This window comes from Rutidosis leptorrhynchoides, chromosome 1, assembly GCF_046630445.1.
Source record: "Rutidosis leptorrhynchoides isolate AG116_Rl617_1_P2 chromosome 1, CSIRO_AGI_Rlap_v1, whole genome shotgun sequence".
In the NCBI taxonomy this organism is placed as follows: Eukaryota; Viridiplantae; Streptophyta; class Magnoliopsida; order Asterales; family Asteraceae; genus Rutidosis; species Rutidosis leptorrhynchoides.
The window spans coordinates 555,214,324-555,286,412 of NC_092333.1; positions in this window are offsets into that span (position 1 = coordinate 555,214,324).

Here is a 72,089-nt window from a genome sequence, read left to right on the forward strand (position 1 = left end):
TTGCAAGTAAGCTTGCTAAAAGCTTAAACTATAATGTTGTGCAAATATCTATATGATTGATTTTAGAATAACTATTTCTTGCTATGTGTGAGTATTACGTGCTACTTGCTAATATGTTTAATACTCATTAATTTGCCAACTTAATTAACATGCTTGCAATGTGCTACTAGTTAGAATACTAGGATTCAAGTAACTAGTTTGCTCCAATAAACTAAGTGTAAAATGATTCACAAAGGAATAATGGTCAATTGTCTATGTGGTCTTGTCTAAGTAACAAGTTGTGATTACTTATCCAAGTATGACTTAACATTGATGTCTATACACACTTAATGATTATTTTAGAAAGACATCATTCAATTAATCTCTACTTAACCTTGAAATGAATATGAATTGTGATTAATTGTGTGACGATCGCTCCAAATCCATATGGACGAACACGTCATTCATCGATTTCATTGCGAGGTATTTGACCTCTATATGATACGTCTTGTAAACATTGCATTCTTGTGAAAAGGCACACCATAAATGAATATTTAAATCAAAGGTTTTCGATATCTGATGATTTCTACATATAGACAATCACCGTAAATAATAGTTTACAATAGTACATCCGTTGACAATGCAGTCAAAATAAGATACATGGTGATGATTTGGTGAATGCAATGTTTCCTTGAAAAATATGCCATGTAAGACTCCATGCACATAGCTTGTCTAACATATAAGCAAACAGCGGAAGACTTCTAGGGAACCTGAGAATAAACATGCTAACAAGTGTCAACACAAAGGTTGGTGAGTTTATAGTTTTAATGTTTTGCATAATCTGTACATAAAGGTGGATCACAAGATTTCAGTTGTTTCATCCAGAAACGTTTATCAAAATATTCTACGAAATTGAGCACCCTGGTAACTAAACTTAACGTATATATAATTTGTACCCTTTGTATAATCATCTTAATAATACACGCAAACCAACGTGTACGCTTCTCAAATAGAATACGTCCAATAAAAGGCTAGTGCTCTAGCTCGGACGGGGATATCAAGCCCTATGGATCCATATACTGTTATTCGCGCCCACTAGTCCATATCCTATGTACTGGCAGTTACTAGTTACCAAAGCTAAGGGATTTTCGGTTCAAACTCAGTGTAGAATTAAGTATGTACTTGTATCCATTGCGTTTAAAATAAATTGCATGTATTCTCAGCCCAAAAATATATATTGCAAAAGCAATTAAAAAGGGAGCAATGAAACTCACCTTAGCAGCATATAAAGTCATTCACCAAAATGTGACTGAAACTCGGATTACCAAATAACCGTATATCTCAACCTAGAGAACATATGTTGGTCAATAAATGTCTATCAAGCTAGGTCAGGTCATAGTGTATCACAATCCTAATGCTCGAGATCGACATACAAAAGTTTATCAAAAGTCATTTCAAAAAGTCATTCTGACTTAATACTATAGTTGAATGATCATGGAAATCGAAACATTTTAACATTTCACATAGTTTCCCAATTCTTGTAAAATTAGTCTATAGTTTTTATATGGCTTTAAAATATGATAAAACAGTCAATTTTGACAATTGTTCAACAAAACGAGACGTGCCTTAAATAAGGATTCATTTACTCGGCTGGTCATATTTAAAAATCCATTTTATCAATCTCGTAAACAAGTTGTTTAAATCTTAATTGCAGATTCAAAAGCAATTTCAATTAACGTTGATCATAATTCAGTTGCCCATATCTTTTAATTCGTTCATCGAAATTTCGCGATTTCTAAATGAAAAGTTATTGATTTTTCGCCAGCTTTCCAAAAACATGCATATCATATACCTTTTATCAGTAATATATATATTAAATTCGTGATTCATCATAAATTGTTTAACAACAAAATTTAGCATACAAGCATGCATAAACATATATACTCGAGCACTAGACATGGATACACAATTAATATATAAAAGATAAGATATGAATGCTTACGTATCAATATTGAGATTCAATATTGTAAGAAAGTACGTAGACGCAACAGAGATGATAAACACTAGATTTAATTCACAAATATACCCTCGAACATTACCCATAACCTCCTTGGCAATAACTCATAATTTCCTTAGCTCTATCCTGCTCAAAAACCTATTTTGAAGGTGACACGCTCATAACCTCGTCGTGGTATTTTATGTATATATACTACTAATAATAATATTATAATAAGATTAATAATAATAATATTAATCTTAATAATAATAATAATAATAATAATAATAATAATAATAATAATAATAATAATAATAATAATATAATAAATAATAATAGTATGTGGAGACCAGATCGAGCTTTTATAGTATGTGGCCTGCTACAGTACCTCATGCGATCGCATGAGTTTTTAGTGTTTTTGCCATGCGATCGCATGGCCGCCTTATCCGTTTATGTTTGCTAGTTCGTCGACATCAAATAGTGTTTACTGTAGCAAGTAGTGTTTTGCTGTAGTAAATAGTATTTTACTGTAGCAAATAGTGTTTTACTGTAGCAAATAGTGTGTACTGTAGCACTGTAGCAAAGTACGGTTTCACTGTAGCAAAGTCGTTTCACTGTAGTACTGTAGCAAAGTACGGTTCACTGTAGTAAATAGTGTTTTACTGTAGCAATAGTGTTTTACTGTAACAAAGTTATTTTTACTGTAGCAAATAGTGTTTTACTGTAGAAAAGTCATTTTTACTTGTACATATATATATATACATACATATAATTGTTTATGAATCGTCGAGAGCAGTCAAATGTAATTGAATACATGAAACAGTTCTAAAATTTTGAGATTCAACTTCATAGACTTTGCTTATCGTGTCAGAAACGTTAAAGATTAAGTTTAAATTTGGTCAGAAATTTCCGGGTCATCACAGTACCTCCCCGTTAAAGAAATTTCGTCCCGAAATTTGAGTGAGGTCGTCATGGCTAACAATAAAAAATGTTTTCATAACGAATATGGGTCGATAAATAGAGTTTTATCACCATTGAATAACACGGATAAAACAATCCGATTACTCGAAGCGTATGAGAGAAGTTATCGTAATAAAGTGAAATGAGGGAATAGAGATTCATCTTAACTTTTGACGTATTAACGATTGATTTCTGGAATTTAAGGAATAGAAAATCTTCATAATCTATATAAGATTTGATTCTTCAGAAATTGCGGAAATTAGAATTTTCTTTGATTAAATGCGTAATCTACCTCGATTGCTATGTCTGATATTTCGCTATAAATTGACCTATTTCGTTTCATTTATTTTCACCACTCCTATAATCTTCTTTCTTATTTCATACATCCCAATAGATTGTGAAAATGCTTAATCCAGTTCTGATTCTTGATATTTTCCTGGCTATCGTATCCTTCATTCTTCTTTTTCATCTGCCACCAGAGGAATTTATTTTCTTCTACTATTACCTTGGGGTTATAGTGTTTTTCATTCTCCCGTGTCTTTATATTGCTATACGCATTGATATACACGGTTTGTAATGTCGGGGTTGTTATCGGGCTTTATATTCTCCATTATATTTCGAAGCTTCATGCTTTCGTTATCTCTTCCCAACCTTAAGTCAAGCGGATAATGGTCCAGAATTCGTAGGTATGAAGTTTCAGATGAACATAACTAATGTCCTAAGAAAGAAAATGGTAATAGCACAATCTGACTTGTCAAATTACCAGAATACCTCGAAAAAGATCGAATCATTAAGAAAATATTTTCTTGATATTTTTAGAGATTATATAGAATGAAAGAGTTATGTAACATGGTTCATGATGAGGGTATGATCTGTGAACCTTTATCACGTTCCATTAGAAACTCAGCATGACTTACTGTAATATAATCACGTTGATCAGGTGTCATTATATTATACTAACTCATGCTTCAGTTCCCAAACACTACTTCAAAAACATTTGTATTTTAAATTCGAATTTTTCAGAATCTAGAAACTAAAACAGTTTCTTTTATGATATTACACAGATAGCGTGAATAGATAAATAATCTCGGACAATGATAGTTATGAAGATATCTTCAGAAATATCGAAGATATTTATAATGAAAGATATGATAATATCTTAGAATTTCTAATATCAACGGATGGTGAAGAAGATTTGTCTGTGAAGGTTTAGAGTCAGGAGCAAGGTATTCGTTAATATCATCAGCAGATACTGAATCATTTAGATTCTTTGAACGCAGGTTTAGTCCTTGTGATTTGTCCACAGCCTCCTTCATGGTTTGCTCAATCCGTTTTCCGGTTCCAAACCTTCTCTTTTTCTGAGTTTTGCCAACACACTATTCTTTATCATCAAACTTTTGACTGTTAAGATCGTTTACAGTTTTTGCTGCTTCATCAACATTCAAATTATCATAACCAAATCATCGGTCATCAATCCGAGGTGTTTTCAAAAGTTTGAAGGGTTTGCATGAAGATTATAATTGTCAAGATACATATGATGTTCTAGAATTTTTGAATGATACAAATTTTTTTTTTTAGGGTTTATGAACAGAAGTGATATTCTAGCACAGTTTTGAAGTCAAAGTATAGCTTTGAAAGATGTAAGAATCTAAGAGTGATGTTTTCTGTTAAATCTTGGCTTGGATTATGATTTTTCAAAATCAGAATATGTAATCAAATTTAGATGTGGATGGTTGTTTTGATTTCTCAGAAAGAATGTATATCGTTGTGAAAGTAGTATATGTGACGAAGCATTGGCTCTTACTCCTCGCGGTCCCTATTAGGGTTGGCTGTATTGCCGAGAGGCGGGCCGTAAAATCAGTGTCTGAGGTACGCTCAGTGGTCACCAGGCGGTTAGCTGGGAAGGCACTGAGTGGGATGCGTCCCCACTGTTGTTACAGGTGGTATCAGAGCTGGTATAATGCCGTTTATTAGCGGGTTAATCGTAGAGGGGGTCCTCACAGTATAGTTGATGATTTGTTGAATCAGAATTGAATAATGTAACATATTACTTGTGAATTTATATATCTTTCGGGTATTACCTACCCGTTACAAGTAATATTTTGTACCAACGAATTTTATTACAGTCTTTATGAAAATATATGTATGTATATTTTCTTAAGATGTAATACATATTTAATGAATTAATATCATATTAAGCTCATTTGATTTTTGGCTGGATTAGAAATGAATAATCTCTAAAATATTAAAGATTTCATAATCTTCGCGGAGTATTTCACTAATGTAATCAATACTTCATTATTCATTCTTATTCCTCGGTGAAGGATGTTGATGCTCGTGGAATTTTTGTGAACCTTACAAGGCACATATGATGTTTTCTGAAAAGTTTCGAGTATATCGAAAATGAAAATGTAAAATCAATTATGTAATTGAATAATACACTTGGTTTATTATGAAATGGATTTCATTAAGTTGAAACAGAGATTGTAGTTAACAATGGTTAAGTCGTTAACGAAGGATGTACATCATAGCATATTAGTAATATGAATTAACCGAGTAGTACCTACTAGTTAAGATTCACACGTAATAGCTTAGTACGAAAAGATTTATTTTGATCTCAGAATTCATATAAAATATACATATAATTTCTTTAGAGGGAATGAGTTAATACTTCATAACTCATTGATACGGTATATATGTTGTTGATTAGTGATGATGTTTGCGGTGATTATTGATCTGGCAGAGCTTGTGGTTGTTGTAGATGCTGCTGATGCTGAAGATGCTGATGGTACTGACGGTGCTGCTGCTAACAGATCTAGCTTGTAAATCGTGCACCATTCCGATCAGGGTTTTATTTCACCATTTCTATTCGCTCATTCATCTGGTTTACAAATAGAACTAGAATAAGTAATCTCTAAAACTTTTTGACACTACATATTCTCTGCAGAATATTTCTTCGGTGAAGTTATGAATCAATACTTCATCGTTTGTTGTTGTTGATATTCCTTGGTATCTATGGGGCGTATGACGTTGATGTTCGAGGTACAGATTGTGATGTTGAGGTGTGGGATGCGGATGTTGTTGGTGGTGGTGGTGATGGTACTGTTGGTGTTACTGATGGTGGTATTGTTGATGCCGGTGATGCTGCTGGTGCTTGTAACCTTTGCACCATATTCTCCAAAGCCACTACCCGAGCGCGAAGCTTGTTGACTTCTTCTACTACACCGGGATGATTGGCAGTTCGGACGAGCAGATGAATAAGATCCAGAATTTGAGATAGTATATTATCGTGACGAGATACTCTGGAAATAAGAGAGAAAATGGTGTCTCGAACAGGTTCGCCGGTAAGTGTAGTGACCCGAACTTTTACATGTTTATATATATTAAATGAAATTGATATTTAAATAATTAAGTGTTTCCAACATGTTAAGCAATCAAACTTATTAAGACTTGATTAATTGGAATAGGTTTCATATAGACAAATGACCACCCAAGTTGACCGGTGATTCACGAACGTTAAAACTTGTAAAAACTATACGATGACATATATATGGTTATATATATAGTTAACATGATTTTATTATAAGTATGTATCTCATTAGGTATTTTAACAATGAGTTATATACATAAAAATGAGACTATTAAATTAAGAAACTCGAAAATGATATATATAACGATTATCGTTATAACGTCTTACTAGGTTCATATGAATCATATTAAGATATTGATACACTTGTTTAATTATGTTAAATGATAAGTAAATATAACATTGAGTGTATTAACAATGAACTACATATGTAAAATAAGACTACTAACTTAATAATTTTGAAACGAGACATATATGTAACGATTATCGTTGTAACGACATTTAATGTATATAGATCATATTAAGAGATATTCGTACATCATAATATCATGATAATATAATAATTTAAAATCTCATTTGATATTATAAACATTGAGTTAACAACATTTAACAAGATCGTTAACCTAAAGGTTTCAAAACAACATTTACATGTAACGACTAACGATGACTTAACGACTCAGTTAAAATGTATATACATGTAGTGTTTTAATATGTATTCATACACTTTTGAAAGACTTCAAGACACTTATCAAAATACTTCTACTTAACAAAAATGCTTACAATTACATCCTCGTTCAGTTTCATCAACAAATCTACTCGTATGCACCCGTATTCGTACTCGTACAATACACAGCTTTTAGATGAATGTACTATTGGTATATACACTCCAATGATCAGCTCTTAGCAGCCCATGTGAGTCACCTAACACATGTGGGAACCATAATTTGGCAACTAGCATGAAATATCTCATAAAATTACAAAAATATGAGTAATCATTCATGACTTATTTACATGAAAACAAAATTACATATCCTTTATATCTAATCCATACACCAACGACCAAAAACACCTACAAACACTTTCATTCTTCAATTTTATTCATCTAATTGATCTCTCTCAAGTTCTGTCTTCAAGTTCTAAGTGTTCTTCATAAATTCCAAAAGTTCTAGTTTCATAAAATCAAGAATACTTCCAAGATTGCAAGTTTACTTCCAAGTTTTCTAAATCCATTCCAAGTAATCATCCAAGATCAACAAACTTTTGTTAATTATAGTAGGTTATCTTTCTAATACAATGTAATAATCATATTCAAATTTTAATTCAATTTCTATAACTATAACAATCTTATTTCGAGTGGAAATCTTACTTGAAATTGTTTTCGTGTCATGATTCTATTTCAAGAACTTTCAAGCCATCCAAGGATCCTTTGAAGCTAGATCCATTTTTTTCATTTCCAGTAGGTTTATCCAAGGAACTTGAGGTAGTAATGATGTTCATAACATCATTCGATTCATACATAAAAAGCCGGGTCTTATTCAACGTTATAAACTTGTAATCACTAGAACATAGTTTAGTTAATTCTAAACTTGTTTGCAAATAAAGTTAATCCTTCTAAATAGACTTTTAAAATCAACTAAACACATGTTCTATATCCATATGATATGCTAACTTAATAATTTAAAACCCGGAAACACGATAAACACCATAAAACTGGATATACGCTGTCGTAGTAAAACCGGGTGCTGTTTTGGTTGGGATAATTAAAAGCTAAGAAGAACTTTGATTTAAAAGCTATACTTCTAGAAAAATGATTTTTCTTATGAACATGAAACTATATCCAAAAATCATGGTTAAACTCAAAGTGAAAGTATGTTTTTCAAAATGGTCATCAAGATGTCGTTCTTTCGACGAAAATGACTACCTCTTTCAAAAATGACTTGTAAATTGTATTTACGACTATAAACTTATACTTTTTATATTTAGATTCATAAAGTTAAGTTCAATACAAAACCGTGGCCACTGGAATCACTCAAAACGGATTAGAAACGAAGAAATGGCGAGTAAAACAAGATTGATAAAAACTACTCATTTTACCTACGTGAAAGTTAGTAATAAATCTATTCCAACCGTAACCTAATCAACTTATATTGTATATTATGTAATCTTGAGATACCATAGACACGTATACAATGTTTCAACCTATCATGTCGACCCATCTATATATATATTGCGGAACAACCATAGACACTCTATATGTGAATGTTGGAGTTAGCTATACAGGGTTGAGGTTGATTCCAAAATATATATATAGTTTGAGTTGTGATCAATACTGAGATACGTATACACTGGGTCGTGGATTGATTCAAGATAATATTTATCGATTTATTTCTGTACATCTAACTGTGGACAACTAGTTGTAGGTTACTAACGAGGACAGCTGGCTTAATAAACTTAAAACATCAAAATGTATTAAAAGTATTGTAAATATATTTTGAACATACTTTGATATATATGTATATATTGTTATAGGTTCGTGAATCAACCAGTGGCCAAGTCTTACTTCCCGACGAAGTAAAAATCTGTGAAAGTGAGTTATAGTCCCACTTTTAAAATCTAATATTTTTGGGATGAGAATACATGCAGGTTTTATAAATGATTTACAAAATAGACACAAGTACGTGAAACTATATTCTATGGTTGAATTATCGAAATCGAATATGCCCCTTTTTATTAAGTCTGGTAATCTAAGAATTAGGGAACAGACACCCTAATTGACGCGAATCCTAAAAATAGATCTATTGGGCCTAACAAACCCCATCCAAAGTACCGGATGCTTTAGTACTTCGAAATTTATATCATATCCGAAGGGTGTCCAGGAATGATGGGGATATTCTTATATATGCATCTTGTTAATGTCGATTACCAGGTGTTCACCATATGAATGATTTTTATCTCTATGTATGGGATGTGTATTGAAATATGAAATCTTGTGGTCTATTGTTACGATTTGATATATATAGGTTAAACCTATAACTCACCAATATTTTTGTTGACGTTTAAAGCATGTTTATTCTCAGGTGAATACTAAGAGCTTCCGCTGTTGCATACTAAAATAAGGACAAGATTTGGAGTCCATGTTTGTATGATATTGTGTAAAAACTGCATTCAAGAAACTGATTTTGATGTAACATATTTGTATTGTAAACCATTATGTAATGGTCGTGTGTAAACAGGATATTTTAGATTATCATTATTTGATAATCTACGTAAAGCTTTTTAAACCTTTATTTATGAAATAAAGGTTATGGTTTGTTTTAAAAATGAATGCAGTCTTTGAAAAAACGTCTCATATAGAGGTCAAAACCTCGCAACGAAATCAATTAATATGGAACGTTTTTAATCAATAAGAACGGGACATTTCAGTTGGTATCAGAGCGTTGGTCTTAGAGAACCAGAATTTTGCATTAGTGTGTCTTATCGAGTTTGTTAGGATGCATTAGTGAGTCTGGACTTCGACCGTGTTTACTTGAAAAATGATTGCTTAACAAATTTTGTTGGAAACTATATATTTTTAACATGTGAATATTATGTGATATATTAATCTCTTAACGTGTTTGATATTATGTGATAGATGTCTACCTCTAATACAAGTCTCATTGACTCACCTAATAATAATGAAGAATCAAATGTAATTTGGAATGATTCGTGGACTGATTCACAAGTTCCCGAAGAGGAACCGGAAGAAGAATCGGAACCGGAAGAAGAATCGGAACCGGAGGAGGAGGAAACGAAAGAAGAAATAGAACCGGTGGGGGAAATAATAAAACGGTTAAGTAAAAAAAATCCTCAACCAACCGACCAAGGTTAATTATGGTCAACGGTGTTTCCGCCAAGGAAGCAAAATATTGGGAGGATTACCAATTCTCCGATGAATCGGATCCCGACGAGGATTCCGATAATGTCATAGAAATTACCCCAACTGAATTTAAAAAGGCAAAAGAGAACAATAAGGGAAAGGGCATAAAAATAGAGAAATCTGATTCCAACCCCGATGAACTTTATATGTATCGTCAACACCCGTATTTCTTAAGTTGTAACAATAACCTGGGAACCTCTAAACCACCAGGTTTTTCTAGACCAATGTGGAAAACGACGGCTCGTATTAGGGGAACATCATATATCCCTAAAAACTTAGCAAAAAGAACCAAGTTCGAAAAAGAAGAAACGAGTGAGTCGGAATAAGATAGTTGTATTTGTGCGGTGTAATATATGTAATATAGTGTGCTTATGCTTTACTATATATGTAAAAATTGCTTGTATTAATAAGTATCTTTTATGAATCTAACTCTTGTCTATTTTACAGTATAAAAACACAAAATGGATAGACAACCCAATATTTTAGAAGACTTACCCGGAGACATGATTGATGAAATCTTGTCTAGAGTCGGTCAGAATTCCTCGGCACAACTATTTATGACAAAATCAGTTTGTAAGACATTCGAAGAACGTTCCAAGAATGCCTTGGTTTATAAAAGGCTTTCGTTTGAAAGATGGGGGATATCACATTGGGAAACCCATAAGTTACGATGTGTTTACTTTGACGCATATATTGCGGGGAACCCAAATGCTATTTTACGCAACGGGTTAAGAAATTATTTTGACTCAATGTATCCGAATATAGGACTTCATGATTTAGAAAAAGCGGCTAACATGCAACATAAAGAAGCATGTTATGCTTACGGGTTAGTAATGTTCGCTTCTCACCAAAGTGAGAAAAAGAACATCGGGCTACAACTATTAAACAAAACATTCCCACAAGTGACGGAGTCGGTAATTGGGGTAAGAAATGAGGTTTTTAGGTTATTACGAGACTGTTGGTCATTACGTAACCTTCGTCCTTTTGACGACGTTACAACACGTTGTCATACTATCGGTCACAATGGTTACGTTCCTCAAGACCAAGGATGGGAAGTGGTATTAGTAAAACCAGAATGCATGACTTGTTTCTGGACGTATGAATTACGTGTCTTTGTTGCCTTTGCTGAACGCCTTATTTATTAACTAGAATTATCTTCGCAACTACTTTGTATCAAAGTTTTATGTGCTATATTTCATGCTATATGTAAAATAGCGGTATTGTAAGTTTGCAAGTTATTGTATAAAGGTTTGAATATGATATATATATTTTTTTGTGATTAGTTTTTCATATAGAATTGTAGTAGTTGAAATGGTATGTTAGCTACTAAGTATGAACTTAACGGGTATGAACTTAACGGGTAGGTACTACTCGAATTAAAGAGTATAAAACGCTAATATGAAGAAAGAGCTTTTATAAATAAGTTCATATTACGCTACGAAATACTATTGACTACTCTTGATATTCTATATGATTAACTCGTTTTATTTGACTATTTTGAAGGAAATGGCACCGACTACTCGACACACCTTGAATATGAGTGAAGAGGAATTTCGTGCCTTTCTTGCTTCAAACATAGCCGCAGTACAGGCCGCGCTACATACCAACAATAACCTTGGATCTAGCAGTACATGAAATCGTGTAGGATGCACCTACAAAGAATTCACTGCCTGCAAACCTTTGGAATTTGATGGAACCGAAGGACCGATCGGATTGAAACGGTGGACCGAGAAGGTCGAATCGGTGTTTGCCATAAGTAAGTGTACTGAAGAGGACAAAGTGAAGTACGCTACGCATACCTTCACAGGTTCTACGTTAACATGGTGGAATACCTATCTAGAGCAAGTGGGACAAGATGATGCTTACGCACTACCGTGGTCAGCATTCAAGCACTTGATGAACGAGAAGTACCGTCCCAGAACCGAGGTCAATAAGCTCAAGACAGAACTTAGAGGGTTACGAACCCAAGGATTTGATATTACCACGTACAAAAGACGATTCACAGAATTATGCCTATTGTGTCCGGGAGCGTTCGAAGATGAGGAAGAGAAGATCGACGCGTTTGTGAAAGGATTACCGGAAAGAATCCAAGAAGATATAAGTTCACACGAGCCCGCCTCCATACAACAGGCATGTAGAATGGCTCACAAACTAGTGAACCAGATTGAGAAAAGAATTAAAGAACAGGCGGCTGAAGAGGCCAATGTGAAGCAAGTCAAAAGAAAGTGGGAGGAAAACGGTGATAAGAATCACCAATACAACAACAACAGCAATTACAACAATAATCGCAACAACTATCCCAACAATCGCAACATCAATCGCAACTACAACAAACGGCCCAACAACAACAACAACAACTACAACAATCATCCCAACAACAATAACAACCACAACAACAACAACAACAATCAGAAGCAGCTATGCCAAAGGTGTGAAAAGTATCACTCGGGGTTCTGCACCAAATTTTGCAACAAGTGTAAAAGAAATGGTCATAGAGCGGCAAAGTGTGAGGTCTACGGACCAGGGGTTAACAGAACGAAAGGAACAAATGGTGTCGGAATGAGTAATGGCGGAGCAAGTAGTGTCGGAGCAAGTTATGCCAATGTAGTTTGTTATAAATGTGGAAAACCGGGCCACATTATTAGAAATTGCCCGAACCAGGAGAACAGGAATGGACAAGGCCGCGGAAGAGTTTTCAATATTAATGCGGCAGAGGCACAGGAAGACCCGGAGCTTGTTACGGGTACGTTTCTTATTGACAATAAATCTGCTTACATTTTATTTGATTCGGGTGCAGATAGAAGCTATATGAGTAGAGATTTTTGTGCTAAATTAAGTTGTCCATTGACGCCTTTGGATAGTAAATTTTTACTCGAATTAGCAAATGGTAAATTAATTTCAGCAGATAATATATGTCGAAATCGAGAAATTAAACTGGTTAGCGAAACATTTAAGATTGACTTGATACCAGTAGAGTTAGGGAGTTTTGATGTGATAATCGGTATGGACTGGTTGAAAGAAGTGAAAGCAGAGATCGTTTGTTACAAAAATGTAATTCGCATTATACGAGAAAAAGGAAAACCCTTAATGGTGTACGGAGAAAAGGGTAACACGAAGCTACATCTTATTAGTAATTTGAAGGCACAAAAACTAATAAGAAAAGGTTGCTATGCTGTTCTAGCACACGTCGAGAAAGTACAAACTGAAGAAAAGAGCATCAATGATGTTCCCGTCGCAAAAGAATTTCCCGATGTATTTCCGAAAGAATTACCGGGATTACCCCCACATCGATCCGTTGAATTTCAAATAGATCATGTACCAGGAGCTGCACCAATAGCTCGTGCTCCTTACAGACTCGCACCCAACGAGATGAAAGAACTGCAAAGCCAATTACAAGAACTTTTAGAACGTGGTTTCATTCGACCAAGCACATCACCGTGGGGAGCTCCTGTTTTGTTTGTCAAGAAGAAAGATGGTACATTCAGGTTGTGTATCGACTACCGAGAGTTGAACAAACTTACAATCAAGAACCGCTACCCACTACCGAGAATCGACGACTTATTTGATCAACTACAAGGCTCGTCTGTTTATTCAAAGATTGACTTACGTTCCGGGTATCATCAAATGCGGGTGAAAGAAGATGATATTCCAAAGACTACTTTCAGAACACGTTACGGTCATTACGAGTTTATGGTCATGCCGTTTGGTTTAACTAATGCACCAGCTGTGTTCATGGACCTTATGAACCGAGTGTATGGACCATACCTTGACAAGTTTGTCATTGTTTTCATTGATGATATACTTATTTACTCAAAGAATGACCAAGAACACGGTGAACATTTGAGAAAGGTGTTAGAAGTATTGAGGAAGGAAGAATTTTACGCTAAATTTTTAAAGTGTGCATTTTGGTTGGAAGAAGTTCAATTCCTCGGTCACATAGTGAACAAAGAAGGTATTAAGGTGGATCCGGCAAAGATAGAAACTGTTGAAAAGTGGGAAACCCCGAAAACTCCAAAACACATACGCCAGTTTTTAGGACTAGCTGGTTACTACAGAAGGTTCATCCCAGACTTTTTCAGAATAGCAAAACCCTTGACTGCATTAACGCATAAAGGGAAGAAATTTGAATGAAAGGATGAACAAGAGAAAGCGTTTCAGTTATTGAAGAAAAAGCTAACTACGGCACCTATATTGTCATTGCCTGAAGGGAATGATGATTTTGTGATTTATTGTGACGCATCAAAGCAAGGTCACGGTTGTGTATTAATGCAACGAACGAAGGTGATTGCTTATGCGTCTATACAATTGAAGATTCACGAACAAAATTATACGACGCATGATTTGGAATTAGGCGCGGTTGTTTTTGCATTAAAGACTTGGAGGCACTACTTATATGGGGTCAAAAGTATTATATATACTGACCACAAAAGTCTTCAACACATATTTAATAAGAAACAACTGAATATGAGGCAGCGTAGGTGGATTGAATTGTTCAATGATTACGACTTTGAGATTCGTTACCACCCGGGGAAGGCAAATGTGGTAGCCGACGCCTTGAGCAGGAAGGACAGAGAACCCATTCGAGTAAAATCTATGAATATAATGATTCACAATAACCTTACTACTCAAATAAAGGAGGCGCAACAAGGAGTTTTAAAAGGGAAAAATTTAAAGGATGAAATACCCAAAGGATCGGAGAAGCATCTTAATATTCGGGAAGACGGAACCCGGTATAGGGCTGAAAGGATTTGGGTACCAAAATTTGGAGATATGAGAGAAATAGTACTTAGAGAAGCTCATAAAACCAGATACTCAATACATCCTGGAACGGGGAAGATGTACAAGGATCTCAAGAAATATTTTTGGTGGCCGGGTATGAAAGCCGATGTTGCTAAATACGTAGGAGAATGTTTGACGTGTTCTAAGGTCAAAGCTGAGCATCAGAAACCATCAGGTCTACTTCAACAACCCGAAATCCCGGAATAAAAATGGGAAAACATTACCATAGATTTTATCACTAAATTGCCAAGGACTGCAAGTGGTTTTGATACTATTTGGGTAATAGTTGATCGTCTCACCAAATCAGCACACTTCCTGCCAATAAGAGAAGATGACAAGATGAATAAGTTAGCACGACTGTATTTAAAGGAAGTCGTCTCCAGACATGGGATACCAATCTCTATTATCTCTGATAGGGATGGCAGATATATTTCAAGATTCTGGCAGACATTACAGCAAGCATTAGGAACTCGTCTAGACATGAGTACTGCCTATCATCCACAAACTGATGGGCAGAGCGAAAGGACGATACAAACGCTTGAAGACATGCTACGAGCATGTGTTATTGATTTCGGAAACTGTTGGGATCGACACCTACCGTTAGCAGAATTTTCCTACAACAACAGTTATCATTCTAGTATTGAGATGGCGCCGTTTGAGGCAATTTATGGTAGAAAGTGCAGGTCTCCGATTTGTTGGAATGAAGTGGGGGATAGACAGATTACGGGTCCGGAGATAATACAAGAAACTACCGAGAAAATCATCCAAATTCAACAAAGATTGAAAACCGTCCAGAGTCGACAAAAGAGCTACGCGGACAGTAAAAGAAAAGATATAGAGTTTGAAATTAGAGAAATGATCATGCTTAAGGTTTCACCTTGGAAAGGCGTTGTTCGATTTGGTAAACGGGGGAAACTAAATCCAAGGTACATTGGACCATTCAAGATTATAGATCGTGTCGGACCAGTAGCTTACCAACTGGAGCTACCTCAACAACTCGCGGCTGTACATAACACTTTCCATGTCTCAAATTTGAAGAAATGTTTTGCTAAAGAAGATCTCACTATTCCGTTGGACGAAATCCAAATCAATGAAAAACTTCAATCCTAATCAACTTATATTGTATATTATGTAATCTTGAGATACCATAGACACGTATACAATGTTTCGACCTATCATGTCGACCCATCTATATATATATATTGCGGAACAACCATAGACACTCTATATGTGAATGTTGGAGTTAGCTATACAGGGTTGAGGTTGATTCCAAAATATATATATAGTTTGAGTTGTGATCAATACTGAGATACGTATACACTGGGTCGTGGATTGATTCAAGATAATATTTATCGATTTATTTCTGTACATCTAACTGTGGACAACTAGTTGTAGGTTACTAACGAGGACAGCTGACTTAATAAACTTAAAACATCAAAATGTATTAAAAGTATTGTAAATATATTTTGAACATACTTTGATATATATGTATATATTGTTATAGGTTCGTGAATCAACCAGTGGCCAAGTCTTACTTCCCGACGAAGTAAAAATCTGTGAAAGTGAGTTATAGTCCCACTTTTAAAATCTAATATTTTTGGGATGAGAATACATGCAGGTTTTATAAATGATTTACAAAATAGACACAAGTACGTGAAACTACATTCTATGGTTGAATTATCGAAATCGAATATGCCCCTTTTTATTAAGTCTGGTAATCTAAGAATTAGGGAACAGACACCCTAATTGACGCGAATTCTAAAGATAGATCTATTGGGCCTAACAAACCCCATCCAAAGTACCGGATGCTTTAGTACTTCGAAATTTATATCATATCCGAAGGGTGTCCCGGAATGATGGAGATATTCTTATATATGCATCTTGTTAATGTCGGTTACCAGGTGTTCACCATATGAATGATTTTTATCTCTATGTATGGGATGTGTATTGAAATATGAAATCTTGTGGTCTATTATTATGATTTGATATATATAGGTTAAACCTATAACTCACCAACATTTTTGTCGACGTTTAAAGCATGTTTATTCTCAGGTGAATACTAAGAGCTTCCGCTGTTGCATACTAAAATATGGACGAGATTTGGGGTCCATGCTTGTATGATATTGTGTAAAAACTGCATTCAAGAAACTTATTTTGTTGTAACATATTTGTATTGTAAACCATTATGTAATGGTCGTGTGTAAACAGGATATTTTAGATTATCATTATTTGATAATCTACGTAAAGCTTTTTAAACCTTTATTGACGAAATAAAGGTTATGGTTTGTTTTAAAATGAATGCAGTCTTTGAAAAATGTCTCATATAGAGGTCAAAACCTCGCAACGAAATCAATTAATATGGAACGTTTTTAATCAATAAGAACGGGACATTTCAGTAAGTGCTTCAGGTTCTTCGCCAAGAGGGCAATGTGGTGGATGGAAGGGATCGCCTTCTTCTTGTTTCCAATAATTAAGTAGGCTACGAACCCATCCCCAATTCATCCAGAATAGGTGATGGCTGATTGGTTGATCCATTCCGGTTACACTGTCTTCGGAATTCAGGTGAATATCCATATCGGAATAGCTGTCGGAGTTTAAGGAATTTGAACTAGATACGGGATCCATCTTGTATAATTAGAGAGATGATTTTTGATATGAAATAAATTATAGAATATAGATTGGTACTCTTCAATACATAATTTACATATGTATATATAATACCAAAATTCCATAAATCACGGAGGAATTTTCGGAAGATGTCAGGAAAAGTTTACAGTAACAGATACGCTAAGATATGAATTTTGTCTATACACTATCTATGCAATCATTGCAATATTATACGCGTTTAGACTTAAGATGATAAACATGTAATTTCCGACAAGAAATGATAATCAAAACTTTTAACATGCAGACACGGTCGAAGTCCAGACTTACTAATGCATCCTAACCACTATCAGTTAGACACACTCATGCAAGACCTGGTTCGCTAGGACCAATGTTCTGATACCAACTGTGACGATCGCTCCAAATTCATATGGACGAACACGTCATTCATCGATTTCATTGCGAGGTATTTGACCTCTATATGATACGTTTTGTAAACATTGCATTCTTTTGAAAAGGCACACCATAAATGAATATTTAAATCAAAGGTTTTCGACATCTGATGATTTCTACATATAGACAATCACCGTAAATAATAGTTTACAATAGTACTTCCGTTGACAATGCAGTCAAAATAAGATACATGGTGATGATTTGGTGAATGCAACGTTTCCTTGAAAAATATGCCATGTAAGACTCCATGCACATAGCTTGTCTAACATATAAGCAAACAGCGGAAGACTTCTAGGGAACCTGAGAATAAACATGCTAACAAGTGTCAACACAAAGGTTGGTAAGTTCATAGTTTTAATGTTTTGCATAATCCGTACATAAAGGTGGATCACAAGATTTCAGTTGTTTCATCCAGAAACGTTTATCAAAATATTCTACGAAATTGAGCACCCTGGTAACTAAACTTAACGTATATATAATTTGTACCCTTTGTATAATCATCTTAATAATACACGCAAATCAACGTGTACGCTTCTCAAATAGCATACGTCCGTTAAAAGGCTAGTGCTCTAGCTCGGACGGGGATATCAAGCCCTATGGATCCATATACTGTTATTCGCGCCCATCAGTCCATATCCTATGTACTGGCAGTTACTAGTTACCAAAGCTAAGGGATTTTTGGTTCAAACTCAGTGTAGAATTAAGTATGTACTTGTATCCATTGCATTTAAAATAAATTGCATGTATTCTTAGCCCAAAAATATAGATTGCAAAAGCAATTAAAAAGGGAGCAATGAAACTCACCTTAGCAGCATATAAAGTCGTTCACCAAAATGTGACTGAAACTCGGATTACCAAATAACCATATATCTCAACCTAGAGAACATATGTTGGTCAATAAATGTCTATCAAGCTAGGTCAGGTCATAGTGTATCACAATCCTAATGCTCGTGATCGACATACAAAAGTTTATCAAAAGTCATTTCAAAAAGTCATTCTGACTTAATACTATAGTTGAATGATCATGGCAATCGAAACATTTTAACATTTCACATAGTTTCCCAATTCTTGTAAAATTAGTCTATAGTTTTTATAAGGCTTTAAAACATGATAAAACAGTCAATTTTGATAATTGTTCAACAAAACGAGACGTGCCTTAAATAAGGATTCATTTACTCGGCTGGTAATATTTAAAAATCCATTTTATCAATCTCGTAAATAAGTTGTTTAAATCTTAATTGCAGATTCAAAATCAATTTCAATTAACGTTGATCATAATTCAGTTGCCCATATCTTTTAATTCGTTCATCGAAATTTCGCGATTTCTAAATGAAAAGTTATTGATTTTTCGCCAGCTTTCCAAAAACATGCATATCATATACCTTTTATCAGTAATATATATGTGACGATCGCTCCAAATCCATATGGACGAACACGTCATTCATTGATTTCATTGCGAGGTATTTGACCTCTATGTGATACGTTTTGTAACATTGCATTCGTTTGAAAAGGTATTTCATAAATGAATATATAAATTCCAGGTTTTTTTACATCTGATGATTCCTACGTATAGACAATCACCATTTAAATGGTTTACAATAATACATCTGTTGACAATACAGTCAAAATAAGATACATGGTAATGGTTTGATGAATGCAAGTTTCTTGTATATAGCATGTATGACTCCAAGCACATAACTTGTATCACGTATGAGCAAACAGCGGAAGACTTCTAGAAACCTGAGAATAAACATGCTTCAAGTGTCAACACAAAGGTTGGTGAGTTCATAGTTTTAATATTACACATAATCCGTAAATCAATGTGGATTACAAAAGTTCAGTTGTTTTATTCAAAACGTTTATCATTATGTTTTAAATAAAAGGTGGATCACAAGATTTCAGTTGTTTCATCCGAAACGTTTATCAATCAGTTCTACAAAGTTGAGAACCCTGGTAACTAAACTTTAACGTTTATAATAAGTACCCCTCGTTTAACATGCAACCAACATGTACAATACACGCAATCCAACGTGTACTAACTTCAAATAGCATACGTCTGTTTTATAGTTCAGCCTTAGAGTTTCTTTCTATACCTGGAACAGACGGGGATGTCAAGCTCTATGGATCCATATACTACTACTCGCGCCCACCAGTTCTTATAACTGGCAGTTACTAGTTACCAAAGCTAAGGGATTTTCGGTTCAAACTCGGTGTAGAATTTAGTATGTACTTGTATCCATTGCGTTTAAAATAAAGTGCATGTATTCTCAGCCCAAAAATATAGATTGCAAAAGCAATTAAAAAGGGAGCAATGAAACTCACGCATATAAATATTTTATATCGGTTAATAAAGCATTTGCATGTATTCTCAGCCCAAAAATGTAAAGGGTAAAAGGGATCATATGAAACTCACGCATATAAATCTAGTATTTTCAGTATTTATAAACAGTCGCATGTATTCTCAGCCCAAAAATATATTGAGTAAAAGGGATCATATGAAACTCACTCAAATCAGTTTTAGTTTTTGTATTCATTTTATAAAACAGCGCATGTATTCTCAGCCCAAAAATATGTATAAAAAGGGATCAATGAAACTCACTGTTTAATATTGATATACAATATTGCAGGAAAGCACGTAGACGCATCGGAGATGATAAACACGAGGTTTGATTCACAAAAAATACCCCCGAACATTACCCATAACCTCCTTGGCAATAACCCATAATTTCCTTAGCTCTAGCTTGCTCGAAAACTCATTTTGAAAATTACTTGGACAGCACTCCGTCGTAATATTTGATGTACATTATTATTTTTGTATCGCAAAAATAATAACACTAATAATAAAAAAAATAATAAGATTAATAATAATCTTATTAATAATAATAATAATAATAATAATAATATAAATAATAAATAAAATAAATACGGAGTAATATGTATGTGTGTGTTTTTTTTTTTTCTTTTCTTTACTCGGCAGAAAATGTTGCAATTTATAGAACCTGGCCTGAAATCTGGAGTCATGCGACTCGCATGGAAATGGCCTTCTGGCCATGCGACTCGCATGAGGACCAGGGACAGCTCACATTGTTTTGGCTCCTAGCTTGTCGACATAATATAAAATAAATATAAATATATAAATAATTAATATAATTATTTATATATTATATTTTATTCTTGTGCATAGTAGACTAGATATTTTTGGTCCGTTGCGTCGGGCGTTTCTTCTTGACTCGGGTCCCGGTTCCGAATTTTCAGACGTCCTTGCGTACTATTTTATATCGTGTACTTTGCGTTCCGCAACTTGTACTCTTGTCATTTTTAGACGTTCTTCATCAATAATTTGAACCTTTTTAATTGTATCTTGTACATTTGAGCATTTTGGACCTTTCCGTCTTCAATTCTTCGTTTTCGCCTTTTGTCTTCGCACTTATTAAATATAAACGAATATTACTTGAATATGGAACAATTATAACTAAAATCCTGTCTTTCTTGGGGGATAATGCTATGAAATATATGTTCCTTTTTAGCCTTATCAATAGCCTTAAATTATCCCTTAATTATATCACTCAAAGTGTATCTTAAACTTTCGAGTGTTTTGGTCATTTACTTCTATAAATCATCGTCTCGCTATTTGTTAAAATACATTTTTATAATAGTGTTTTACTGTAGCAAAGTTACTGTAGCAAAGTCAAATTTTACTGTAGCAATTCACTGTAGCAAAGTCAATTTCACTGTAGCAAATAGTGATTTTCGAAAACACTGTAGCATTTTGAGTAATGTGGCAATTTGAAAACACTGTAACAAATTAGTGTTTAACTGGTTCATCTTAAACGCTTTAGTTAACTTATCTAAATATCAATTGAATCAATAAACGAATGTTACTATCGTTTATTATATATATGTATATATCTTTTTAATATACATAAATCAGTTTTTAAATACACATTGGAAGTTATTTATAAATAAATTTTAATAATAAATATTTCAACTTATCATATACATTCAAATAGATATTTAAACCAATAAGTTTAATGTACGGTATCAAACAATTAATACATTGTTACCTTTTCATGTTATAGTATATATGTATCTATTTACATATAATTGTTCGCGAATCGTCGGAAACAACCGAAGGGTATTTAAATATATAAAAGTAATTCAAAAATTTTGAGATTCAGTTTTACAGACTTTGCTTATCGTGTCGGAAATGTTAATCATACAAAGATTAAGTTTAAATTTAGTCGAAATTTGTGGGTCATCACAATATATATTAAATTCGTGATTCATCATAAACTGTTTAACGACAAAATTTAGCATACAAGCATGCATAAACATATATACTCGAGCACTAGACATGGATACACAATTAATATATAAAAGATAAGATATGAATGCTTACGTATCAATATTGAGATTCAATATTGTAAGAAAGTACGTAGACGCAACATAGATGATAAACACTAGATTTGATTCACAAATATACCCTCGAACATTACCCATAACCTCCTTGGCAATAACCCATAATTTCCTTAGCTCTATCCCGCTCAAAAACCTATTTTGAAGGTGACACGCTCATAACCTCGTCGTAGTATTTTATGTATATATACTACTAATAATAATAATATTATAATAAGATTAATAATAATAATAATAATAATAATAATAATAATAATAATAATAATAATATAATAAATAATAATAGTATGTGGAGACCAGATCGAGCTTTTATAGTATGTGGCCTGCTACAGTACCTCATGCGATCGCATGAGTTTTTAGTGTTTTTGCCATGCGATTGCATGGCTGCCTTATCCGTTTTTGTTTGCTAGTTCGTCGACATCAAATAGTGTTACTGTAGCAAATAGTGTTTTGCTGTAGCAAATAGTGTACTGTAGCAAATAGTGTTACTGTAGCACTGTAGCAAAGTACGGTTTCACTATAGCAAAGTCGTTTTCACTGTAGCACTGTAGCAAAGTACGGTTTCACTGTAGAAAATAGTGTTTTACTGTAGCAAATAGTGTTTTACTGTAACAAAGTCATTTTTACTGTAGCAAATAGTGTTTTACTGTAGGAAAGTCGTTTTTACTTGTACATATATATATATATATATATATATATATATATATATATATATATACATACATACATATAATTGTTCATGAATCGTCGAGAGCAGTCAAATGTAATTGAATACATGAAACAGTTCTAAAATTTTGAGATTCAACTTCATAGACTTTGCTTATCGTGTCACAAACGTTAAAGATTAAGTTTAAATTTGGTCAGAAATTTCCGGGTCATCACAAATTGAAACTAGGAAGTTAATGACATATTGACTAGTCTTTAGGATTGAACCAAATGCATTAATGTGGCTAACTAAGTCTTGTCGAAACTGAGATTACCCAATATAGCAATCAAGACACTTCTCCAAGAATGTTGGGTTTACCACTTTTGGAGTGTTATGTCATTTTCACTCAATAAGACCAAATCCCACACACTTAATGCATATAGTACTTGTATAGAATGTTGGGTTTCTTTTGCAGATGCTAGATGGAGTAAAGGTTCCAAAATGTGAGGTTCAAATCTGAGTCAAACGGCTATACAACGGATACATATTTTGGACTGGAGCACGCGCGGAGGGTTGACCGTGCTGGGAACTGTGTGACAACTGCTAGTTTTTGAATCACACTATAAAAGGCAAGCATTGAAGAGCATTTGATGTTGACCCTCTTGCATATTTCAAAGGCTTATTTATAGAGATCACAAATGCTTTAATTACTACTCAAATGTGATCAAGCAAGAGAAAATTCCATGATCTTATAGATATAGATTTGGGTTGTTGTAAACTTACTAATCAAAATAATTTATCTTGTGAGTTTATTTAGTGTAACGTATGCCCTAGTATTGTCTTAGGATCATCATTGAAAAGTGTATGAGTCTTGTAACTTCAATTAGTAGAAGCATAGGCTAGCTTAGTGATCTACTTTCTTAAAGGGACTTAGGAAGTTGATTAATCTTATTTGGAGATTAATACTTGTCCAAGGTGAAGACAAGTTGATCTAGGTTGGAGTTGATCTTTCAAAGGGATAAAAAGTTTAGGTTTATTGTCTACCAAAGAAGTTGAAGACTTGTACATCGGATCTCCACCGGGTTTGGAGAAAAGTGCTTAGTGAAGCAAGAAATCCCTATTAGTGTAATCGGGGAGTGGATTAAGGTGGATTAGTTAACATCCACCCGAACCACTATAAATCCTTATGTCTATGTTCTTTACATTACACTACTTATCATTTTGAACATATACACCACACACATCAAGTTTGAGTTGAATTGGTTGATCATAGTTGATCGAATTTGGTGATCAATCGAAAAATTTTTAAAAACGTATTAAGTAACTATTCACCCCCCTCTAGTTACTTACAGAATTGTTAAAGAATGAAGAGTGCTAAATTTTTGAAGTGTGATTTTTGGCTGAAAGAGGTGCAATTCCTCGGTCATGTGGTTAGTAGCCACTGACCCAGTTAAGATCAAAGCTATTAGTAATTGGGAAACACCAAAGACCCTAACACAAATCTTTTAATTTCTGGGTCTTGCTGGTTATTATCATAGATTTATTCAAAGTTTCTCTAAAGTAGTTAATACGTCTTAATTATGCCTACTTTTACTATGCTTTTAAGGATGTTTTTTTCCCGTTTTCTCATATAAAAGTGACTCTTTATTTGTATTTTATTTTGTGTAAATGGTTCTACTAACATCTCTAGTGAGAAAATAAGTATTTAAATAGGTACAAATGTCAAAAGGACAAGAAACTAAAAAAGTCAACACAAAGTCAAGAAAGACAGCCGCCTGCTAGGAACCCGAGCCGCCAGCTAAGATAAAAGTCCATCCGCTGTCTTAAATTAAGACAAAACGTCCGCCAAGATTTAAAGTTCTGCCGCTGGATGAACATCATTAGTCGCAGGCTATAGAAGAAATGATGGGATCGTCTATCCAGATTAATGACTTTTCGGGATATTCGCCTCAAGCCGTCGACTCAGCACGCCCTATCTACTGGCTAAGCACTAATCATGAAAACGGTTAACCGTAACTGAAGGCCCAGCCGCCGGCTAAGCAACCGGTAGAGGGTAGCATTAAATTGAAGATCGAAACTGCCAAATCAACCTTCCAGCCGAGCATTTTCATCCGCCGGTTGAGCCCAAATTTATGCTATAAATAGAGGCCGAATTCAGGCCATTTGAAGAGGGCATATACTTCATTTTTAGTCACTTTTCTCTGTAAATTAGAATAGGCTTACATTTTCAACTCAAATTTACATCTCAAGCAAGTAGATTAGCAATATCTTTCAAGTTTGATTTAGAGGATTTGAAAACTTTGTTCCAAGCCTCCATTTATGTAATCTTGCATCTTTATCTATTATCATTTCAATTCAAGGTGCAATTTATCTTTTATTCTTGTTATTTACATTATGCACTCATTTATATTTATTGCTTTTACTTTATGCACTATGAGTTAAAAACACATAGTGATTGCTTAAAAATAAGGTGAAAGAATCAAACAAAAATGCTTCTGTCCACTTTCAACCGCCTGCTGGCATTTTGAAGTCGTCGACTGAGGAAAGGGATGAAGCCGCCGACTGAGCGTCAACCAGCCACTGGCTTTATCGTGACAGAAGCCAGAAAATAGTTTAATTGTTATATTTTCAACCGTGTTTATATGCATATTAAATATTAATTAAAAACACAATTTTAGCGATTTCGGTTAAACTCTTTTTCGTAAATTGACGAGGGCTAGTCACTTTTATAAAGAATTTGTTTAAAATTTTTTAACATACGAGTGGAACGGGAAATTTCACGACGACTCATTTACTTTAAACACTCATACGTCTTTTATAGATATGGGATTATTAAAAAACACTTTAAGAAGGGTTTTTGGTAGTGTGTTAAAAGCCTAACCGAATCTAAAAAATTGTGGTAGCTTCGATAACCCATCTGGCTATGATTGAGTCGGCAAAACCAACCACAATATGTCATATTTAGTTAAGATTATTTTATTTACACTTTACTTTGTTTAGTCAAAGTGTGACGCTCGATCTATAATCGTCACAATATTAAAATCGCTATTATAAAATTAGACACAAAAATAGAACAATGTCCGAGTCTTCAACCAAATTTTTCTAAGCAAACACTATCTTTATCTTATTGTTTATCATGCTATCAAAAATCAAAATCCCCCCATACTATTACTCTATTACTTATAAAAAAAACCCGATTGCTTTCTTAAAGCAATCACCCAAAGTACTAGAAGTTGTGAAACTTCTTTCCACCCCTAACCAATCCTCAAAAATCAAAATCAACGAAAACGTCAAAATTGAAGGTCTTTGAAGCTGAATTCAAAAAAAAAAAAAAAAAACTTGGGTCAAACTGCCTTTAGTTTCCAACAGATAGATCTCGAAGAAATAAACATTTAAAAAACAGTGACTAAATCGGAGCAACGAGTCAAAAGATACGATCAATCAAAGTTCTTTTTCAACAAACACCAAGCACCACGCATTGTGCGTGGTGCGTGGTGCATTTTCGACATGGAAAAATGGCTCTATCGGTCATTATCTTGGCAACATGCATCACACACCAAGCTACAAGGATGAAGCGTGGTGCATGATGCATGGTCACGCAACGTTTTTGCAATTACGATTTTTGAAGGTTTATGGTTAAACACATTTAAAAATAGGACATTCTGACCAATTTCCCGTCTATAAATGAGTGGAGTTACTGTGGACTTGTTAAAAGTTTGATATGAGTCAAATTTAATCTAGTGTGAGTCAAAACCTAAACATATTATGCATATAATTATCTAGAAACTAGTTCAAGCTTCTTATATGAAGCTCGAACAATCTCGTGAGTTTAAACGAGTTTATTGTTAGTCTAAATTTATTATTATATTTATAATAAATAAAAATATATTATATTATAACTTTATAATAATAAATATTATATAATATATAATACCACCGAGGCATTGCCGACCTGAGTGGTACAACTCCTATGTTGATCTCGGGTCATGTCTTTGAAATAATAGGCGGAGGTTCGAATTCTGGGAAAAGGGGAGGGGGGGTTCTCAACGATTCTGTTGGGATGATATGGTGTATACCTTAAGCCTCTCAATTTAATTCAAAACACACCAGGTATCCAATGCGGAGATTGTGTGTGAAGAGTTTCATCCTAATGTGTATGTGAGTGACAAATGAGAGAATTCGATGTCAATATCGCCGTTACAAAAATAAATATATATTATATAATTATATATAAAAACAAGTTTACCTCGAGTCGAGCTTAAGCTTCTATAATATATGTCAAACCAGTTACCTTAAGCAAAACTTGAGTTCTCGGAATTTTAAACGACTCAATCCTAATCGAGTTCGGGCTCGAGTGCTCGCCCATTCTCAATGTCTTAAAGCATATAAATTGATAAGTTCGGGGAAGTTTTTTATAATTTGCAATATTCAAGTTTGAATACGTAAGAAACGTTATAAATGTCATACTTATTTACATTTAAATGATTATTTTCACATAATGAATATTGAGTCCATATAGGTACATATAAAATAATACAATACAATAATACAATAATACAATGGGTTACGCACAATAAATAGATACCATATATTCGTTAATATCCCCCGAAGTTGAAGTGAAAAGAAACAGACTCAAATTGTTATGAATTAATGTCTTCAAATAGAGCGGATAACATGCTCGTTGTAAAGATATTTGTACGTACACCGATAACAAGAGAAAATTGAACGTGTAGAACTAGAACGTGGCCTGTATGTATCAACAAGATTTTGGACAAAATGGGCGTCAATCTCATTGTGTTTCATCCGATGGAAATATATAAAAGACATTACATTAAAATTTAAAATGAGTGTTTATAAGACATTAAAATGAGTGTTTATTTGAGCCAACCGTTCCCTGACATGTCAATAACTCTTCACCAACCAAATATTTACAATTATGTCAGATTATGAATTTATGTTCATGTCTAGCTGATAATGCTTCAAATATTCGACTCTACGTTCATCTTAATCCACTTGTTGTGTTAATTAACTTCTCAACTTGAGGGACATTTGTATATTTACAGTTTTACACCGTATTATAAAAACCAACTACGGCTCTAATAGCTATCAGTAACATATTTTAAATGTTTGTATTATTACGTAATCGTCACTATCACTATAAAGTTAATAACCAATTGTTATTTACAAGTCTTTAAACTTGTAAGACCACTCCTTATGGGTTAGTTATCCGTCATTACCCACTCATTACCCGTAATGAACCATAGGCACGGCTTAGTTACCCGCACTCACCATGGATTTAACGGATGTGTTTAGTTAGTTATAGGAATTGTGGGTCTCGATGGCTTTTTATTGTTGCACTTGATGCTTTATTGCTTGTACGTTGTATATTAAGAGGAGTATTGTTTTAGCCATGATATGGAGTGTTTATTTATGAGTTAGTTATATGATATTTGTGTTGATGTGGCGCTGTGGAAGGTTAAGAGGATGAATAGTTTAGTTACGATAAGGAGTGGCCTAATGAAAGTGAACTGTGGTTCAAAAATCTATAAATATATAGTAACATTTTTTGAGTGCTAAATATGTCAATTTTTCATATACTTAAAATTGTGATAAAAAGTTTATACGTATAAGTGTGCATAAATTAAATATAAATTTTATACAAGAATCAATGTGAATTTTTTATATAATAGCACATGAGTGAAAAAATCATTACCTTCAAGTAGTGGTAGATCCAAAAAGAATTTTCAACAGGTGTAAAATGTTACAAATTTGAAAGAAAGAAAAAAAAAAAAAAAAAAAGGTGTTATAATTCAGTAGGCTTATAACTACCTTTAATGGTTATAAGAACAATGAGAGAAAAAGAGAGAAGAAAGAGAGAAGAAATATTGATATTGATATTTCAAGAGAAATGGTACACCTTAAATGGTTACCATACATGTCTATTTATAGTATAAAATATTACTATGCAAGAAATATAATAATAATAAAATTAACATCCAATCTAGATATTTTATAACACAATCTAGATATTTTATAACACTCCCCTTGGATGACAATTTTATTAGAGAATAACTAGTACTGCCTCGTTAAAAACCTTGCTAAAGAAAACCCATTGGGATAAAACTTTAGCTAAGGGAAAAAGAGTGCAGCATAGAGTTGACTCCCCCTCAAGTAGGCAACGCCTGAGTTGTTACATCTTCTGAACATGCCTCATGCCAATATTATGAACGTGTGTTCTGAAAATAGCAGTTGGCAGTGCTTTGGTATAAAGATCAGCAGAGTTGTTGATTGAACGTATCTCATTTTAATCTGGTTGTCTTTTACGAGATCTTGAGTATATGAGAAGAATCTGAGGTTTTCATTTGAAACTGTATCATCTAAATCTTTTATGTACAAGTTTAGCCCCTGTGATTTGTCTACAGTCTCCTTCATGGTTTGCTCAAACCCTTGTTTCAATTCCTATTCCCTTGTAGTCTTTTCTGAGCCTTACCAATATACCATTCTTTCCCATCAAACTTATGACCGTTAAGACCGTCTATGGCTTTGGCGCCTCGTCAGTATTTATATTTTGTTCAGTCACTTTTGATACTCTTCTTTCATTTGTATTATGCAAGCTGCATTATCTTCATATATAGTTGTTGGTGAAGATAGTTGTTAGTCTTTTATAGCGTTCTAGTCCACAAGAATCAATAATGATTTGTGTCATTGATCTCAACCAAACACATTTTCGAGTAGTTTCATATAATGCAATCACTTCGTCATGATTTGATGATGTTGCAACAAGTGTTTGTTTTAAGAACGCCATGATTTTGTGGTACCTCCATTTAGGAATACATATCGAGTTTGAGATTTATCTTTATGAGGATTTGATGAATGACCTGTATATACATAATCAACCAAATCTTGTTTTGAAACGTTAGAATAAAATAATTTTAAATCAGCAGTTTCTCAAGGGTATCAAAATATGTGTTTGATCCCGCTCCATTGTCATTTGAGCTGAATCTTGCCAACAAAATAACTGCAACAGAAATGTCAGGTCTTGTACAATCTATAAGATACATAAGAACCTCAATTGCACTAAAATATGGAACTTCCGATCTGTTAAGATTTTCATGATCTTCGCAGGGATGAAATAGATCAGTGTCAATATTGAGTGATCTAACAACAATGAGTTTGTCTTTAAAAAAAATGTTTTAAAATCTTTTCGGTATAAGTTGTTTGATGTACAAGTAAATCATTAGGCATATGCTCAATTTGCAATCCAAGGTAATACTTGGTTTTTTCAAGATCTTTCATTTCAAAATAATTCTTTAGAAGTTGAATGATTTCATAGATCTCTTTATTTGTTCATATGATGTTAAGAACATTGACATAAACAACTACGATCTCATATCCGAACATTGTTTTTATAAAACATACGTGCAAAATAAGTTTATATTTATACCCTTTTTTTATCAAGTAGTCATCTAATCGGTTATACCACATACGTCCTGTTTGTATAAACCCATTTAAAAATCTTTGTGATTTAATGGAATATATTCCCTTGGGTTTTACATTAGATGCTTATGATACCTTAACTCTTTAGGTATATTCATATATATCATTATTAAGTGATCCATACAGATAAGTAGTAACAACATTCATGAGATGCATTTAAATAACTACCAGGTTGATTAAGTATCTAATAAGTAATTGTATCCATTACAGGAGGATAAGTTTTCCTCCTAATTCATTTATGGTCTTTGTGGGAAATATTGAGTTAGAAGTCTAGTTTTCCTTGTAACTTCATTTGCACATTTCTTTTCGGATAAAAATTCATTTGTATCCCATACGTTTCACATCTTTAAAAGTGATAACGATTGATCCGAAAACTTTTCTTTTATCGAGCGATTCTAATTCAGCTCGTATTGTTCCTTTCCATTGAGCTCAATCATGTCCATTTTGTATATTCAATGACAGATTTTAGTTCCAGATCATCATCTTTATTCATGATGTCATTGTAACATTATATGAAAATATCTCATAGAGATTTTAATTTCATTTCGGTTCCATAATATTGCATAATTTATCGCAATTTTAGTATTTACATTTATCAATATCCTCTGCAGAAGGAATATTGATTTGTGGTTCTTCTTGAACACTTTCTTTTACCTCATTATCAGCTGATTTTCTTTTTCGAGGATTTTTATCTTCGAAACCAATTGATCTTCCACGTTTGATGCGTGGCAAAGACTCAACAGTGACATTATTGCCAGCTTTTGGAATTTCAGTTCGAGCTGAAGCATTTATCGCTGGTATATATGATTTAGTCACCTTTTTTTTTATCTGTAAATGCATAAAGTAATTAATTTGCAAGTTCTTGCATATGCATTATTTTTTGAACTTTCGTTTCACATTCTTTTGTGCGAGTTCAATATACCTTAATTGATGTTCACATCATGAAACATCATTTTATTATTTTTTTTTTACTTCACCCCCTAATCTAGGGAACAATGTTTTATTAAAATGACAATCAGCAAAACGTGCTGTAAAAACATCACCCATCATGGGTTCAGTATATCTTATGATTGAAGATGTTTTATATCCAAAATATATTACCATCTTTCTTTGAAAAAAACATTTTATTGTGTTGTGGTGATACAATTGGAACATACACTATACAACCAATGTTCTACGGTGGAAAATATTTGGCTCTTGGCCAAAATCAAGTAGTAAGTGAAAATATTTATGACTTCCACATGGTATAATGCGAATTAATGTCGCAGCATGTAAATTTACATGTCCACATATAAATATTGATAGTTTTGTACTCATTATCAATTGTCTAGTTATTAGCTGCAAGCGTTTATCTATTGATTTAGCTAAACCAATTTTGTGTATGCACATGAGCAACTGGATGTTCAACAACAATCCCTGTAGATATATAATGATCATTAAATGCTTGAGATGTTAACTCACCAGCATTATCAAGTCTCATCCTTTTAATGGTGTAATCAGAATAATGTGTTCTCAATTTAATAATTTGTGCAAGAAACTTTACAAATGTCATATTACGGCTTGATAACATACAAATATGAGACCATCCGCTAGATGCGTCTATTAGAACCATGAAATATCAAAATGGTTCACATGATGGATGAATTGGTTCATATATCTTACCTTGAATTCTTTCAAGAAATATTTGTGATTCTTTTTCACAATATACTTTTCATTAATCACCATATGTGTTTTCCATTAATAACCATATGTGTTTTTTTTTTATAAATCACCATATGTGTTTTTTTATCATATATCCTTTTCACCATATACGCTTTTAATCATATGCGCTGTGTTTTTCACCATATGCGCTGTGTTTTTTACCATATGCGCTTTTAATCATATGCGCTTTTCATCATATGCGATGTGCTTTTCATCATATTCGCTTTTTATCATATACGCTGCGCTTTTCATCATATGCGGTTTTCATCATATGCGCTTTTATAATATGCGTTTTTTATGTGAATAGTAAATTAATTAATTTTGTTTTACTATTCATATGAATTAATTTCGATTTACTATTTTGTTAATTGAATAATATATATACATCATATACTTGTGACTCCGAAGGCTCAAATGAATTTGACCATATAGTTATATGTTGTACCTTGCACATTAATTTTCAGTAGAAGCTTTAGATGCATAATTTTTTTTTTTTTTTTTTTTTTTTGATGAACTATTTGTTTCATATCTAGCTTAGGCAATTATTGTGAACATTTGATCCCTATAAGAGCATTTATATTTTAGACTTTTAGTTGATTCGTACTTGTCACAATTAGGGATAGCACCCGCGGGTCGTGGATGCGGATCCATTGGATCCATCACCCGTACCCGTGGATTTTTTTTTTAAATCAAATAACTGGAAATTTGGATTTTTTTTTTTTTTTTTTTAAGAGACATCAAATTGAACCCTTTTTATTTGGTTTGTTTATAAGTATATATGCAGTGTTTCTTTTCTTTATACTTCTCTTTCATCTTAATTAACACATATAATCTCTCATCATAAAATAAATAGTGTGAATTCTTTTAAGAAAATGGATTATGTAAATCAAATTTGTTTAGATAGTGAACCAAATACCTATTGGAGTATGATACTAATTCAAAGCGAGCGGAAGCATTTTTTAAAACTTTATAAAATCATACTCTTCCACGGATCATTGTACAAAACTTTAGTAAACAAAACAAATTAACGAAATCGAACGAGAGAAGATTAGAATACAACCTTTGTAGCCTTTTGAAAATCGAATTTGAAAACTCAAAGAAGAGTTCCTCTAAACGGTAGACACCCAAAGTTCCAACCTTGCTTCGATCTATACCTTCTACTTAACGGATCTTTTCTTCTTCCTTATTTCCACCAAAACCGAACCCAATTATAGATTTCAAGTATTTTGGTTACTTGAAAATGAGAAAGAAAAATAGCATTTTGTGTATGTGTGTTTTGTATCTCTTTTTTTTAACTTTTAAGATTTACTTTTAATAAAAATACAAACTACTTTTTTTTATTTTAATTTTTAAGATTTACTTTTAATAAAAATACAAACTACTTTTTGTATTTTAACCTTTAAGATTTACTTTTAATAAAAGTACAAAATACTTTTTCTTATTTTAACTTTTAAGATTTACTTTTAATAAAAATACAAACTACTTTTTGTATTTTAACTTTTAAGATTTACTTTTAATAAAAATACAAACTACTTTTTGTATTTTAACCTTTAAGATTTACTTTTAATAAAAGTACAAAATACTTTTTCTTATTTTAACTTTTAAGATTTACTTTTAATAAAAATACAAACTACTTTTTGTATTTTAACTTTTAAGATTTACTTTTAATAAAAGTACAAACTACTTTTTCTTATTTTAACTTTTAAGATTTACTTTTAATAAAAATACAAACTACCTTTTTATTTTATTTTAACTTTTAAGATTATAAATTTAAGAATAAACATTAGTATGCATGAAATAAATAATGATTAATTGCATAAGTAATCATAAATGTTAGATAACATATAAAGACCCCATCGTATTCGTATTGATCGGAATTAATCTTGACCCATGGTACCGTGTTGTCAAATGACGTGTTGCGTACATAAAGTACCGTGTTGTCAAATGACGTGTTGCGTACAATCATGAGGTCTTACTCAGAGGCGGAGCCAGGAATTTCCATTAAGGGAGGCTTCATTTACTTTTAAATAGAAATATAAAACTTGATTAGTGACTTGTGCTTGCTTAGATAAACCTTGATTATATGGAGCACTTCGTGCTGATAACGTGTTATAATTCAGTAGGCTTATAACTACCTTTAATGGTTATAAGAACAAGGAGAGAAAAAGAGAGAAGAAAGATAGAAGAAATATTGATATTGATATTTCAAGAGAAATGGTACACCTTAAATGGTTACCATACATGTCTATTTATAGTATAAAATATTACTATGCAAGAAATATAATAATAATAAAATTAACATCCAATCTAGATATTTTATAACACAATCTAGATATTTTATAACGGAAATATGTCGATTATATAAAACATTTGAGTACGACTGACCTTGATTGCCTCTTCATACGTCCGACTCTGCCTTTAAGTCCCTTTTCACGCTTATAACATAACAAATACTCGTAACTCTTAAGCACTTATAATAATAATAATAGTAATAATAATAATAATAATAATAATAATAATAATAATAATAATAATAATAATAATAATAATAATAATAATAATATTATTATTATTATTATTATTATTATTATTATTATTATTATTATTATTATTATTAAAAATGAAAATAATAATAATAATAATAATATTATAATGTTAATAGCTATAGTTATAATAATAATAATAATAATAATAATAATAATAATAATAATAATAATAATAATAATAATAATAATAATAATAATAATAATAATAATAATAATAATAATAATGATGATGATGATGATGATGATGATGATGATGATGATGATGATGATGATGATGATGATAAAAGATAGCTTACACGTCTTTTGAAATCATGTGTACAAATACTCCTAACAATTTTTGTAGAGGTTATAATGTTATTTTTAAAGCTGATATATCTATAATCTATCTATAATCTATAGTTTCTATTAAAATTCTATAATGATGATTTCATTATTATGCTAAATCTTTTATTAAAAAAAATCAAAAAACAAAAGAAAAAAAAATCTAATTATGGTGGGTGATGTCATTAATTTAAATATTTTTAAATTAAAATTAAATCTTATTAATTAATTATTATTATTAAATTTTATTAATAATTATTAAAATTAAATAATTTCGAATTATTTTAATTAATTATTTTGAATTGAGTACGAGAAGGTATAAAAGCTAGGTAGAAGGAAACCAATTCTAAATTTATATTTTAATTTACAATTTTAAAATAAAATGACAACCAATATTATCTCTTATAATTGGATGTGGATTGTTTAATTATTTTGGATGTGAATTGTTCAGCTCACGAGTTTCTTAGTCGGACTCTGTGGTACCACGGGTCATTAAACTAAATGACTTTAGCATTTACGTTTACTTAATATCTAAAATATATCATTAAACTGTTTTGTTTAAACAAACCCGTGATTTTACGGGTCATTTCACTAGTTTTTATTATATCTCTAAAATGATGATGTCATAAATAAACATTTTCTAAGTATAAAAATAATTCAAAATAAAAAACAATAATTTTAAAACATCTTTGATGATGTCATTATTTTATATTAATTTAATTAAAAAAATAATACGAAATCTTTTATAAAAGTAAATACTAATCTCTATTAAACTGTACAATCTTCTACAAAACACCCATTGAACACATTTATAAATTTTAAATCATATTGTACAACCTTTATATAATAATTATATTTTAGTTTTCTAAAAAATATTTAAAAGATATTTATTATTACTAATAATTATTATTAAAAATATAAGTACTCAAGTTTTAGCAAAAATTTATTATTATTATTTTATTATAATAATTATAATTATAATTATAATAATTATATTATTAATATTCAAATATGAATTCTCTTTACGAGATTAATTATGTTACATATGTATGCGAAAATTTGTAAAAATAAAGACAAGTTTCTTAGTCGAACGGGTTATTAAAATAAATGACTTTAACATTTACATTTAGTTAATACCTAAAACATGTCATTAAATTATTTCGTTTAAATAAACCCGTGATTTTACGGGTCATTTCAATATATACAATGTACAATACCCTAAATAAATATAAAAAACTATTGTCGAGTAGTAACATGTTTTGTAACATGCATGCTAGACTCTCTCTTGCCTCACAAACTCAGATATTTACTGAGTTACTGTTTGCATATATTTGAAAAAATTAATCGAGACTTAAATATTCAAACCGGTACGAATAATTGTACGTCTTAGATTTAAAATTTCAACAAAAGAATAATTTCTTAATAAATTTTTTAAAATTTCAACAAAAGAATAACTGCTTAATAAATTTAATTGAGAATGCAAAAATGGTAAGGAAAAATAGAAACCATAATATAAATAACATAGATTTATAATATATCTTCTAACTTCTAAAAGAGGAAATTAATAAATAAATGATATATGTTGGTTGGTTGGTTGGTTGGTTGGAGCAGTAAAAATTGATGAATGGGCATGGTGGGGGGTAGGGGCCAGGGGGTGACTCCTCTGGTTACCATCATGTGGATATGGAAACGAATTCAGTCATTTTTTACGTATAAAATGAAATTGTTCATGTTCATTCTTCTCCAAGTACAACCGAATTTTTTTTATAACTTACATTTAAAGTTTTTCAATTTGAAACTAAATGTAACAAAGAAATTAAACATGATCCTCATTCCAAATTTTCCTCCCTTCTTAAAAACTCAAAACACAAAATTGTTTTTTATTAATCTGAGTATCCCGACTCACATTACGAACTATCCTAGAGCGATAACCCATTTTACGAGTAGTCCAAAATTATTGCAGGTAAACTTCTGTGACCGATATTTTTTTTAGCTCCTATAATATATACTTAGAAGCTCCATGTATTTTTACCGTTAGAGACCAAGCATACACCACTAAACAGGGGCAGACCTATAGCTTCATCACCGGTAGCACGTGCTATCAACAAAATACGCGATCTATGAAATTTTTTGAGATTTTAACTAGCGATACCAGTGGATAATAAATATTTTTCTTAATGACACCATTGAAATTAGCAATCTATTAGAAATTTTTAGATTTTTAACCGATAACACCAATAACTATCAATTTTAGATCTGGTACTACAATAGACCACCACCGTTGTGGTTAAAAGTCTGTTTTTAAAAGTAAACACATTTTTTATAAATAGATATCATAGTAGTAAAAGCTAGTAATTAGAATGAATCTTAACTTCGACCTCATACTAACCATCTACTAAGGATGGAAAAACTCAACAACAATCAACACGACTTCACGCTTCCTAAAACTACTACGCAAACGAAAATTCAATCAAAACCTAAAAAACTACCACATACACTCTGTAACGGCCCTGGTTTTTCCAACGTTATTTATTAATAATTATTATTATTAATACGCTTGATTAAACGAATGTATGTTATTACATTTACATGTTGCTTTGATTGCCCGTACTTGAACTTTAAATGCCCGAAGCGTCTTTGTGACACCCGGAACTTGCACGAATAATATTTTAAGATATTATTTACATTCATGATTAATTTTATTAATCATTTTAATTAACTAAGGTGATAGATTAATTACTTGGGCTTTATTTGGTTTAACTAGAGATTTATTGAACTTGGGCTTTAATTAATGAAATGGACTCATGACTTGGGCTTCCAAGCCCACCCTACACTTATTAATGGGCATTTAGCCCAACCCTTGCAACTTGTAAGTATTAGTTTCATGTTAACTAGCTAGTTTTATTCATTAGGAATCTTGTTACTCACTATCCCCATGCACACCCATCTAAGATCCAACTTTAAGCCTCTTTACATGCAATTATCCAACAAACCAAAACCTCCCCTTGACCCACCTGCTGGCCGTCGGCCATGGAGTGTAATAGGAGCATTTTGATTCTTTTTTTTTTCATTTCAAACTCATTAGAACTCTCTCATTTTCTCACACACACAACACTCTCTCAAACTTGCAACTCTCTTTCCCATCTTTTGCTCTCTAATCTTGTAAGTTTGAAGACTTTTCTTTCTTCCTTGCTTAACCAAAACCGTAGCATTAGCTACTTGAATCATCATCATCATACTTTGTTTGTTAAAGCTTTTGTTACTTGTAATTGATTACTAGTAGTTGTTTACTACTTACTTACTTACTTCTTCTTTTACATGTTTCAAGAATCAACTCTTTAGTTCGATTCTTCATTTATATCTTGCATTTAACAAGAACATAATCTCTCTAGTTATGTTCTACATATTTTGTTTCAAAATAACTAAAGTTCATAGTTGTATAAACTCATTACTTGTAGTTCTTGAAGTAACTTTAAAGTTACTTCACTTAAAGATCAACTTTGGTTGAATCTTTAAAAGTATGAGCAACCATGAATCATTTTTCTTGTTTATTTAGTTTTCTACTTCATTTGTTTCAAAGATTATGAGTTCTTTGTTGTTAGAATCATACTTGCAAGTCATGGAAGTAAACTTAAGGTTTACTTTACTTAAAGATCAACTTTGGTTGAATCTTTAAAGTATGAACAACACTTGAACTAGCTACTTGTTTAATTAACTTGTTTCTTTACTTTTATGCACTTAGATTACTTGGTTGTTGGTTTGTTGGTCAAGTGCTACTAGTTAGTCTTGATCTCATAATACTCTTGAACTTAAAAGTTAACTTATAAGTTTCAAGAACATGGAAGTGTAACTTACTAGTTACAACTTCAAATACCTTTGAAAGATCTAAGTTATCTAGCTTATGGTCTTCAAAATTTGTCATAAACAAAAGCTATAAAGCTTACATACACTTTACTAGTTGTTGATTTAAGTTTATAACTTGTTTTTACTTCTAAAGTTCATGTAAGTGTTGAAACTAAGCCTTGATGTAACCTTGGTTCATCAAAACACTTACAACACTTGCACTTGAGTTATGATGGACAAACCTTGGTCAAAATGATGTTAACACATCAACGAGTTGTACACTTGAAGCTATACGCATCAAGGATGAGAACCGTGATGAACATCAAGCACCGAGACAACCGGAACTCTCCAAAACCCACTGTTTCTGTCCAACAGGGTCTGTTCAGCTGTTTCTGGACCAGACCAGTAGGTCTGGGCTGATCCCATCTTGATTTTTGGATAGAACTTTTCGAGTAGATAATTTTTCATTTAGGACTCGTCTTCATCCGAGTTACGGTTTAGGATTTATGGCCCTCCGATCGTCACTATGTCCGTTTAACGTTGTGCAGAAATTTCAGACCTACTCGCACTTATACCGTTGCCACGGTCAAACTAAGACGAGTTAACTTCTGTAAATTTAACCACACTTAAGCGACTCATATACGGAGCCATATCCACTGGCCTCACCTCTGTTCGGTTTGTGTAGAGGCCGTGGTGACTGACCGAAGTCAGCCTTTGTTTTAAACGACTTTCATAAACGAGTCTTACTTGTTACCTTTTGTTTAATGATGATTGATGATGACCCTTATGACCTTAATTACGTACTTGTAAACCTTTTGAGACGACTTATTGACTTAGTGCTATTTGACTTAGGTTGAGGACGTTTGGACCGTTACTTGCACACCACTTTCCGACTACTACCTTACCGTTACTACTAATCATTGTGAGTTATAGCATTCCCTTTTTACTTTAACTTATTTTGGGAACTGAGAATGCATGCGGATTTTATGTTTTACATACTAGGCACGAGTACTTAAACTTTATATATGTGTGGGTTATATAACGGCAGAAACATTCCCTTTAGCTCGGTAACGTTTAATCATTGGTTTTTGAACCGTGAACGCGAATCTTAGATATGGATCCATAGGGTTTGACATCCCCACTCGGGCTAGTCGCGCTAGCATTTAACGAGTGTTTAATACTTCGAGGTTATACGCACTTGCCAAGTGCACTTTAAGGGGGTACATTAAACGTTAAGTTAGTTACCGGGTGCCCACGATTAAGCATATACTTTTACATACTTTTGAAACGCTCGTTGTAGCACTGAAATCTCGTGGCCTACTTACATTACTGTTATACTTAAACTATAGCTCACCAACCTTTGTGTTGACCTTTTTAAGCATGTATTTTTCTCAGGTGCTTGAGGTCGCTTCCGCTATCATACTTGTTGTGCTGTAGAACCCGCTGCCTAGAGTTGTATTCGCATCACTACTTATCTTGCATTCAAACTTTTTACTTATGAACTTATGTTATGTAACGACCATTATGGTCACGTACACTTATTAAATGCTTCTACTTAGTAAAGCATACTTTTGATTTGTAAAACAATTGACGTATGTTATGACGTCACTTTTATTAATGAATGCAAACTCTGTTTTGAAAACGCATATAGTACTTAACCTTGTAATGATCCTGTTGATGATGGTCCGTACATGATGATTTAGTACGGGGCGTCACATTTGGTATCAGAGCATTGGTTGTAGGGAATTAGGATGCATTAGTGAGTCTAAGACCGACCCGAGTAGGATTCACTAATAGGACTAATCTACAACTTGTTAGTTTACTTGTTTCCGCTGAACTTACTGCATGCTGCTGCTTACTGTTACTGCTATATGCCGTATGCTACTACGTGATTTCACTACTGCATGCTATTACTTGCTTTCGATTGCATACTAGTTTCGTACGATTACTGATATTGCCATGCTACTTATTGTTATACATGATTTAAACTGTTGGCCTATTATTTGCTTGCTTTATGACATACTGACATGGAAAATTTATTTTTCCTTGTTCAGATGTCGGACGTTCCACCTGCTGACATCCCGAGCGGCTCAGGCCCCGTTGTTCCACCCACTGCTGCACCTGTTGCTGCTGCTGCTGCCGACATTCCGGCCCCGACACCCACTGGCGACCCCGGCGCCTCTAGTTCTGGAGCTAGCTCTAGTGTGCCTATCCCGGCGTCTTCTTCCAGACCCCCGAGGCAACTGGCTCGCATTGGTGGCATGGAGATCCCCGCGGAGTTCGGGGAAGGTCCCTTCCGTAATCACTGGCGCACACCTTGCCGACGCACTGCCGACGGCCGCTTAGCCGTGATTACGCCAGGCCGACACCGACAGATGTTGGCCGCTTTCGGATATGTTGAGCCACCCGCGCCACCACCGCATGATTCAGATGACGGTTCTTCCACCGATGCTTCTTCAGACGACACCTCATCTGACGACTTCAGTGATGAGGAGGATCCCGCTGACCGACCGATTCAGGCACCTTCTACCCTGCCGAAGAAGCGGTATCACTTCGCTGGCATAATTCCTGGTCGTACTGTCACTGACGCTTATGGTCGGCGTCGTAGGATCACTGCTCGTAAACGGCTGGTGCCGTACTGATGTGAAGCGAGGGGTATATAAAATAGTTTATATTTTACTAGGAAAATACTATTAAATACGATACAATTTTACACAAGATATTTATTTATTTATAGAATGGATATACTTAAACCTTGCTACAACACTTATAGGCAGTGTACCTAATCGTACAGTAGTGTAGTTTTTCTCATTTGTAATGACAGTCATGCCACCCTTCTTAGGCACGCATTGAACTGGGCTTACCCATGGACTATCAGAAATTGGATATATCAAACCTGCATCTAGCAGTTTAATAATCTCTTTCTTAACTACATCTTGCATATTAGGATTTAGTCTTCGTTGGCGTTGCACATACGTTTTATTACCTTCTTCCATAAGGATTTTATGTGTGCAATACGAAGGACTTATTCCTTTAATATCATGAATCTTCCATGCAATGGCTGGTTTATGAGCTTTCAACACAGAAATGAGTTGTGATTTTTCATTTTCAGTAAGAGATGACGATATTATTACAGGTAATTCAGATTCACCATGTAAATAAGCGTATTCCAAATGGTTTGGAAGTGGCTTTAACTCTAATTTCGGAGGTTCTTCTATCGATGATTTATATCGATATCTGTCTTCTTCTTTTAGCATTTGAATTTCTTCTGTTGTTGGTTCATATCCATTAGCTATAAGTGTAGCTAACATTTCAGCTTCATCAATTAGTTCATTACCTTCTCCTAAAGAACATTCTCCTGTTCCTTGTAATTCTGGAAATTCTTCTAATAATTCTGCATGTGCATCTATAGTTTGAATATAATAACATGTATCATCTGCAGATTGTGGTTGTTGCATGGCTCTATCCACTGAAAAGGTAACACTCTCATCCTCTATACTTAGGGTCAGTTTCTTACCGAACACGTCTATCATTGCTTTAGCCGTGTTTAAGAATGGTCTTCCTAATATGAGAGGAACTTGAGAATCTTCTTCCATGTCCAAAACAACAAAATCTACTGGAAATACTAAAGTACCAACTTTAACTAGCATGTTCTCCATTATCCCTCTAGGATATTTTATTGATCTATCGGCTAGTTGTATGCTTATTCTGGTTGGTTTCAATTCTCCAAGGTCTAGTTTAGCGTATAGTGAATACGGCATTAGATTTATACTAGCACCTAAGTCTGCCAATGCTTCTATTGAACTAAGACTACCCAGAAAACATGGAATTGTGAAACTTCCTGGATCAGATAGTTTTTCTGGTATCTTATTCAACAGCACTGCTGAACAATTAGCATTCATAGTAACAGCCGAGAGTTCTTCCATTTTCTTTCTATTCGTGATTAGATCTTTCAAGAATTTAGCATACCTTGGCATTCCTGAAATCACATCAATGAAAGGAAGATTTACATTTATCTGTTTAAACATATCCAAGAATTTGGATTGCTCGGCTTCAAGTTTCTCTTTCTTCATTTTACTCGGGTAAGGAAGTGGTGGTTGGTATGGTTTAACATAAGGTTTATCCTTAACTGTGTTATCTTTATTAACCTTTTCAACTACCGATTCTTTTTCCTTATCTTGATCAGGTTGTGGTTCTTGTGGAGTAGGAATAGTTTCATCAGAAGTTACAGGTATTTCAGGTGGTTTAAGTGTTGTACCACTTCTTGTGGTAATAGCTTTAGCTGTTTCATTCCGGGGGTTAGCATTTGTATCGCTAGGTAGACTTCCCGGTTTTCTTTTACCTATTAACCTTGCTAGGTTACTCACTTCTTGTTCCATATTTTGAATAGAAGCTTGTTGATTTCTAAATGCTTGAGCATTTTGTTCATTGGTTTGTTTTTGAGATGTGAAAAACTGCGTTTGAGTTTCAACTAGCTTCGTCATCATATCTTCTAAATTCGGCTTTTTATCATCGGTTTGTTGCGGTGGTTTGTTTTGAAAATTAGGTCTTTGCTGATTGTAAGTATTGTTGGATACTTGTTGATTGCTAGGACCTTGTTGGTTGTTGTATGGAATATTTCGGTTATAATTCTGATTTTGATTGTAAATCGGTCTTGGCGGTTGATAATTATTCTGATAATTATTTCCAGGCCTTTGGTTTATGTATGAAATATTCTCTCTTTGTTCCATTGTTAATTCAATACTGAGACAATCTTTTGTCAAATGTGGTCCTCCACACTGCTCACAACTAATTCGTATAGAATGAATATCTTTAGTCATCTTTTCCATTCGTCTCTCGAAAGCATCTATCTTTGCGGAAATGGAATCTAAGTCATGGCTAGAATCGGCTCTAGCTGCTTTAGATGATCTAATGATATCTTTTTCTTGGTGCCACTCATGCGAGTGGGAAGCAGTATTATCAATAATTTTGTAAGCATCAGTTTCGGTTTTCTTCATAATAGAACCACCAGCTGCTATATCTATGTCTTTTCTTGTAGTGATGTCGCATCCTCGGTAAAATATTTGTACTATTTGACAGGTGTCTAAACCATGTTGCGGACATCCTCTTAATAACTTTCCATATCTTGTCCACGCCTCATATAGAGTTTCATTTGGTTTTTGTGTGAATGTAACAATTTCTGCTTGAAGTCTTACGGCTTTAGATGCAGGAAAGAATTGTTTAAGAAATTTGTCAATTAAAACGTCCCATGTATCAATCGCCCCTTCAGGTAACGATTCCAACCAATCTTTGGCTTCTCCCTTTAAAGTCCAGGGAAATAACATGAGATATATCTGTTCATCCTCCACTTCTCGTATTTTAAATAGTGTGCAGATCCTATTAAAGGTACGTAGATGTTCATTTGGATCTTCCTTCGGCGCACCACTAAATTGGCATTGATTAGTCACCATGTGTAGAATTTGTCCTTTGATTTCATAATCTGGCGCATTAATGTCTGGATGAGTAATTGCGTGACCTTGGCCAGTGCGTTTAGCTCTCATTCGGTCTTCCATACTTAAAGGTTCCAGATTCTCCATAATTGAATTTGTTGAATCGGTATCACTAGATGATTCTGATTTAATGGTTCGTTCCTCAACAATCTCTGTTTGAATGATTGGTGGTTCCGGAGGAAAGTTTAATGGTTCAGGATCTACGAACCGTTCCTGAATATTTTCCGGATTCTCAATTGTGAGGTTGGGTTCAAAAAATGGATTATCGGAAATTTGAACTGAAGTACTTGGTCGACTGGATGACGATTCTAAAGAAAAATCAACGGCGGTTATATTTGTTAAACGATGTCTTGATCGAGTTACAGGTGGTGAACGTACAAAAGGTGATGAACGTCTTGCTCGGTGCATTCACTGAATATCCTATTAGTTTTTAAAAGGAAAGAAAAATTATAATAAGTTATCCAATCAATAGACTTTTCTGATTTTGCCCACGTTTCGAATAGCCAAAAGATGCAGCAGAGGGGCAGGATTCGTTTGGTCTCAATATAATTGAGGACTGTTTGGCTCCAATAACCCGGTCCACGTACAAATCCAACTATTACTACGAACCAGAAAATTTTGATGTCTATTAATTTAACCACTTAAAATAAATTTTCGTAATTTTAAGAAATTTAGATAAGAAGTAGAAAAAATTCTAAGTCCTAAAAACTAGAATGGCGAGAAATAAGAGAGAAAAAGAGTTCGTCGAAAAAGGTCGAAAAAGAAAAAATGGTTGAAAAATAAAAGGTGACGGAAAAATAAAAGAAACTTTATAAAAACTTAAAAATACTTGACTAACCTAACCTTATTACTACAACTAACTTAAAATTATAATCGCAAATTGAAATTACTAATTGAAATGATAATTGATACATAGTAAAAGGTGTCTAAAAATATTAAGGCTTACAGGAGAAACTAAATCCCAAATGGAAATAACTTAAAAAGAAACTAAAACTTAAAAAGGCGTCGCAAAATTCTAAAGCACCTAAATCTTAGTCTAAAGAAAAAGCACTTAAGGAATTCTACGGCAAAGCCTAAAAATCTAGGAGTAAAAATAACTATAGCAAAAACTAAGTTTAAAATTAAATATGAGCTAAAAAATACAAATATTACGCTACAACGATTAAAAAGGGACAAAATATAAAAGTTATAAAAAGTTATAAAAATATTAGATTTTATAAAAATATTATTTTTGTATTTTTTTTTATATTATAGTATTAAGTAAATAAATAATAAAACTAAACAAAAGTAAAAATAACTAAATAAATTAAAAACTTAATTATAATAATAATAATAGTTTTAGGGTTTAATTAATAATAATAAATTAATATCCGTAATAAATGCGTTTTTAGGGTTCGGATGTGGCCTTGTCAGACCCCTCATGCGAGTCGCATGAAATAAGCCGGTGGGTCATGCGAGTCGCATGACTGAACTGGACTGGTTCAATTGACAGGTTCAATTTGACAGGTCACGTAATATTTAATATTTTATTTTCTGTTTTAAATTTAAATAAAATATATATATATAATTAAAATAAAAACTTAAAAATAAACTTAAAATACTTTATAATTTTGTAAAAATAAAAGAAAAACTTAAAAATATACTTAAAATACTTTTTTTTTTTTTATTTTGACGTTTCGCTTCGGTATTCCCCGGCAGCGGCGCCAAAAATACTTGATGTGAAGCGAGGGGTATATAAAATAGTTTATATTTTACTAGGAAAATACTATTAAATACGATACAATTTTACACAAGATATTTATTTATTTATAGAATGGATATACTTAAACCTTGCTACAACACTTATAGGCAGTGTACCTAATCGTACAGTAGTGTAGTTTTTAGTAAGTCCGGTTCGTTCCACAGGGAAATCTTTAAACAAAGCTCAACGCTATATTAGTTTACTTTTATAAAAATACAAATATATATATATAGGTAATATTATTATTATAAAGGGGGGTTTTTACCGTTTAATGACCGGTTTGTCGATTTTAAGACTTTAGTCGCAGTTAAAACCTAATGTAAAATATAAAATAAATACAAGACTTAAATTAAAGCGTAAAGTAAATAACGATAATGAAATTGCGAATAATAAAAATGCGATAAAATAAAATTGCGATAATTAAAAAGTACGATAATTAAAAGTGCGATAAAATAAATTAACAATTAATAAAATGCGATAATTAGAAGTGCAATTAAATATAAAATAAAGGAAATTAAATATGATATAAAAGAATTATGCTTATTTAAACTTCCGTAATCATGATGTTTGACGTGTTGATTTTAGTTTTATGCCCATGGGTTAATTGTCCTTTGTCCTGGATTATTCAATATGTCCGTCTGGTTTTTGTCCATAATAGTCCATCAGTCATAAATATAAATTGCAAGTGTCCTCGTCAAATTATTATTATACCCGAAGTTAAATATTCCAACTAATTGGGGATTCGAATTGTAACAAGGTTTTAATACTTTGTTTAATGAATACACCAGGTTATCGACTGCGTGTAAACCAAGGTTTTACTACTTTGTTAACAATTACACCAATTACCCTTGAATGTAATTTCACCCCTGTTTTAATTATTCTAGTGGCTATTAATCCATTCCCGTGTCCGGTTAAATGAACGATTATTCGTACATATAAATACCCCGCCCATCGTGTCCGATCGAGTGTATATGGTAATTTATAGGGACGCCCAATTGTAAATCTTTACATTAACATTAACAAACTTTCATTTAGTTAAACAAATATAAAGCCCATTAATAGCCCATAGTCTAGTTTCCACAAGTGTCGTTCTTTTGTCCAAACCCCAATTATGGTACAAAGCCCAATTACCCAATTTTAGTAATTAGCCCAACATCATGATTACTTCGTTTTAAATAAGCATAATAATAACTTAGCTACGAGACATTAATATAAAAAGGTTGAACATAACTTACAATGATTAAAAATAGCGTAGCGTTACACGGACAGAATTTTGACTTACACCCTTACAACATTCGCTAACATACCCTTATTATTAGAATTAAAATTAAAATTAAAATATAAATTATATATATATATATATATATAAGTTTTACGTATAAAGAGGAAGAAAAAGATGATTAAAACTCGGCAGAAAACTGGCTTTATATAGGACCTGACCAGCAATTTCACTCCATGCGACTCGCATGGATTTGTGCTTCTGGCCATGCGAGTCGCATGGCCACCCTGGATCCAGCCAAATTGCTTTGTTTTCTTCTTGCCGACGTAATATAATAATAATATATAATATAATATATAATTATATATAATTATATATATATTATATTATATTCTTGTGCATAGTAGACTAGATATTTTTGGTCCGTTGCGTCGGGCGTTTCTTCTTGGCTCAGGTCCCGGTTCCGGATTTTCGGACGTCTTCGCGTATTATTTTATATCGTGTACTTTGCGTCTTGTAACTTGTACTCTTGTCATTTTGAGACGTTCCTCATCAATATTTTGAACCTTTTTAGTTGTATCTTGTACTTTTTAGCTCTTTGGTCGTTTGCGTCTTCAATTCGTCGAATCTGTCTTTTGTCTTCACCTTTTATTATTTAAACGAATATCACTTGTAAATAGAACAATTGCAACTAAAAGCTTGTCTTTCTTGAGGAATAATGCTATGAAATATATGTTCGTTTTTAGCATTATCAAATATTCCCACACTTGAGCGTTACTTGTCCTCAAGCAATATCGTCTTGAAATACTAGAATCACTTCTTTATTCTTCACACTTTGTACATCAGTGATTTCTATACGGCGATATAAACAATGGTAGTAACGATATGGTTTACAGTCCCACATGACTATAAAAATTTAGATCCATTAAGGAAATTGGATCTTTATGAAAACATTTGATCTTTTGAAATCTAGTTTTTACCCTAGATAAGTTTTCCGGAATAACCCTTTACCGGTGTTTGCAAAATATTTTTGTGGGTTTGGTGGGTTTTAGATTTGAAAATTTTAGCTCAAAACTTACTGTTTTGTGTCACCCACTTGCTAACCTTGTATTTGGAAAGCAACACGTCCAGTTTACTTGTTCCGTATATTACCTTTCGGCAAACTACCGTCCGGTTGTAAAGGAAAGCGTTGAACAAGCAACTGTTTAAGGCAATGTCCCGTGACATGCTTTTGATTATGGTCTATAACGTGTCGGAAGCAATTACTATCCTTGGTAGGAGCGATAGTAAAGATCATCCTATAATTTTTCGGTCTGGCACAAGGTCCTGTCTCCGACCATGCTATGCAACCACCGTTCTTACGGTTGACACCCGATTTGGTTCAGGTGACCTAATGAATTCCAGGTGAATTCCTAGGATTTTACGTTCAATGGTAATGAACGCATTGAAAATGGATTTTCAGAAAACAAATCGGTTTGCAATTTTGATCAAAATATTTTCTCGTTCAAGCTCGAGTTTAGATATCATTGAATTCCATGAGTTTGAATTCTCAATCTTTAAGGTCAATCTCTAGGATTGAGTATTATCAGTCTTAAAAGCTGATTTTTAATCTTTAAGGAGATTATCCTTTCTGGGAATCTGATTCATTAGTCTTATCCAGCTAATTTGCATGGTGCCTCCCCATTGTACGAGATAAATCCTTCTCATGGTTAGGATAAATCTGACCACTTGGTGACCCTGTTTGATGCTGAGGTCCGTGGATTTCCTGCTGATTTTAGAGATGACTTTTCTAGATTTTTCGTCAACCTACAGCTGGTCTGGACGACAACTTCTTGACCTAAATCAAGAAGCGCGTGTCTTTTTCGGAAGACTTTACTTCCTTTTAATGATGGAATTGATTCATCGTGTAGATCCATCTCTTCTTTTCTTTCATCGGGTAAAACAGTTTAGTTTAGTCCAAAGCAAAAGTATTTTCAGTTATTTGTTACAGATATATGTGACATATGTTTAAAATAACTTGGTAAATTTTCCCACACTTGGCTTTTATTTTCCTTTTTATCGTCCTCTATTCCATTTTAAATGAATTTTAACATTTTAGTTTGTTTCTCAATTTATGTCCTTTCCGAGGTAACAATAATTTCGGTGTTAAAACCTAGTTTTATCGTTCATAAATATGTATAAACATGATTTTGAATTCATTTAATTGAAAATTTTGAAAAATTTTACTAGAATTGGGTAGTCAGTATATAAGACTAGGGCTGTTCTTTTTTATCAGAGAGCACTAGATTCTAATACAACTACTGCTTTACTAGTATTTTTAATGGTAACCAAGTGTTTAATATAAAAATTTTAAAATCCGAAAGAATTTAACCCCTTCCCACACTTAAGATCTCGCAATGCCCTCATTTGCAAGAAATCAGTAACAATTTAAATTATTGAGGGTGATTTGTGTGAAAATGATTAAATTTTTACCAAAGTTTCCAAATATATTGGCGTTTGTTTGCTGAATGATAAATGGTGCACATCATTTGTTCATTCCGTCTTGTTGCTATTTCACATATATTTTTCATCTTGTCGTCAAAATTTGTTGCTTTTGCTGAACTTAATGCCAGTCTTTGAAAATGCGTTGTTTTACCCTGTTTTGTGCATAAAAGAGAATACATACAATACAAATATAATCATACATGCAATTTGAAATGGAACTTTGACATCCCACTTTCAAACTATAAGAAAAATATTAGTACACAATAATAATAAGAATATCAAACATTACATAAACGTAATAAAATGTTAAGTGTTTAAAATAAAAATAAAAATTACCAACTTATCTCTACTGATCAGGAGGTGGGTTAGGAGGAAAATTAGGATATGGATCCCAATTCATGTTCGCGTCCGGGTTCCATGGCTGATTATAGGTGAACTGGTATGCTGCGTCATAATCATATGAATCATAGGGTGGTCTCATTTCTGGCTGATGTGCGGGATAGTATGCGGGTCGGGTCGGAAAATACATCTCGCCAGGCTGCAACTGGCTTATAATTTGGCGCTGATGATAATCCCATCGGCCATGCTCTCGTTGCCGGGAATGCTCGTAGTCATTCCGACGTTGCCATGCCTCGTACTGCATATGCCTATCATAGTTTGTCATGTATTCATCCTCCATACGAACGCCTAAATCAAGAGCAGTCTCCCGAACAACTCCTATAATGTTGTTCGCCTCCTCCATCTCGTCATCCGAACCTCTTTCTACCTGTCGCTGAGGTCCCTCGTATCGATATACCCGACCACGTCTCATCAATAATACCCTTGCACCGTGATAAAGGTTTGAACTTATAGTTTCACCTTCGTCCTCTATTTCGTTCATTGGACCCCCTTGGTGCTTATCCACACCTAAATACTCTCCAATGAGAGTAATGAAAATACCACCACCTATAATACTCCCCGATTTCATCCCCGAAACTACATTAGCGAGATAATAACCAACACAATAGGGAATGTTAACGAAACTCCTCCGGTCTCTAATACACTTGAGGTAGAACAAATCGTTTACGGTCAATTTCTCTTTATTCTTACCCCTTTGTGTAATTGTGTTTGCTAAGAATCTATGAATCACCCGGAGTTCAGCTCTGTCTATATCTAAGTATGTATGATTTCCACTGGCATGAAATTCATTAAAGTGGGACATACGCCTCCAGACGGCGTTAATATCAAATTCCCTATCTATCCTTTCTCCTTGGGCAATCAGGCTATTACAGTCGGGGCTCAAAAGTTCAGCAGGGGTGTAAATCTGTAAGGCCCTGGCTAAATCTATCATGGACATTCTGTACATGCGTCCACCTAACAGAAATCTAATAAAGCTTCTATCATCTATCCTCCTAACATCACTGTTTAACTTAATAGTACTAAGTAATTCTATACACCATTCCCTATATATGGTTCTACGAATGGAAAATAGGCGCATCCAATCGTTAAACTGAGAATTACCATACCTTTGCACCAATAATTCCCGAATCGGCTCGGCAAGGTCAACTGTTTCCAAAGGTACCCAGTCAATTGCCCTTGGCATTTCAACAACCTTAAAGTAGAGAATGTGCATGTTCTTTTGATAATCTGGATACTCTATCCAACATCGATCAAATCTCAGATTTGGGTGTAACTGATCTTCATTAATGTCTAAGCTCAGAATCATTTGATGTGGAGCGAATTGACGAAACTGATTCACGAATAATTGATCTTGATCGTGATATGGAATATGTTGCTCTTCATGTTCTTCTTCTTCTTGTTGCATATGTTGTTCTTGTTCATAAAACATTTCCGGTTCGGGCTCTGGTTGTCTGGACGATGATGCACCGTCCGTATCTGTATTTCTCTGCAAAACACATTAAACACAAAATTTGTGCATCCAAATATGCATTAGTGTTAGCAAAATAATAACTTGAAACAATTATGATGACATGTTCAATTTATAACACATTTTATACATATTTTCCTAAAAATAACAATTATATACTTTTACATACGAAAATGTGTACAATGTTTTATCACATTTAAACTCTTAAACATGTCAACAATAATTATTATAACAATTAAACACTTGTTACATTGCATTCAAATCAACTAGTGCTCATTTTCATATTTTTGTCAAGTCTACACTTTGTCAAATAAGCATATACGAAAAATGTACATCAAGTTCATAAGCATTTATCTCAAATAACATGCCAAAATAATCACTACTAGCAATGAAACAAGTTTCAAATGGCCTTTATATCAAATTATCCAAGTTCATGAATTTTTAGACTTAAAAAGTCCACTTTAATTCTCAAAAACATGTTTAGGCTCAAAGTTTGGATCAATTAACTACCTAAACATGTTACACTACTTAATTTAGCAACAATTCATGACAAAAATCGGCCATAACCTGTTTATATCAAAAAGCCCCAAATTGCTCAAGAACACAAACCCTAGATTCTTAAAAATTTGAAGTTTTTAGCTTCAATTCATGTTAAATAGCTTCTATCTAGGATATACATGCATAATATAACAACAATTTAGCTCTAATTACACCTAAATTTAACAAAATCAAAATATAAAATTTCTAGCTCAAGAACACAAAAATTCGAATTTAAAGAGATTAGGGGTGAAATCTTTACCTTTCTCCTGAAGGGGTTGAGACTACTGAATCTAGGCATGATTATTGTGAAGTTTTGCAAGAAATTTGGTGAAAAATGATGAATTTTTGAGAGGGTTTTGAAGTAAGTTCGTGTTTGTGTATGTGTGTTGTGAAAAAGAGCAGCTCGACTGAAACTTGTATCTGTCCTGTTTTTCTGATCCATGCGAGTCGCATGGTTTTGCTCTTACCCCCATGCGAGTCGCATGGGGTGTAATTCTGTTTTTTTTTTTTTTTTTTTTTTTTTTTTTTATAATAACCTTATACTTTTAAAACATAAAAATTTTAAAAATTTTGTTTCTTTTTAAGACGAGGTCGTTTCGGAAAGATGCCCTAGTCCGTCCCTCGACAAAATTTTAAAATTTTGTCATTTTCAAGCGATTGTTTTAAAAGCTTAGATTTTTAGATTTTTTTAATTTTTTTGGCATACTTTAAATCAAAAAGATTAAAAATAATGATAATAAAAGTTCTCGTCCCTCCCTCGGGTAAAGCAATTTCGGTTCAAAGACCTAGTCTTCAACTTACGACGAATTTTAAAAATCATATTCTTATCTTAATGAGATAAAGTAAATTTTTGTTTTTAAATTCACACAACTTAAATATAAAATTCAAAATTAATATTAAAAATTCACACCAAACTTAAAATTTGAAATGCATAAAATTAAAATTTTATATTTTAAAAATTAAAAATTCACACCAAACTTATATTAATTTTTTTTCAAATATTTACAATTTTAAATATATTGTTTTTACAAAGTTTACAATATTAATTTAAGATTTAAATATTAATTTTAAAAATATGGTAAAAATAAAATTAAAAATCTTTTTGTCTTTTTATCCCACTTTAATCAATCAAATATTATCAAAAATATGCGCCCCTCTTTTCGGTAAAGTAATTTCGGTTCCAAGACCTAATTTAACTCATGACGAATTTTTGAAATATTTTGGGTTGATTGTTTAAAGATATTTATACCTTAAGAATAAACGTTAAATTTCGCAGTGATGTAATAAATTTTTGAATGATATCAATAATTTCGGTCGCCAAACCTAATTTTATTCAATACCAATTTAATACTTTTTAGCGAACAAATTAGCGTTTATTATCAAAAGGTTAAAAATAAAAATAAAAATAAAAACTATACAGACATACCTGTGGAATAGATTTCTTAGTTATATGATCTATTATATTCATAAGATAGTCGGTTTAATTGGTTTTCCATGGCTGCATAGGCGTAACCTCGAGCATTCATTGTCTTTTCTTCTAAACATATGAACGGTCCGTCTCTGCATAAAGTAACAAATTCGGTATTTGAATAGGTTTGATTATTTGAACATTTACCTTCATGTGACCATTTTCCGCATTTGTGACATCGTTCTAGGTGTCGTGCTCTTCTTTTCGCTGCGGATTTTGATTTTCCTTTACCAAATTGTAACTTATTATCTTCGCATCTGGATCCTTTTCTAACTCCGTCCATTCTTTCTCTGATTACTGATACTAATTCGCTCGGTAGTATGTCATTATTACGTTTAGTGATCAAAGCGTGTAGCATTAGACCATGGTTTAGTTCACAGGCAGTCTTCATTTTGTAAAAACCTAAAAAAAATAAAAATTCAGAATGGGGGGAGAAGACTAGTTCTTTAGGGTCTGCTAGGGAAAGACCATACGTGTTCCATTTTCGAGAACTACACGAAAACAGACAATCTAACTCTAACAGAAATACATATTATCCTTTAAAGACTTGATTCTCCCCACACTTAGTTAGCTGTGGTATCAAAATTGTGATTAACTTCGTTGTCGACTTCCATCGGACCATGTATGTAATGTTTAACTCTGTGACCATTAACTTTAAATTCAATCCCATTTGAATTTATCAATTCTATTGTTCCGTATGGGAAAACTCTTTTGACTATGAATGGTCCAGACCATCTTGATTTCAATTTTCCAGGAAATAGCTTGAATCGTGAATTGAAAAGAAGAACTCTGTCTCCTTCTTTAAATTCTTTTGAACTTCTGATTCTTTTATCATGCCATTTCTTCGTTCTTTCTTTATAGATTAACGAATTTTCGTATGCTTCATGTCTTAATTCTTCTAATTCGTTTAGTTGACTTAATCGTAGACGTCCGGCTTCATGTAAATCAAGATTACATGTCTTCAAAGCCCAAAATGCTTTGTGTTCAATTTCTACTGGAAGATGACATGCTTTTCCATAAACAAGTCTAAAAGGTGTGGTTCCAATTGGAGTTTTGTAGGCTGTTCTAAAAGCCCAGAGTGCATCCTCCAATTTAATGGACCATTCCTTCGGATTTGATCCTACGGTTTTCTCTAGAATACGTTTTAAAGCTCGGTTGGTATTTTCAACTTGTCCACTTGTTTGTGGATGATATGCGGTGGAGATTTTATGAGTTACTCCATATCTTTTAAGAACTTTCTCAAGTTGATTATTACAGAAATGAGTACCCCGATCACTTATTAAAGCTTTCGGTGTTCCAAACCTTGCAAAAAGACGTTTTAAAAAGTTGACTACAACTCGTGCATCGTTAGTTGGGAGAGCTTGTGCTTCCGCCCATTTAGATACATAATCAATGGCTACGAGTATATATAGATTATTATGAGATTTTGGAAATGGACCCATAAAGTCAATACCCCAAATGTCAAATACTTCACATACTTGGATGACATTTTGTGGCATTTCATCACGTTGACTTATTTTTCCGGCCCTTTGACATGCATCACAGGATTTGCAAAGAAGGTGTGCGTCTTTGTAAATTGTAGGCCAATAGAATCCAGCTTCATAAACTTTTCTTGCTGTTAGTTGAGGCCCATAATGCCCTCCTGTTGGTCCTGTGTGACAATGGTTTAAAATTTTACTAGCTTCATCTCCAAATACACATCGGCGTATTATTCCATCGGGACAACTTTTAAACAGATGTGGATCTTCCCAGAAATAGTGTTTTATATCACTGAAGAATTTCTTTCGTCTTTGGTACGATAATCCTTTTTCAAGGAATCCACAAACTAAGTAGTTTGCATAGTCTGCAAACCATGGGATTTCTTTATAATCTATCTTCAATAGATATTCATCAGGAAAGTTGTCTTGTATGGCCGATTCATTCAGAACTTCTAATTCGGGATTTTCAAGACGAGAAAGATGATCAGCGGCGAGATTTTCTGCTCCTTTTTTATCTCGAATTTCAATATCAAACTCTTGTAAGAGTAAGATCCAACGGATTAATCTTGGTTTAGCATCTTGTTTTGAAAATAGGTATCTAAGAGCAGAATGGTCTGTATAGACCACCGTTTTTGCTAGAACGAGATATGATCGAAATTTGTCAAAAGCAAAGACAATAGCAAGGAGTTCTTTTTCAGTAGTTGTATAGTTCGTTTGTGCTCCTTGTAACGTCTTACTAGCATAATATATAGGTTGAAATCGTTTTTCAATCCTTTGTCCTAAAACGGCTCCCATTGCAAAATCACTTGCATCGCACATTAGTTCAAATGGTAGATTCCAATTTGGTGTTATCATGATCGGTGCATTAGTGAGTTTCTCTTTAAGAATATTAAAAGATTTGATACACTCATCTGAAAAGATGGATGGCGCATCCTTTTCTAGGAGTTTATTCATAGGAGTGGCAATTTTAGAAAAATCTTTTATGAAACGTCGGTAAAAACCGGCATGCCCTAGAAAACTCCTAACTCCTCTAACATTGGTGGGATGTGGAAGTTTAGCAATTACATCTACTTTAGCTCTATCCACTTCAATTCCTTCTTTTGAAATTTTATGTCCAAGAACGATGCCTTCTTTAACCATGAAATGGCATTTCTCCCAATTAAGTACTAGATTTGATTTTTCGCATCTAATTAGCATTCGTTCCAGATTAACTAGACATGATTTAAATGTATCACCGAAGACTGAAAAGTCATCCATGAATACTTCCATGCATTCTTCTATCATATCGTGAAAAATCGCCATCATACACCTTTGAAAGGTTGCAGGGGCGTTACAAAGTCCAAATGGCATGCGTTTGTAAGCAAAAGTACCATAAGGGCACGTGAATGTGGTTTTCTCTTGATCTTCGGGTGCTATTGGAATTTAAAAATATCCGGAAAATCCATCTAGAAAACAATAGTAACTATTTCCGGCTAATCTTTCCAACATTTGATCTATGAAAGGTAAGGGAAAGTGATCTTTTCTGGTGGCGTCATTTAATTTTCTATAATCAATACATACACGCCATCCTGTTACAGTCCTAGTAGGAATAAGCTCATTTTTCTCATTTGTAATGACAGTCATGCCACCCTTCTTAGGCACGCATTGAACTGGGCTTACCCATGGACTATCAGAAATTGGATATATCAAACCTGCATCTAGCAGTTTAATAATCTCTTTCTTAACTACATCTTGCATATTAGGATTTAGTCTTCGTTGGCGTTGCACATACGTTTTATTACCTTCTTCCATAAGGATTTTATGTGTGCAATACGAAGGACTTATTCCTTTAATATCATGAATCTTCCATGCAATGGCTGGTTTATGAGCTTTCAACACAGAAATGAGTTGTGATTTTTCATTTTCAGTAAGAGATGACGATATTATTACAGGTAATTCAGATTCACCATGTAAATAAGCGTATTCCAAATGGTTTGGAAGTGGCTTTAACTCTAATTTCGGAGGTTCTTCTATCGATGATTTATATCGATATCTGTCTTCTTCTTTTAGCATTTGAATTTCTTCTGTTGTTGGTTCATATCCATTAGCTATAAGTGTAGCTAACATTTCAGCTTCATCAATTAGTTCATTACCTTCTCCTAAAGAACATTCTCCTGTTCCTTGTAATTCTGGAAATTCTTCTAATAATTCTGCATGTGCATCTATAGTTTGAATATAATAACATGTATCATCTGCAGATTGTGGTTGTTGCATGGCTCTATCCACTGAAAAGGTAACACTCTCATCCTCTATACTTAGGGTCAGTTTCTTACCGAACACGTCTATCATTGCTTTAGCCATGTTTAAGAATGGTCTTCCTAATATGAGAGGAACTTGAGAATCTTCTTCCATGTCCAAAACAACAAAATCTACTGGAAATACTAAAGTACCAACTTTAACTAGCATGTTCTCCATTATCCCTCTAGGATATTTTATTGATCTATCGGCTAGTTGTATGCTTATTCTGGTTGGTTTCAATTCTCCAAGGTCTAGTTTAGCGTATAGTGAATACGGCATTAGATTTATACTAGCACCTAAGTCTGCCAATGCTTCTATTGAACTAAGACTACCCAGAAAACATGGAATTGTGAAACTTCCTGGATCAGATAGTTTTTCTGGTATCTTATTCAACAGCACTGCTGAACAATTAGCATTCATAGTAACAGCCGAGAGTTCTTCCATTTTCTTTCTATTCGTGATTAGATCTTTCAAGAATTTAGCATACCTTGGCATTCCTGAAATCACATCAATGAAAGAAAGATTTACATTTATCTGTTTAAACATATCCAAGAATTTGGATTGCTCGGCTTCAAGTTTCTCTTTCTTCATTTTACTCGGGTAAGGAAGTGGTGGTTGGTATGGTTTAACATAAGGTTTATCCTTAACTGTGTTATCTTTATTAACCTTTTCAACTACCGGTTCTTTTTTCTTATCTTGATCAGGTTGTGGTTCTTGTGGAGTAGGAATAGTTTCATCAGAAGTTACAGGTATTTCAGGTGGTTTAAGTGTTGTACCACTTCTTGTGGTAATAGCTTTAGCTGTTTCATTCCGGGGGTTAGCATTTGTATCGCTAGGTAGACTTCCCGGTTTTCTTTCACCTATTAACCTTGCTAGGTTACTCACTTCTTGTTCCAGATTTTGAATAGAAGCTTGTTGATTTCTAAATGCTTGAGCATTTTGTTCATTGGTTTGTTTTTGAGATGTGAAAAACTGCGTTTGAGTTTCAACTAGCTTCGTCATCATATCTTCTAAATTCGGCTTTTTATCATCGGTTTGTTGCGGTGGTTTGTTTTGAAAATCAGGTCTTTGCTGATTGTAAGTATTGTTGGATACTTGTTGATTGCTAGGACCTTGTTGGTTGTTGTATGGAATATTTCGGTTATAATTCTGATTTTGATTGTAAATCGGTCTTGGCGGTTGATAATTATTCTGATAATTATTTCCAGGCCTTTGGTTTATGTATGAAATATTCTCTCTTTGTTCCATTGTTAATTCAATACTGAGACAATCTTTTGTCAAATGTGGTCCTCCACACTGCTCACAACTAATTCGTATAGCATGAATATCTTTAGTCATCTTTTCCATTCGTCTCTCGAAAGCATCTATCTTTGCGGAAATGGAATCTAAGTCATGGCTAGAATCGGCTCTAGCTGCTTTAGATGATCTAATGATATCTTTTTCTTGGTGCCACTCATGCGAGTGGGAAGCAGTATTATCAATAATTTTGTAAGCATCAGTTTCGGTTTTCTTCATAATAGAACCACCAGCTGCTATATCTATGTCTTTTCTTGTAGTGATGTCGCATCCTCGGTAAAATATTTGTACTATTTGACAGGTGTCTAAACCATGTTGCGGACATCCTCTTAATAACTTTCCATATCTTGTCCACGCCTCATATAGAGTTTCATTTGGTTTTTGTGTGAATGTAACAATTTCTGCTTGAAGTCTTACGGCTTTAGATGCAGGAAAGAATTGTTTAAGAAATTTGTCAATTAAAACGTCCCATGTATCAATCGCCCCTTCAGGTAACGATTCCAACCAATCTTTGGCTTCTCCCTTTAAAGTCCAGGGAAATAACATGAGATATATCTGTTCATCCTCCACTTCTCGTATTTTAAATAGTGTGCAGATCCTATTAAAGGTACGTAGATGTTCATTTGGATCTTCCTTCGGCGCACCACTAAATTGGCATTGATTAGTCACCATGTGTAGAATTTGTCCTTTGATTTCATAATCTGGCGCATTAATGTCTGGATGAGTAATTGCGTGACCTTGGCCAGTGCGTTTAGCTCTCATTCGGTCTTCCATACTTAAAGGTTCCAGATTCTCCATAATTGAATTTGTTGAATCGGTATCACTAGATGATTCTGATTTAATGGTTCGTTCCTCAACAATCTCTGTTTGAATGATTGGTGGTTCCGGAGGAAAGTTTAATGGTTCAGGATCTACGAACCGTTCCTGAATATTTTCCGGATTCTCAATTGTGAGGTTGGGTTCAAAAAATGGATTATCGGAAATTTGAACTGAAGTACTTGGTCGACTGGATGACGATTCTAAAGAAAAATCAACGGCGGTTATATTTGTTAAACGATGTCTTGATCGAGTTACAGGTGGTGAACGTACAAAAGGTGATGAACGTCTTGCTCGGTGCATTCACTGAATATCCTATTAGTTTTTAAAAGGAAAGAAAAATTATAATAAGTTATCCAATCAATAGACTTTTCTGATTTTGCCCACGTTTCGAATAGCCAAAAGATGCAGCAGAGGGGCAGGATTCGTTTGGTCTCAATATAATTGAGGACTGTTTGGCTCCAATAACCCGGTCCACGTACAAATCCAACTATTACTACGAACCAGAAAATTTTGATGTCTATTAATTTAACCACTTAAAATAAATTTTCGTAATTTTAAGAAATTTAGATAAGAAGTAGAAAAAATTCTAAGTCCTAAAAACTAGAATGGCGAGAAATAAGAGAGAAAAAGAGTTCGTCGAAAAAGGTCGAAAAAGAAAAAATGGTTGAAAAATAAAAGGTGACGGAAAAATAAAAGAAACTTTATAAAAACTTAAAAATACTTGACTAACCTAACCTTATTACTACAACTAACTTAAAATTATAATCGCAAATTGAAATTACTAATTGAAATGATAATTGATACATAGTAAAAGGTGTCTAAAAATATTAAGGCTTACAGGAGAAACTAAATCTCAAATGGAAATAACTTAAAAAGAAACTAAAACTTAAAAAGGCGTCGCAAAATTCTAAAGCACCTAAATCTTAGTCTAAAGAAAAAGCACTTAAGGAATTCTACGGCAAAGCCTAAAAATCTAGGAGTAAAAATAACTATAGCAAAAACTAAGTTTAAAATTAAATATGAGCTAAAAAATACAAATATTACGCTACAACGATTAAAAAGGGACAAAATATAAAAGTTATAAAAAGTTATAAAAATATTAGATTTTATAAAAATATTATTTTTGTATTTTTTTTTATATTATAGTATTAAGTAAATAAATAATAAAACTAAACAAAAGTAAAAATAACTAAATAAATTAAAAACTTAATTATAATAATAATAATAGTTTTAGGGTTTAATTAATAATAATAAATTAATATCCGTAATAAATGCGTTTTTAGGGTTCGGATGTGGCCTTGTCAGACCCCTCATGCGAGTCGCATGAAATAAGCCGGTGGGTCATGCGAGTCGCATGACTGAACTGGACTGGTTCAATTGACAGGTTCAATTTGACAGGTCACGTAATATTTAATATTTTATTTTCTGTTTTAAATTTAAATAAAATATATATATATATAATTAAAATAAAAACTTAAAAATAAACTTAAAATACTTTATAATTTTGTAAAAATAAAAGAAAAACTTAAAAATATACTTAAAATACTTTTTTTTTTTTTTTATTTTGACGTTTCGCTTCGGTATTCCCCGGCAGCGGCGCCAAAAATACTTGATGTGAAGCGAGGGGTATATAAAATAGTTTATATTTTACTAGGAAAATACTATTAAATACGATACAATTTTACACAAGATATTTATTTATTTATAGAATGGATATACTTAAACCTTGCTACAACACTTATAGGCAGTGTACCTAATCGTACAGTAGTGTAGTTTTTAGTAAGTCCGGTTCGTTCCACAGGGAAATCTTTAAACAAAGCTCAACGCTATATTAGTTTACTTTTATAAAAATACAAATATATATATATAGGTAATATTATTATTATAAAGGGGGGTTTTTACCGTTTAATGACCGGTTTGTCGATTTTAAGACTTTAGTCGCAGTTAAAACCTAATGTAAAATATAAAATAAATACAAGACTTAAATTAAAGCGTAAAGTAAATAACGATAATGAAATTGCGAATAATAAAAATGCGATAAAATAAAATTGCGATAATTAAAAAGTACGATAATTAAAAGTGCGATAAAATAAATTAACAATTAATAAAATGCGATAATTAGAAGTGCAATTAAATATAAAATAAAGGAAATTAAATATGATATAAAAGAATTATGCTTATTTAAACTTCCGTAATCATGATGTTTGACGTGTTGATTTTAGTTTTATGCCCATGGGTTAATTGTCCTTTGTCCTGGATTATTCAATATGTCCGTCTGGTTTTTGTCCATAACAGTCCATCAGTCATAAATATAAATTGCAAGTGTCCTCGTCAAATTATTATTATACCCGAAGTTAAATATTCCAACTAATTGGGGATTCGAATTGTAACAAGGTTTTAATACTTTGTTTAATGAATACACCAGGTTATCGACTGCGTGTAAACCAAGGTTTTACTACTTTGTTAACAATTACACCAATTACCCTTGAATGTAATTTCACCCCTGTTTTAATTATTCTAGTGGCTATTAATCCATTCCCGTGTCCGGTTAAATGAACGATTATTCGTACATATAAATACCCCGCCCATCGTGTCCGATCGAGTGTATATGGTAATTTATAGGGACGCCCAATTGTAAATCTTTACATTAACATTAACAAACTTTCATTTAGTTAAACAAATATAAAGCCCATTAATAGCCCATAGTCTAGTTTCCACAAGTGTCGTTCTTTTGTCCAAACCCCAATTATGGTACAAAGCCCAATTACCCAATTTTAGTAATTAGCCCAACATCATGATTACTTCGTTTTAAATAAGCATAATAATAACTTAGCTACGAGACATTAATATAAAAAGGTTGAACATAACTTACAATGATTAAAAATAGCGTAGCGTTACACGGACAGAATTTCGACTTACACCCTTACAACATTCGCTAACATACCCTTATTATTAGAATTAAAATTAAAATTAAAATATAAATTATATATATATATAAGTTTTACGTATAAAGAGGAAGAAAAAGATGATTAAAACTCGGCAGAAAACTGGCTTTATATAGGACCTGACCAGCAATTTCACTCCATGCGACTCGCATGGATTTGTGCTTCTGGCCATGCGAGTCCCATGGCCACCCTGGATCCAGCCAAATTGCTTTGTTTTCTTCTTGCCGACGTAATATAATAATAATATATAATATAATATATAATTATATATAATTATATATATATTATATTATATTCTTGTGCATAGTAGACTAGATATTTTTGGTCCGTTGTGTCGGGCGTTTCTTCTTGGCTCAGGTCCCGGTTCCGGATTTTCGGACGTCTTCGCGTATTATTTTATATCGTGTACTTTGCGTCTTGTAACTTGTACTCTTGTCATTTTGAGACGTTCCTCATCAATATTTTGAACCTTTTTAGTTGTATCTTGTACTTTTTAGCTCTTTGGTCGTTTGCGTCTTCAATTCGTCGAATCTGTCTTTTGTCTTCACCTTTTATTATTTAAACGAATATCACTTGTAAATAGAACAATTGCAACTAAAAGCTTGTCTTTCTTGAGGAATAATGCTATGAAATATATGTTCGTTTTTAGCATTATCACGTACCCCGCCGACCCACAGATATTACCGTCTCCACCCAGAGCCGGACCATCCACTTCAGCACCACCGGCTCCACCTGCACCGCCAGCACCACCTGCCCCACCATCTTCCTCTAATGAGGAAATGAGGCGGGAGATTGAGATTCTCCAGACTCGAGTTACTGAGCTCGAGGAGCAGTTGGCTCATGTTTTGGACATCTTGTACCCACCATCGCCGTAGGACTTTGTGCTAGATTCTGTATTGTAATCTCTTTTCTAATTTCATATTTCACTTATGTAATGTACGAACTTATTGTAATGTATGAACTTATTATCATTAATGAATGGAATTTTTGTTGCTTACTTCTTGCGCAAGTGTTCTATTTACGTTATCATCTCATGGTTTTGTGGTACTTATATCTGCTTGCGTTATTTAATCAACATGTGTTGTGCTGTTTTCATGTTGGTTGTTATATAATGTACTATTATTATTTGCATAATGGATTTTGACTTGAGTCAAAATGTTTGTATAGAACATCATGGCCAACGGGAGATCTACCCCCACCGCGGCACAAATTGAGGAAATGATTAACGAGCGAGTCGCTGCTGCACTAGTTGAAAGACAACCCCAAGCTCCACCACCACCGCCTGTCAATCCACCTGTCGTCCGAGATGGGTGTACTTACAAGGAATTTCAAAGCTGCAAGCCACACTACTTCAGTGGCACTGAGGGACCCGTCGGTCTCACCAGATGGTTCGAAAAGTTGGAATCGGTATTCAGGGTTAGCAATTGTTCTGAGGCTAACAAAACGAAATTTGCATCTTGCACACTTTCTGATGGCGCGCTTACATGGTGGAATACCATGGCCCAAGCGCAAGGAATTGATGAGGCGTATGCTACGCCTTGGGAAGAATTTAAATGTGCTATGATCGAGGAATACTGTCCGAGAACCGAGATTCAAAAGATGGAAATCGAATTTATGCAATTGAAAACCGTAGGGAACGACCTTAACAGCTACAACCGTAGGTTTTTGGAATTGGCTCTTATGTGTCCAACCATGGTCACCCCCGAATTTAAGCGTTTGGAGAAATACTTCTCGGGACTTCCTAAGTCCATCAAGGGTAATGTTACCTCATCCAAGCCACCAAGCATTCCCGAAGCAATGCGCATGGCGCATACTCTCTTGAATCAAATCATCCTGGACGAGCCGGAGAAGGCTAAGTTTGAAACTGGTAGTGGTGAAAAGAGGAAATGGGACAACAACCACAACAACAACAACAGGGGTAGGAACTATGATCAAAACCTGGCAAAACGACATGAAGGGTTCAGGAAAAACAACAACATGCACAACAACAACACCAACCCCAACAACAACAACCGCACCAATCCGAACTACAAAGGAACCTTACCACAATGCAATAGGTGCTACAAGCACCACACTGGGTATTGCAATGTTATCTGTGAGAAGTGCCAACGATCTGGACATGTTGGCAAGGATTGCAAGGTTACCACTTTGAATGTGAAGCCAAACCACAACAACAATGGGCCTAAGAAGTGTTATGAATGTGGAAAGACGGGCCATTTCAGAAACGAGTGTCCTAACAAGCGTAAGGATGGCGGACCACCACGTGCTAGAGCCTTCAATGTTAATGCAAGAGATGCACGCGACAACCCCGACTTGGTAACAGGTATATTCAAAATCAACAATCTTTTAGCTTCTGTCCTATTCGATACTGGTGCCGATAGGAGCTATGTGTGTAGACATTTTTGTGATAAGTTAGATTGGTCGTTAGTTCCCTTAAAGGAAAGTATGCTTGTCGAGGTAGCCAACGGAAAACTTGAAAAAGTGGACCAAATTGGCCGAGGGGCTATTATCAACATAGCCGGTGTAGACTTTGAGATAGACTTGATTCCCATTAAGTTGGGAAGTTTTGATGTTATTATTGGTATGGATTGGTTGACTAAGATTAGAGCCGAGATTATTTGTGGAGACAAAGCTCTTCGTATACCCCAAGGAGACGGTGAGCCACTAACCATTTATGGCGAGAGATGTACCTCACAACTGAACCTCATTAGTTGCGTGAAAGCGCAAAAGATAATGAAGAAGGGACGCCTTGCTGTCCTAGCTCATGTGAAAACCGTAGGAACCGAGGAGAAGAAAGTGGAAGATGTGCGTATTGTGAACGAGTTTTCCGATGTCTTTCCTGAAGAACTTCCTGGATTACCGCCACCGAGGGCAGTAGAGTTTCAGATTGACTTAGTGCCAGGAGCTGCACCTGTAGCTCGCGCACCCTATAGACTTGCACCTTCCGAGATGCAAGAATTGCAAAGCCAACTACAAGAGTTACTTGATCGAGGGTTTATTCAACCAAGTTCTTCGCCGTGGGGCGCACCTGTATTGTTTGTGAAGAAGAAGGATGGATCCTTCCGAATGTGTATCGACTACCGTGAGCTTAACAAATTAACAATCAAGAATCGGTATCCTCTTCCACGGATTGACGATCTTTTTGACCAACTGCAAGGATCGTGTGTTTACTCAAAGATCGATTTGCGATCGGGCTATCACCAGTTGAGGGTGAAAGAAAGCGACGTGATGAAAACTGCATTTAGAACCCGCTATGGTCATTATGAGTTTCTTGTAATGCCATTCGGTCTAACCAATGCACCTGCTGTATTTATGGACCTTATGAACCGTGTTTGCAAGCCGTACTTGGACAAGTTTGTTATAGTCTTCATTGATGATATCCTCATCTACTCTAAGAGCAAAGAAGAACACGAGCATCATCTCCGATTAGTACTTGAGCTCTTGAGACGAGAGCAACTCTACGCGAAGTTTTCTAAGTGTGAATTCTGGTTGAAGGAAGTTCAGTTTTGGGTCATGTTGTGAGTGACCAGGGCATCAAAGTTGATCCCGCCAAGATAGAAGCGATCAGCAAGTGGGAGACCCCCACTACTCCGACTCACATCCGCCAATTTTTGGGTCTTGCCGGTTACTACCGAAGGTTTATCGAAGGTTTCTCTCTGATTTCACGTCCGTTAGCCGCACTCACTCACAAAGGAAAGAAATTTGTTTGGGGAGACGAACAAGAGAAGGAATTTCAATTCTTGAAACAGAAGTTAACCACCGCACCTATCTTATCACTTCCTGAGGGTAATGACGATTTTGTTGTTTACTGCGACGCCTCGAAAACTGGTTATGGTTGTGTACTGATGCAACGCATGAAGGTCATCGCCTATGCTTCTCGTCAACTTAAGATCCACGAACGAAACTATACCACACACGATCTTGAACTTGGAGCCGTTGTCTTCGCACTCAAATTGTGGAGGCACTATCTGTATGAGACTAAATGCACTATCTTCACCGATCACAAGAGTCTCCAGCATATATTCGATCAGAAACATTTGAATATGAGACAACGAAGATGGATTGAGACACTAAATGATTACAAGTGTGAACTTCGCTATCATCCGGGTAAAGCCAACGTTGTTGCTGACGCATTAAGCCGAAAGGAGAGATCGGCACCTCTTCGTGTTCGAGCATTGAACATCACGATTCATTCCAATCTCCAGAACCAAATCCGAGCAGCCCAAGAACAGGCTCTCATAGAGAAGCACTTGCGGTATGAGTATTTGAACATCCTCGTCTCCAAATTCGAAGTTAGGGAATCCGGACTCCGATGTTATGCCGGAAGAATTTGGGTACCACGTTATGGAGATCTACGGAGTCTCATACTTGATGAAGCTCATAAGTCTAGATATTCGATTCATCCCGGAGCGGGCAAGATGTATCATGATATTAAAGAACAGTATTGGTGGCCCAATCTCAAGAAAGATGTTGCATCTTATGTTAGTAAGTGTTTGACTTGCTCAAAAGTTAAAGCCGAGCATCAAAAACCTTCTGGGTTACTTCAACAACCGGAAATCCCACAATGGAAGTGGGAGATGATAACTATGGACTTTATCACCAAGCTACCAAAGACGGTGGGCGGATATGATACCATTTGGGTTATTGTTGATCGTCTTACAAAATCTGCACACTTCTTAGCAATGAAAGAGACCGATACAATGGAGAGGCTTGCTCAACTTTATATCAAAGAGGTCGTATCACGACACGGTATACCTATATCAATCATCTCCGATCGCGACCCTCGTTTTGCTTCTAGATTTTGGCGTTCTCTACAAGAAGCCATGGGAACTCGTCTCGACATGAGCACTGCATATCACCCTCAGATTGACGGGCAAAGTGAACGAACAATTCAAACCTTGGAGGACATGCTACGTGCATGTGTTATTGATTTTGGAAAGGCCTGGGAAAGGCATTTGCCACTCGCCGAATTCTCGTACAACAACAGTTATCACTCGAGCATTAAAGCTGCACCTTTTGAAGCGTTGTATGGCCGCAAGTGCCGTTCTCCTCTTTGTTGGGCCGAGCTAGGTGAAGTGCAACTCACCGGGCCCGAGATAGTCCATGAAACCTCGGAAAAGATTGCTCAGATTCAAAACAGACTCAAGGTAGCCCGTGATCGCCAAAAGAGTTATGCTGATCTTAAACGTAAAGACTTTGAATTCAACGTTGGTGATCGTGTTATGTTGAAGGTTGCACCTTGGAAGGGTGTGATTCGTTTTGGGAAACGCGGAAAGTTAAACCCGCGGTACATTGGTCCATTTGAAATTTTGGAACGTGTTGGACCCGTTGCTTATCGTCTTGATCTTCCAGCACAATTGAGCTCAGTTCATCCTACCTTCCATGTATCAAACTTGAAGAAGTGTCTTGCTCCACCTGAACTTATCATACCATTGGAGGAACTTACTATCGATGACAAACTCCACTTTGTGGAAGAGCCTGTTGAAATCATGGAAAAAGAAGTCAAGGAGTTGAAACACAATAGGATTCCGATCGTCCGAGTTCGATGGAATTCCAAACGAGGACCTGAGTTTACTTGGGAACGAGAGGACCGCATGAGACAGAAGTATCCTCACCTTTTCCCACCTCCTCCATCACCTTCAGATTCAGCTTAAAATTTCGGGACGAAATTTTCTTTAACAGGTGGGTAATGTAACGACCCTGGTTTTTCCAACGTTATTTATTAATAATTATTATTATTAATACGCTTGATTAAACGAATGTATGTTATTACATTTACATGTTGCTTTGATTGCCCGTACTTGAACTTTAAATGCCCGAAGCGTCTTTGTGACACCCGGAACTTGCACGAATAATATTTTAAGATATTATTTACATTCATGATTAATTTTATTAATCATTTTAATTAACTAAGGTGATAGATTAATTACTTGGGCTTTATTTGGTTTAACTAGAGATTTATTGAACTTGGGCTTTAATTAATGAAATGGACTCATGACTTGGGCTTCCAAGCCCACCCTACACTTATTAATGGGCATTTAGCCCAACCCTTGCAACTTGTAAGTATTAGTTTCATGTTAACTAGCTAGTTTTATTCATTAGGAATCTTGTTACTCACTATCCCCATGCACACCCATCTAAGATCCAACTTTAAGCCTCTTTACATGCAATTATCCAACAAACCAAAACCTCCCCTTGACCCACCTGCTGGCCGTCGGCCATGGAGTGTAATAGGAGCATTTTGATTCTTTTTTTTTCATTTCAAACTCATTAGAACTCTCTCATTTTCTCACACACACAACACTCTCTCAAACTTGCAACTCTCTTTCCCATCTTTTGCTCTCTAATCTTGTAAGTTTGAAGACTTTTCTTTCTTCCTTGCTTAACCAAAACCGTAGCATTAGCTACTTGAATCATCATCATCATACTTTGTTTGTTAAAGCTTTTGTTACTTGTAATTGATTACTAGTAGTTGTTTACTACTTACTTACTTACTTCTTCTTTTACATGTTTCAAGAATCAACTCTTTAGTTCGATTCTTCATTTATATCTTGCATTTAACAAGAACATCAAGAACATAATCTCTCTAGTTATGTTCTACATATTTTGTTTCAAAATAACTAAAGTTCATAGTTGTATAAACTCATTACTTGTAGTTCTTGAAGTAACTTTAAAGTTACTTCACTTAAAGATCAACTTTGGTTGAATCTTTAAAAGTATGAGCAACCATGAATCATTTTTCTTGTTTATTTAGTTTTCTACTTCATTTGTTTCAAAGATTATGAGTTCTTTGTTGTTAGAATCATACTTTCAAGTCATGGAAGTAAACTTAAGGTTTACTTTACTTAAAGATCAACTTTGGTTGAATCTTTAAAGTATGAACAACACTTGAACTAGCTACTTGTTTAATTAACTTGTTTCTTTACTTTTATGCACTTAGATTACTTGGTTGTTGGTTTGTTGGTCAAGTGCTACTAGTTAGTCTTGATCTCATAATACTCTTGAACTTAAAAGTTAACTTATAAGTTTCAAGAACATGGAAGTGTAACTTACTAGTTACAACTTCAAATACCTTTGAAAGATCTAAGTTATCTAGCTTATGGTCTTCAAAATTTGTCATAAACAAAAGCTATAAAGCTTACATACACTTTACTAGTTGTTGATTTATGTTTATAACTTGTTTTTACTTCTAAAGTTCATGTAAGTGTTGAAACTAAGCCTTGATGTAACCTTGGTTCATCAAAACACTTACAACACTTGCACTTGAGTTATGATGGACAAACCTTGGTCAAAATGATGTTAACACATCAACGAGTTGTACACTTGAAGCTATACGCATCAAGGATGAGAACCGTGATGAACATCAAGCACCGAGACAACCGGAACTCTCCAAAACCCACTGTTTCTGTCCAACAGGGTCTGTTCAGCTGTTTCTGGACCAGACCAGGAGGTCTGGGCTGATCCCATCTTGATTTTTGGATATAACTTTTCGAGTAGATAATTTTTCATTTAGGACTCGTCTTCATCCGAGTTACGGTTTAGGATTTATGGCCCTCCGATCGTCACTATGTCCGTTTAACGTTGTGCAGAAATTTCAGACCTACTCGCACTTATACCGTTGCCACGGTCAAACGAAGACGAGTTAACTTCTGTAAATTTAACCACACTTAAGCGACTCATATACGGAGCCATAGCCACTGGCCTCACCTCTGTTCGGTTTGTGTAGAGGCCGTGGTGACTGACCGAAGTCAGCCTTTGTTTTAAACGACTTTCATAAACGAGTCTTACTTGTTACCTTTTGTTTAATGATGATTGATGATGACCCTTATGACCTTAATTACGTACTTGTAAACCTTTTGAGACGACTTATTGACTTAGTGCTATTTGACTTAGGTTGAGGACGTTTGGACCGTTACTTGCACACCACTTTCCGACTACTACCTTACCGTTACTACTAATCATTGTGAGTTATAGCATTCCTTTTTTACTTTAACTTATTTTGGGAACTGAGAATGCATGCGGATTTTATGTTTTACATACTAGGCACGAGTACTTAAACTTTATATATGTGTGGGTTATATAACGGCAGAAACATTCCCTTTAGCTCGGTAACGTTTAATCATTGGTTTTTGAACCGTGAACGCGAATCTTAGATATGGATCCATAGGGTTTGACATCCCCACTCGGGCTAGTCGCGCTAGCATTTAACGAGTGTTTAATACTTCGAGGTTATACGCACTTGCCAAGTGCACTTTAAGGGGGTACATTAAACGTTAAGTTAGTTACCGGGTGCCCACGGTTAAGCATATACTTTTACATACTTTTGAAACGCTCGTTGTAGCACTGAAATCTCGTGGCCTACTTACATTACTGTTATACTTAAACTATAGCTCACCAACCTTTGTGTTGACCTTTTTAAGCATGTATTTTTCTCAGGTGCTTGAGGTCGCTTCCGCTATCATACTTGTTGTGCTGTAGAACCCGCTGCCTAGAGTTGTATTCGCATGACTACTTATCTTGCATTCAAACTTTTTACTTATGAACTTATGTTATGTAACGACCATTATGGTCACGTACACTTATTAAATGCTTCTACTTAGTGAAGCATACTTTTGATTTGTAAAACAATTGACGTATGTTATGACGTCACTTTTATTAATGAATGCAAACTCTGTTTTGAAAACGCATATAGTACTTAACCTTGTAATGATCCTGTTGATGATGGTCCGTACATGATGATTTAGTACGGGGCGTCACACACTCCAAGAATACAAGAAGCGACCCGTCATCCAAATCAACGTCACACATGACCATGTAAGGACAATCACCCTGTTAGATATATTACAAGAGAAAAAACCAACCACACCCATCACAACGACGCCGAGACAAAACCCGTCGAAACCTCCAACCGCATAATTTCATCCATGTCCATATTCATATCCATTTAGGTTTTAACCATATCCGTATCCATATCCATATTCATTTAAGTTCATCCGTATCTATCACGAAGCGGATGGATCGGATGGATACCCACTAAATCGTGTGTTCATTGACATCCCAAATCATGACCTTAATTACATAAAATCACATATATGCCGTAGAACCAGATATATCACGACCCCACAAAGTTTCATCAATATTTTTGCTCTATGGAGAATTCAATATAGTCTTTACTTGAGTCATTGAAGACATTTATGACAATCAAAATAAGAATGTTCTGTTTATTATAACACAATCAAAATAAAAATCATTTAAATGATTTTTTGATAGACACAACGCACGTTAATTAGAAGTTTAATAATTCTAACGTAAATTCAAGGATCTTATAAATGCTTTATACTTGCACCATTTTTTCATATGGAAAATAATAATATTTAAAATCATTAACTTTTAGTAGGTTCAAGTTTATGCTTCCTTTTATTCAAAATGGCCAGTTAAAGAG